Source organism: Camarhynchus parvulus, chromosome 4, assembly GCF_901933205.1.
Source record: "Camarhynchus parvulus chromosome 4, STF_HiC, whole genome shotgun sequence".
Classification (NCBI taxonomy): Eukaryota; Metazoa; Chordata; class Aves; order Passeriformes; family Thraupidae; genus Camarhynchus; species Camarhynchus parvulus.
Window position 1 is genome coordinate 71,305,649 of NC_044574.1, and position 70,849 is coordinate 71,376,497.

Genomic DNA, 70,849 nt, shown 5'->3' on the forward strand with positions numbered 1-70,849 from the left:
GGGCCACAGACTTCAGATCCCAGTTGTCCAATCTTTGGTTGCCTTTGGCTCTGTTTATTGAAGCTTGTCAGGTTCGTTTTAGCAAACTTAAGGTTTCACTGATTTAAGGATCACAGTAAGAGTCTGTGAAGAAAACTAGTGCTGGCTAGAAGCAGGCATTGCTTACAATTAATGAAAACAACTAATTAAAAGTTAGTTAAGAAGCATACGACTTTGAACAGTTCAATATTAACAATGTTTGATTCAAACAATTTTGATTTTCACTGAAGCACAGTTATTCAATTCACTGAATGATATGTCTCCATTCTCGTCTTAAATCTTTTTAGGGACTTTTGAAAGGGGCACGCCAACACTTGTCTTCAGTACAAGAGGCAGATAGGAACTTGGCTTTAGTAACTTATTTAAAATGTTTTTATTTCCCTCTGCTTCGCGGCACGTATGTTCAAGCGTCAGGGTGAGTATCCCGCTGTAACTAAGGGTTTCGTTAATTCGAGGTTGGAAAATTCTTTATCCTGGCGGCTCCCTGGCTGCAGCTGTGCGGGGACGAGCGACGGGCGCCGTCCCGGTCCCGCGGCCACACCATCACAGCCCCCCTCAGCGGCGCCGAATGCCGAGGGGCGGGGCCGCCAGCGGCGGCGGGCGATTGGCTGAGGCGCCCCTAGCGGGGCGGGCCGGCAGCCGCGATCAAGCCGCGCATTGGCTCTCGCTTCAGTTCGGGCACCTGCGATTGGCGCAGCTCGCTGCCCGTCTCCCGCGCCCACACACGCTCCGCTGCTGCTCTGCTCGGCCGTGCCGGGCCGCGCGCGCAGCGCCGTGATTGGCCGGCGCGGCGCGAGCTGCGGCACCTGCTCCCGCATCCCCGCCAGCGGCGGGGGCGCCGTGCGCGTGCGCGGCAGGGGATGCGCCGGGACCAGCGGCCGGGCCCGGCTCCGGCTCCCGCCGCCGGTAACTGCCCTCCGCGGGCCGGGCAGCGCCGGGACCGCCGCCGGGAACCACCGCTAACCGCCCGCCGCGGGCCGGGCAGCGCCGGGACCGCCGCCGGTAACCACCCGCCGCGGGCCGGGCAGCGCCGGGACCGCCGCCGGGAACCACCGCTAACCGCCCGCTGCGGATCGGACAGCGCCGGGACCGCCGCCGGAAACCACCGCAACCGCCCGCTGCGGACGGACAGCGCCGGGACCGCCCCGGGAACCACCGCTGACCGCCCGCCGCGGGGCGGCAGCGCCGGTACCGCCGCCGGGAACCGGCCGCCGTGGGAGGAGCGGCGTGGCGGTGCTTGGTAACCAGGCCGGGGGAAGCGGCGGCCGCCCAGCCCCGCCGTGGCGGCGGCAGGTGCGTGTGGGGACGGGGGGGTGGCTGCCCTGCTCCGCCTCGCTCCCCTCGGTCCCCGGTGGCGCCCCCGGCTCGCCCTCGCCTCCCGGCGGCGGCGGGTGCCGAGGGTGGCGCGGGGAGGCTCCGGGAGCTCGGCCCGTACCCGAGGCGGGCGGGAGAAGCGGCGTCGCGGCCTTCGTTGTCCCTTCGCGGTGTCCCAAAAAGCAGGTTGGTGTTGGTGCTGACAGAACACCGGGTGGCCGTGTGGCCCTAAGGCCTGTCTTTTAAAATTGGGAAATAAGGTCGTCTCGAAGGGTTCGGTCGAGCTCGCTGTAGCAGCCGAATGTCTGGAGCACCTGCGGGAGTGCGGCATTGCGGCTGGAGTCCCTGCCGAACTCCACATTCGGCATCCGTGCCAGCGCAGGGTGCTCCACAGCGCGGGTGGAGGGAGGGAGGGACAGTTTTCACAGCCAATAAAGGAAGAATTTAAAGTTGTGTAAGTGTTCTTGCATGTGTTTCATGGAGCAGATACAGCTGGATGTTGCCTTATGTCAGGTTGATGCCAATATAGGAGAATAGGGGAGGAGTAAAGCAGCTCGTGGGTACAGATGGAAGAAGGGGTGTGTGAAAAATCCTCCACTTTTTGTGGCCCTGGATGGAATTGATATTTGGCCCTATGAAAAGCCCATGTGTTGATACTGGCTGCAGGAGCTTTGGACTGCAGAGTGAGAACGGGTGTCTTACTCCCTTTCTGCTTGAGAATCCAGAACTCCCAGAGCTACATGGAAAACGCATGACTGTTTTCAAAGTCCAGAAAAAAGTTAGTAATCTAGAAGATCCTGATCTCTTGCTTAGTTCTGCAGCAGATGGAATAATGATGCTACTAACTTAATGGCGTGCACACAGTGTGCCAAACACCATGGTGGACACATTTGCACCATGCAGCCCAAATCAAATCATTCAGGTGGGAAGGGACACCAGGAGATCTCTCCTGACCTGCTGTTCACAACAGGGGCAGCCCTGGGCTGGTCCAGCTTGCTTAGAGATTTTTTCTGGTCTGTCTTGGAAAACCCCAGGGACCCAGACTAGGCAGCCTGTATCGGTGCTTACCTGTCCTTGTGGGGAAAAACATTCTGATGTCCAGTCAGACCATGTTTACAGCTTATGCCCTTGTCTTTATAAATACTCGTCTCTGTCTCAGGAGAAGCAGCTTTAGGTGCAATATTGTGCTGATGTTGCAGCACTGGTGCTGGTCCCTGGAGCATGCTTTGCCATTGTACTGCTGGCTTAAACGTCCTGCTGATGGGTAGGTAGCTGTGCTGTGGTTACCCATGGCAAAAAGTGACCAAGTTATGCAAAATGTATGTTTAAAATTACAGTCTGAACTTAGGTACATTGACAAGACTGCTAGTAAAGAATGTTTGGTGTTTTGTGAGAGCCATAGACTCTTCCAATATCCTTTGTTTTGCTGAGGAAATTATAACAGTGAGAATCCTTTTGGCTTATTTTCATTGCCACCTTGAAAATAGAGTAAGAAAAGTTTCTCATAGTCTTCATGTGTTAATTAGGAAAATTCAGTAGGTTTTAAAGATAATTATATGTGTAGTGTGAAGTTCTGTTTTGAGACCAGAATCTCATTGGCGTAGTTGAAAGATTTATTTTATATTCTGTGACTTTAATGTGGCAGAGTTCACAAAAGTGAAAGATGTGGTGGGCTGATTGAAACCATGTTTGCCTGGCAGTTGAGTGATAACTGTAATTGGTCTTGATAATGTATTTCAGCATTTCTGGGATTATTTTAAAAGTATATCAAAGGGTCAAAGGTTAAAATGCGCCTTCTCTTCTTGAAGGAAGAAGTAAGAGATCCAATTGAAAGCTGAAGGAAATTAGGGAGGTCCTAGGTAGGATCAGGGAGTAATGATAAGATTCAGTGGGAGCAAAGTGAAAGCATCAGAAATTTTGGAAGGGAGCTGTTTGGAAGGTGAACTAGTGTGCCTTCTTGGATGCCTGTGTTAGTCTGTGTATGGGACAGAAGTGAATGGGGCTAATTGCAGTACAATTACAGCTGTGTAAGTGGAAGGCATTTTGGATCATACACAAACACACCTGAATGTACTGGAAGAGAAAGTACCTCTTGTTCTGCTTTAGGAGAAGCAGAGACCATGTGCGTGACAAGCTGGCGAAGGTAAGGTGGGCAAACTGTATGCCAAAAATGCAAGTCTGGTGCTTGGTTAATATTTGACACTTTAGCTAGGAGCTAAGGAGTCCAGAAGGCATTGATATGGAATTCTTTGAGTGCTTGTCCTAATATGATGGTTAAGGAACAAGAAAATGGGGTTGGTAAAACTGATACTCCTCAGACAAAGGTGTTCCAAAATACACCGTAAGATTAAATGTTCACCTCCTAACTCAGTTACTTTAAATCTTCAGGGCGAGATTATTTTCAGTTCTAGAACTGCTAAGGAGGTCTGTGAATTAACAATATCTCTAGTTTTAACCTAAAAATAAAAAAAAAATTCAAATACAAAACACTAGTAAAATTTGCAGGTAACTATTGAAATGTATCGCGTGAAAAAAAGAGAGAACCACAGACTCACCAGCTTCAAGCAAGGTTGTAAAGTCCCACAAAGAATGGCAGGAGTTGTGGATAGTAGTGGGGGTGAAAAAAAGAATGGTAATGTGATTAATGTGGTTTTGTGGAAAATAGGTGTTAGTCCCAAAAAAAGAGCTTTTGATTATTTCCTAGTATTGACATGGTACTGGTGTGTGAAACACTTCTTTATGGTAATCTTGTGGTTTATGTATGTCCTGGCTCTAGATTTAATCAGTGCAGTTAATGTTAAATTAATAGATTGTAAAAGCAATAAAGCCCTGGTAGTGTTTGATTCTATATGTGTTGCTTGATAAAACTTGCAGGTGTTAGAAAAGGAATGATGAAGTAATTATTGGTGCAGTTACAGTGTTTGAATTGCTTACCAAATTTGATAAAGCCAGGAAGGAATTAAGAAAGAGACTTGCACTTTCAGTATAAGATAGTATCTATAATTGCTGGGACATTTAGAGTTGTAGTGGTAAACAGTTTAATCTCTAGGGAGTGATGATGTACCTGAGAGGGTGGCTTCTCTCTCAGGAACAAAAGGTACCTCAGCACCAGAGCTTTTAATATAACTAGTAGTGGCTGCAAGTAATGCAAGGCTTGAAAATGTCTCAAAATAGCAAAATAAATACCAGCATTTATTTAAGCTTACTGTGAATATAAATTAGTAAGAAACAAGTGATTAATACCTGTGCAGAGGTGTCTAGAATCTGTCTTCATACTGTTTACAAATTCAGACAAAAATAATTCCAAAAAACCGCATTTTTTGCAAGACCTTTGAGGAAACTTGCGTAGGCGTTTTTGACGCTGCACTTCCTCAAACCACTGGCTACTCTAACATAAAATTGGATTTGGATGTCTTCCAGGTGTGAAGCAAAAAATACTGGGCAACAGTGATCTCACAGCAGATCAGATTGGGAGGCTGGGGCAATTGTCTGCTATTGACATTCAGATTTACACAGATGAAAGATTTTCAGGTTTCCCTGAAATTTGGAGGGTATTTGCATTTAAGCTTAAACTCTTGCTCTACCTAACTTAAACTTGAAAATTACTGGATAATAATTTTAAACAGAAGATATTTTCTGAAACTATCTTATAGTGTCTTGTGGCACTTAGAGCTGGAGCCAGTATACACTCTGCACTCATCTAAACGTAGTCATTGGAAGTAGGGGCAAATGCAATTCTGGCAGCAGGTAGTACATTCTAAATCTATAATTCAATTTTTTCTAATGAAAGGGATGTTAGTTATTGCTGCATTATAGAGACTGATTCAATTTAATTACTTGTTCAGATTGTTCATGAATGAGAAAAATAAAAGCAGTCTTGCTTAGTTCTTAAAAAGCATACATATTGCAGTCAGATTCTTGCTAGATTTGGCAACGTAAAGGAACAGGCTATGAGCACTTCCATAGGGAAAACAGGAGGGGAAAGAGAGTCTGAGTCAGGGCTCAGTAATAAAAAAAATCTTTAAAAAAGCAAATTAAGACAATATTATAGTGACAACACTTTTTGATAGTTATTTCTCATTATTTTAATGGGTTTTTTTCCTCTTTTAGATAAAATCTGGGGTGAAATTGAAATAATGCTGATAATATCGTTGAAATTATATTTAAATTCTAAAACTTTGAATTCTTCAGATAACCAAGATGCACTTCCCGTGGGACTGGCTGTGCTTGGGTGTCCTGATAATTAGCTCAGTGACTGCAGGAATGGAAAATGAAGAAAATCTGGATGCAGATGTTGAAGTGGAGAATTTTGACAAGCAGTCCCAAGAAGCTGATGTTGACAGAGAAAAATCTTCTCTAGAGGTAAGATTACAGAAGTCTTTAGTTCAAACTGGTTAAATACAAGATGCATAGTTATAACTAGAGCAAATTAATCTACATTTGACAACTGAGTGGGTCTCAGATATGGCAGTCTGAGTTTTTCACTTGCTATATGTGACATACAGGGCAAACTTAAAGAATGACTCACTTATGCCCAAGTGTAAAATCTCCTGCCTGTGGTCAGTAGTCATGAAAAAGGTTTTTATTCAATCTAGATACAGAACCTTTTGTTGCAAGTCCTAACATGACACTTCTAAAGAAGTAAATGGAAAGCACCTTGGTCTCTCTGAGACTTTGACTTTAGACCAGTTTCTTGACTTCATCAGTCACAGCTGCCTTTTGACACTGTCTTTATTACCAGAAAATCTGTATGCTGTTCTTCAAAATAGATGTAGGCAGTAGATGGGAAAACAGAAGAATGGAAAACATATAAAGAGAGAAACAGGGAGGAAGCAGATTTGGTGCAGGTTCAGAAAAATTTTTGGGGTTTTGTTTCACAGAAGATGTAACAAAGCTTTAGTTATGAGCTTTGAACAGAGGAAGCAACTTTTAAAATTGAGAGATACGAAATTGCTCACTGTTGGTGGGATGCACACAAACTACTGAAATGTGGGTGGGGGAGAAGTGGTTTTATGCTGCTGGGTATTTCTAATGAACAATATCTGTTGTTTTGCCTGGGTGGGTTACTTCTGGAGATAGGAGAGTGTATTTCAGTTGTAATTTGTGTTGGGATGTGTATCTGTACATATCTCTTAGGTTGTGTACCAGACTCCAAAGCCAACTGGGGAAGTGTATTTTACAGAAACCTTTGATGAAGGATTGTCGGGGTAAGTTTGTGTCTTAAAATGGTTAACTTTTACTTTCAGCAGTTTCACTTCCAGTGGCAGGACTTATTTTGTATTCATTTTTCTGCTATCATCTTTATAAAAAGTATTTTTATGGGGATTAGAATTGGGAAGACTATTAAGGCTTGCTCCAAATACATCATAATGTTAAGCTGGACAAAACATTTCAGATATATTACTCTTCTGTGCGTGTTTTAAGGAAGCTTTTAATAAACTCTGGATTTGTGGACATGAAGAAAAATAATCTAAAGATTTAGCCAGTTGGGTTTAACTAGCTGGGAGGTGAAGTGCCATTACATTTCAGTAGCAAACTCTTTATTTCCACGTGATCTTAGATATGTGTCAGTTCTAAATGTTAAGCACAAAAGCAGCACCTGTGATGACAGAAAAAAATATTAGATAGAAGAGCTGATAATGATTGTTAAAAAAACCAAACAAACCACTGAAAACCTTGATTAACAGATGCAAAGATTCAACTGGGGTACTTGAATGATACCATTCATCCAAATTTCTAGCTTTTTTGAGAACTGTTCAAAGATTAGTTTGTCTTCCTACTAAATCTAATGTTCAAAGTTTTAGCTACAATGCTTGGGATTTTTTGGTCTAGCTTTGCATAATTTACATAAGACTAAGGAGTATGAAAGAAAGATTTATGAGAAAGTAAGCAGCATGCTGCCTTTCTTCCCTGAAGTGTGGAAAAGACTATATATAAATGGACTAGGTAAGAATGGAGTAGCTTTTTTGAGACTGGGCCTTGAAAATTTTTTCACATGACTTGTAGGGAGGTTTTATGTCCTCACTAATCTCTCTCCTGGTAGGCCAAGGATCTAGTTTGCTCTTTATTCTGTGAAAGTTTTTCCAGCATCTCTGTTAAGAGTGGACAAATGTGACTGCAATTCAAGCGAAAAGAGAAAGTATTCCTCCCTGAATCATTCTATGCAGAGGATAGTTCAGAAAGAATGCAAACAGTTCTTTCCAGCATAAATTATTAAATGTATTCTTGTGGCTGATACAATAAAGAGCTCAGCAGCGCTGTTGCCTTAGGATATTCCTGTGCATGGCTCCAGATAGAACTGCTGTATGTCCAGATGAGGGTGGCCTGCCCTTTTCTTTTTTTCCCTTTCCAGAGGAACACTTTGTGTGGCAACTGTGCATATCTTGTGATACCCTTAATGAGATGGCCAAGTCTCCCTTGCCCATAGAATGGAGATCAGGCGTGTTTGCCCTGTTGGATCTCCTGTGTGCAGTCCACTGGGAATCTTGCATTTGTCCCTTTTGTCCTCTGCTCTGTGTGTGTACTGTTACTGTCAGATAAAGATTCATTTGGCTGATTTCTTTTTCTTTTCCATTGAAAGGTATTATTTCCTCTGTTGAAGGTATTATACTTGAAACTTGCTATTTTCAGTGCATTTTTTACATTAAATGCATATTACGTTCTGCCAAAGTGAACTTGTATATAAAACTGAAGTTTATTCAGAATTAAATAATTCAGGAATTTAATTACTTTAGACTTTTAATTGTCTATTCATTTACATTTTTAGGAGTATTTTGAAATGCTGTATTAGACTACTCTCCTTTAATTTTTTTTGCATATTCTTAGAGCTACATGCAGTCCAAGATGCTGACTCAAAATCAGTATTACAGATTCACAGCCTAGAAACAAAAGCTTTTTTTCCTTTGTTTGGTAAATAATACAGCTTTGCCTAGATAGGTCAATGACCAGTACAATTTTTTTTAGGTGGGTGTTGTCTGTAACTCTGAAAGAAGACATGGATGATAATGTTGCTAAATATGATGGTAAGCAACTTTAATGTTTACCTCCACTGTGTAGTTTATGATGTTCCGTTGCTTTTTGAGAAATCACAGCTATTTCTTTGAGAAATAACACAGAACATGTCTTTGAGTGTCTAGATGGCATAGGTCAAAAATGTTAGTTTGTATAATGACTGTTACCCTGAAACCGAGATGTTAAATGTTGCTCATTGGGTTATTTAGTGTGAAGATGACTTTTTTTTTGTCATTCCAACAATGTATTGCCATGGATGATACCAGAATACCCTTTGGAAACTGAACATTTAATCCTTTGTTTATGGGTATTGTTTCTTTAGAACTATCTTCTCTGAAGTCCTGTGAGAGAGATTTACCACTTCAATTTCAGTTGTTAAATAGTTTTCTAAAGCATTGTGTTCCATTTTGTTCCATCTGTCCTACTACTGATTCATGGATTGGTCTCTTGGTATAGCCTCTGAAACAAGAAAATTAAAACAGCATTTTTTTAAAAATTCTTTTTCAGATTGCCTGTGCTTGAATGTAGGGCTCTTCAGTGGTTCTTGTACAATTTAGTCTTAGAGTAGCTAAAAACAAATTTGGAAAGCAATAATGAAAACATTGTACTGATGGTTTAATCATTGCAGTTGGCACTTGGGATGGCCTAGTCTAGAACTGGCTGTTTAAAATTTTGGTAGGTGCCTGATCTGTGGCAATGATTTTGCAACCTGAGTTTTATTTCATTCAAGAGGGAGTGAGGAGAAGAGAAGAAAGTTTCTACTGCAACAGAGAAGTATTTGCTACTGTTCTTACATCAAATGAAATCAATTATGTTAATAGAAAGTGGTAAGCAAGCATAACTTGCAGAACAGAGTAGAACTGATGATTCTAAATTTAGTGGCTACCAAAAATAATTGGTAAAATGAAGAAGTTGCAGAGGAGATAGGCACACAGATGAGATGCTTATGAGAAATGAGGTCTCTCTGATTACTTGGCTTCATATTAGATAAAAAATTGTCTTTAATGTCAGAACAGTCTTATTTGCTTGAAGTCAGAAAATTCAACATTTAAGAAAGTCTGTGATAGAGACACATTTCTTAACTACTTTCCAGTTCTTTTTTCCAGTCTTGTTGTTTTGCCTTGCATTATTGTTTGGCCTTGGTTTCCAGGAAGGAGCACTACTGAAGAGGATGGAATTCTCCTCCTTCTGTCTATGAGGCTAGAAGAAACTAGGAATTTGTTACTAACTTGCATATCAGCGCTTCCTTAACAACTTCTACTAATCACTACAGAATAAAATAAATCACTGTTTCATTTGCACATCACAGTTTATGAATCTTCTCTAAATTACATGCTGAGGAACTCCTGCTGTTTTCTTCTTTTTTACATTGACACAGGCATTCTTCAAAATTACAGTGGATTGTCAAAGTAGGGTATTTTGTGCTGTGTTCTTTCCTGGGAAAAAACCCAGTGAATCTTGTCCTGGTAGTCTCTGAGAAAATGTAACTGCCCTTTTAGAAGAAATCTAGTTCTTTGGGTATTGGACACGTGTGTATTTATCCCAAACTTGGAGAATGTATAAATATAAAATCTTCTGTTTGCAAAGCTGTAGGTTTGTTTTGGACCAAATCTGATAATTCCTGGAAAGACTTTGCGGGGGACGAGGGAACTTCATCTACCCTGTGATTAGATTTGACTCAAGAGATTTTAATTTTATGTAAGCAGAGAAAAAGTAATGATGCAGGTCTTTAGCTTTACACAGTGCTTTGTGACTCATGTTTTTTATGTGATGATGGTAGAAGTCAATTTAAAATCTGGAGAAATATTTTGTTCCTCTAGCCGTTGTAGGATACCACAACCTAAAGATACAGATCTACAGTAATAAAGTTTACTTACAGATTTTTGTAAATTTGAGAACAACAAGAAATAACATCTTTGACATCAGATGCCAACATTTCTGCCCTATTTTGGCAGCTAGGCTTTATTTGTTACTAACTCTTTACTTTCAGCAAGGCTGTGATTTCTTTATTCAGACTGCATTTTTCTAAGACTTTGTGCATGTGTGTTTTAGGAAGATGGGAAGTAGAAGAGCTGAAGGAAAATGCAATGCCTGGAGACAGAGGATTAGTGTTAAAATCAGTGGCAAAGTATCATGCAATATCAGCAATGCTAACGAAAGCATTTGTTTTTGATGATAAACCTTTGATTGTTCAGTAAGTATTCCTTCAGATTTTTTTATTTGATGTTTATTAGTAAGTTAAAACATTTTGCTTACATAGAACTGTTTTGACAGTAGGTACTAATATGCAGTCTGAATATATTCATAATTAGAACTGCAGATTAGCAGTTAATTCATATTTTTCTGATACTCAGAATGTTTTTCTCACTTTCTCTTTGCCCAGATACGAAGTGAATTTTCAAAAAGGCATTGATTGTGGTGGTGCATATATTAAACTTCTCTCCAGTAGCAATGACTTGAATCTGGTATGTCCTCTTGCTTAATATTTGCTATCAGTGGTTCATTTGAGGGACAGCTTGGTTCTGCATGGGTGGTGTCTGATATGCAGGACAGAGGACTTTTGTGTACATCTAGTATGACTTTCAGAATTAATAGAAGCCATAGGATCTTAGCTCATACTTGTGAAACAATTTTACTGATCAGCACATGCATGTTACTGTGTATTCCAAATACTGAAAACATAGATAGTTTAAAGATACTGACATAACTGTGTAATGCAACATACTCTGAAGGAGAATAACTATATCTGATATTTACAGGGTTGTTTGTTGCTGTTACTTAATGTGGAGAGAAGAAGGTACTTATAAAATACTGGATATTAATATCCTGAGGTTTATCTTTACTGGAAAAGAAAATTGTTATGAAGAACAGTAACTAGTTCCTTCCATCTTTTAGTGTAATGTTTGTAGAGGGAAACACTTGGGTGTTTTGATTTGTAACAGGAATTCCTACTTAACATAAGGATAAAGTGTAAATATAAATGTATTCATCTTCCTTGAAGAGACTGAGAGTTAGTCCATTCCCTGGAAACAGAGAACTCCAGAGGACTTGAATTCCTTTCATGATTTACCCTACCACTTTTCATTTACCTTTTAGAGATAGGTAACTATGCTCTGCACCAAGAAAAAGAAGTACCAAAAGTGACATAATAAAATGTCCAGTATATCACATGCTCAGCTTTCTTGCTTCTACAGGAATACTTTTTTGACAAAACACCTTACACAATTATGTTTGGACCAGATAAATGTGGAGAAGATTACAAGCTACACTTTATCTTCAGACATAAGAATCCTAAAACTGGAGAATATGATGAAAAACATGCTGAACGTCCTGATATAGACCTAAAAAAAATCTATTTGGACAAGAAGACACATCTATATACTCTTGGTATTGTTCAATTCTTTAAAATGGAATTCCAATTCTTATATTGGAAAGGAGAGATTAAAAATGTGGTTTTGTCTGCTGAAGCTTTGTAATTGAGTCTTTGTTTGTAATAGCTTGTTAATTCTGAGTGGTGGTTGCTTAATGATTTGGGTTAAATGGTTTAATGACAGGGCTTAACTGCAGGACATAAAGTAGCTTTCAGATGCTACTGCTTAATATTCAGTTACAGGAAAAACTTACCAGCCCTGAGTAGCCTTTATTAATAAATGCCTTCAGTAGTTATTATAATAAAACTGTTTTTACTGGGAAAGATACTAAAATGTACAACTGCCCAGTATTCTGGGAAGGTGTCAGCGTTCAGAGGAATTCAGTGAAATCTGTAGCATGCCACACACAGCTTTTCCACATGTTAAGAGTTCTCACCAAGCCCTGCATCTGAAGCAGTGTGCACAAACAGGTCAGCACAGGCTCTGGAGTGAGTGAGTATGGGCTGCTTTTAATTCATGTGGCAGCTCTTCTTGTACCCAGTGAGCTGTCCAGAGAAATAAAAGGGAATTTTTATCCCCTTTTTCTACCTTCTGAGGAAGAACAGCAGTCAGAGAATGGGCTAATCTATGGCATGCTGCAAATCCAACCAAATTGACTGTACTTAGGAACTTCCACTGAGTTGTAATAACAGAAGGCATGTTCCAGTGCTGTGCCATAGGAAAATTCAGTGGTTTCTAAAATAGATTGCTGTAGTATGCCACACCAAACTTACACTTTTAGATAGTAGGAATCTCATAATAAAGGAATGCATGCCTTCCTGTATTTGGATTGTTTGTTAGAAATTATGAATCAAGGTACTTAAATTGCGTTTATTCTGTTATACTTGTTCAAAGAGACTCCATAGAGCTATGTGACTCCAATGCACTTATGTGATTTATAACAGGAGTTTAAAAATGAGTTACTTGTGTTTTATCTAAAGGTGATATGGGAGTTTCATTTTTGCATTTATCGATATTTTAATGCTGTTGAAAATTTCAGGGCCATCATTAGATACTATCAAACTGTTACAAGACTGTTACTGTGGTTTTCTTAACCTGTTTTTAGAAAACTGTCATAAAAGTAGAATAGTAATTACTTTTACTTAGTAATCTTCTTGATGTTAAATGGACAGCTGAATCTGCTGTTTAACCAGTGAGCACACTTTTAAGTGCTTATTAGAAATAGATCTGGATGCATCTGGGTACCGAGTCTGACAGTGCTCAGTTCTTGACCTTGGCTTCTCAGTTACTCACACTTGCTGACATCCAGGAAATTCTCTTCAAACATGTCAGCTCTTGCAGTGTGGCATTTGAGGGAAATGGCTGTTAGAGGTTAGAACCTGATAGAAAACGCTGTTTTGATCCTTCTGCTACGTTACTGGTACAGTTCTTGTGTTCCCATGCTTTCAAGTGTGAGATTATAATTTAGTAGCAGAGATGCCTTTTGGGACAGAGATTCTTTTTTTACTGTCTGTGCTTTTGAAGTAAAACCACAGAATTTTGGCCAAGTTGGTAGGTTTTTGAAAAATCTCTTAGAATGTGTTTGGATGTGTTTCAGCAATTGAATTTTCTTCAAATTTAATCTTTGGGGGCCTGATGCTGGTCATACATCCCCTCAAGGGCAATGTTTTATGTTCAGATCCAGTGCCTGAGTGAGGAGTCTGTCTCCTCTGCTAGTGAGGATCCTGTTTGCTCTTATTTGACTAAATCTGTGCTTATTCTATAGTTTTGGTTAAGTGTATCTGTAAAATTAAATGGCTACCTTATTTCTTCAATATAAATTTCTTCAATTTAGTGCTAAAACCAGATGATACGTTTGAAATATTAATCGACCAAACAGTTGTCAGTAAAGGAAGTCTTCTTGAGAATATGATTCCTCCAGTAAATCCTTCCAAAGAAATAGAGGATCCTACTGATAAAAAGCCTGATGATTGGGATGAGAGACCAAAAATACCTGATCCAAATGCTGTCAAACCAGATGACTGGTAAGGAGAACATTTTAAATTTTACACTGTCTTTTACATACAGGTTGTTTACTTGAAAGACTTGACTGGCTTTGTTTTGAGGTTTGCTAATGACAAGTTTGAAAACATATTTGAGGTGGGCATAAGGAAACAAATAAAATCATTATTTGCTGATTTTGTGCCCTGCATGGTTGCAAGTAGTAACTAAGCTTGCTACACATGAATAAGAAGTTTTTTTCTACCTTATAGTCCTAATTTACAATGAATTTCTACTTCTGTGTGAACTGCTGTTCTTATGGCAACTCAGGAAGAGTAGGGAAACCTCAATGGGAAGACTTGACTGACACCAGCCACTTGATACCAGCAATTTGTGGAGTAAATAGCACTATAAAACAATGTAAATATAATCCAGATATTTATAAGCATATAATTATATGGGTAATGCTCATGATCAGCGAGTCTAATTCTGTCATGTTTTTGAAAATCATCCCTTTCATGCCAGTTGTAGTCCTCTGAACAGAGCATTGGGCCAAAGTCAGGCTGCTGTATTTTCTAACATAAGTCTGTAATTGAAGGGATGAAGATGAACCTGCCAAAATAGAAGATCCTGATGCTGTTAAGCCTGAGGGGTGGCTTGATGATGAACCACAGTATGTTCCAGACCCTAATGCAAAAAAACCAAAGGACTGGTAAGTGCAGATTGGTAATGTGTTTTGTAGATAAGACTGTTCTCTGTGGCAGATTATTAGTTGTGGAAGTCAGTCCAGATCTCATTGCCTTTTGAGATAGTAAGTTGGAATCTGTAAGGTATGGCCAAATATTTGTTGGTGTGGGGGACTATTAATAAGGCCTCTGTGTGGCCTCCGCTAGCCTCAGGAGCCCTGTTCCTCCGGAGAACAGAACGCCCGAGTGCCCGGCGTAGCTCGGCGTGGCCTCAGGGCTATTGCCAGCAAGCATAAGTGATTGTCAGCTCTTAGTGATATTCAGCTCAGGATTTCAGCTGCCTGCTTGGTGCAATTAGCCCAGGCCGAGAGGCACAGTGGACAAGAGAGAGGGAAGAGGCGACGGAGGTTCCGCAGAGATGTTCTTTATTGATGCGAAGGGTCCGGTCTGCACTCGTTCCAACAAGTGGGCTAAAATGTGCCCCTTTTATAGGTTTTAGGAGGATTGAGATTTGGACCAATGGCAAGGGGTTAAAGTCCTAACCTATAGGGTTACAGGGGTATGCTCTAGGGTGGGGGTGAGGAAGTAAAATGCTGATTCAGTTCCTCCAGGGAGCCCTGGTTGTGTCCATAGGGACTGCTACAGGGGACTGCTTCTATAAAAACATGAACTTGTCCTTGCCTTTTGTTTTCTGAAGATATATAAGTAAAAACAGAATACGAAGGTCCACTTTGAAAGAATTTGCTACAGTTTAAGTTGATAACTTGAAATCATAATGCAAGTCTCCAAGGGATCTCTAAGCATCCTGGGTAGAGGATGCTTAGAGGCTGGAATGCAATTGAAGTCAGTCATGCTGTGGTAGTTATAAACATGTGACCTTTAGGTAAAAATGTGTAGCACTCCTTAAAAAAAGTGTTTATACTGTTGGCTAAAGTTCTTTGAGCTGGTCAGAGTTCTGAGGTTGTTACAGCAATACACACAGACCCTAACTTCAGACTGCCAGTGTTTGACACCTGGCTGATCTTGAAGCAGTTGTTTGTATTTTTTTTTCTCTGTAGGGATGAAGAAATGGATGGGGAGTGGGAAGCCCCTCAGATCCGTAATGCAAAATGTGAGACTGCACCTGGTTGTGGAGAGTGGGTGCGTCCCATGAAGAATAACCCAAAGTATAAAGGAAAATGGAGGGCACCTATGATAGATAATCCTAACTATCAGGTAATAGTCAAATTGTTGGCTAAAAGATGCAGAGTCAGCAGAGCAAGCAAGTCAAAGTAGTATATTTACTTAGGCTTTTCTGCAGTGTATTTATATTTTAGAATGAATCTGAATACCCTCACTAATTTGACATTTTTTTGCTTTTCATTTGCTTTTTTTTTTCTTGAAGTATACTGGGAAATAGTAATGCTTCTTGTATTAAAACAACTTAGCTGTTTAAAGTTGCCATTTGTACAATTTTCATTGATACACTTTATTTAGTATGGTCTTCAGAACTGTATTCTGAATTACATTAGGGTTTTAAATGTGAGTCTTTTGAATTAGTCTTTTTTTTTAATATTAACAAATGAAGCCTTTCAGCAAGCAGATTGCCTTACTAGTCCAATTTTAGAGGAAGCTTCCATTTTGGACAATTAAAGTCCCGTCCTCCCCTCCAAATATAAGAGGTAATCAACTGGATGTTAAAGAGAGTTACTTTGTATTAGTTATGGGAGTACTTGAAATTGATGTCTCAGAGGGTAAGATCCTAAGCAGGTTTGCAAACAAAATTTGGCTCTAATTTGCACAGGTACCATAAGGCTGAATTTTCCTTTCCTAAAAGTTTCTCTAATACTTCTGGTTAGAGTCAGTTGTTACTGTAACTTCTACAGTAAAAAAGGAAAAAATTACTTAGGAGGTCTTCCCTAAGCCATGAAAATTGAGACCCATTTGCCAAAATCCTACAGGCTATTTCCAGTTCTGTCTTAGATAGATTAAACTCTACTGCTTGTCTTTTTAAAGAACAGTTCTTATTCTTTTGAAATCTCTTTGAGAAGTTGTTCTTTTGGTGAGCTATAGGTAATGTGATTATGTTTGTTTCCATTTACAGGGAATCTGGAGCCCTCGGAAAATACCAAACCCAGACTATTTTGAAGATCTTCACCCATTCAAGATGACTGCTGTCAGTGCTATTGGTTTAGAACTCTGGTCTATGACATCTGATATCTACTTTGATAACTTCATCATCTGTTCAGAAAAAGAAGTAGCAGATCGCTGGGCAGCAGATAGCTGGGGCTTGAAGAAATTGGTAGCAAGTGCTAATGAGGTATAAACTTTGCTATGTTCTTGATAGTAGAAAGTAGTAAGGAAGCTGTGCTGTTGGAAGAATTTTCTGTCCATGCTGAGAGAGTATTAATTTGTCTGCAATTAATAATTTTGCTGAGTAACTGATAGGTTTTCTCTTGTAGTTTGGCTTTTTACCTTTCCCAATTGAATATTTTCTTGAGGTTAAAAGGGTACTGCATTTTACTTAAACACCTAGTGAGAAACTGACTTCCTCTGAAGCCTTCTGCTGTTCACATTGATATTAGAAATCCAATACCTGACAGCAAGTGAAAGAATGAAGGCTGAATTACTTATATTCAAAGTAACTCCTGCCCCTCGCCCCCTATTTTCCCTTATAGTTATATCCATGATATATATTCATTCTTTTGATGCTTCCCTCCCATGAGGAATGAATAGTCTAGTGGTTGTTTCTGTTCAATAATTTTAGGCCTTTGGCTGTTGAGGTGTGTGTTTCTATGTGTGCATCCACACTTTGTTTGGGTAGTGCACTTGGACAGCTTTCCTCTGTCCTTGCCTGTGCTGTGGGATGGATCTGCCCTGCCACATGGGATCATGGGCCCCACCTGCACTCCTGTTTCTGTTTGACAGTCCTCTGTTCTCTTTGATCAAATGGCTACAGCAGGCTACTGTTCTGGGGGAGAAAGGATGGGTTGGTGGCAAATGTGGCCAATTCCTTAGAGCTGCTGTTTGTCACAGAGTGAGCAAGCAGCAACAGCATATCTGTCCGTGCAAGCAGGAAAGCTGTCTCTTCACACAACCTTGCCCTTTTCCGAAATGTGTGGGTTTATGTCTGAGCCTGTATCCGTACCTGTACACACAATGGCAAAAAAATTCCTTTGAGTCCCCTTGTTCCACTGTGCCTCTCAAACTTCCTTAGTTGCTGATGTACCTCTTACAGAGATGTGGCAGGCACTTGCCTGAGAGTCTCTACTCTGAAAGTCAGAGCTGTACTGGGAGGACAGTTTACTCCCTGCATAATTGGCTGTCAAAGGAGAGAAGGTGGTAGTACAAGTGGAGCCAGCATTGCTCCTCAGGGAACTGCTGCCCTCCAGCTCTTGATGCTTTGGGAGCTTTCAGCTGAGTTGGTACAGTGTGCAGGTATTACTTTACAAAGCTGAGTTGTGGCTGGTCTGGTGTGTTTGGTGTTCTACATCTGTTCCTTGTTACTCAACACCTGCCACTTATTTGCAATTTGTAAAGTTGTTGCTTTACCAGTACTGAAATGCATTATTGCTGTAGTCATTAAAAAGCAAAGGTAAAGAAGGGTTTTGGACAATATAATTGTATACAGTACACTTCATAAACTTATTTAAGTGTAGAGAGGGATATAAATGCAAGTCTTTTAATTTAATTTTTTTTAAACACAGCCTGGTATGTTTAGTCAGTTGGTGACTGCTGCAGAAGAACACCCATGGCTCTGGGTTCTTTACATCTTGACTTTAGCTCTCCCTGTTGGTCTAACTGTGTTGTTCTGCTGGCCGGGAAAGGTTAGTGAAATTTACTATATTTTTATTTGGTTTTATTCTTAATACTTTATTTGGAAACTCTTGAGCATCTGTGCAACAATGTGCCCTTTTAATATGCCATTGGTATTACTTAGCTTACAGTGCCTGTTCAATTCTTAATTGGAGTTGAAATATAAATAGATTTTTAATTTGTTGTAGAAATCAGATGAATATATTGACTTCAAAAAGCCTGATGTATCTAAGCAAATTACAAAGGGAAAACTAAAAGAAGAGACAGAGGAGTTTGAAGATGATGAACTGGAAGAGGAAAAAGAAAATGAAGATACTGATGAAGATGGTAAGACAAGTAAGAGTGTGTCAGCTTGCAGTTTGGTTGAAGACATGAATAGAGCTAGTTCATGGATTGCATTGCCAATAATTGCAATCTGTTTACTTAGACTATGTGAAATGTGCCTTGCTCTGGGCCTTTTTTTGTCTTTGGTAACTTCCAGCGAGTGGCATCCTGTGCCTAATAGGTCTGATAAATACAAGCAGAAAGTAAGGCTCTACCCAGCATTTCTGCACTTTCAAGAAATAAACATGCTTCCAACACCATTTTTTATGTTTGTACACAGTGATACATATGTTGTCCCTTCTAAATATTTCAAAATATTTCATATATTAAACACATTTTAATTATTCAAATATAAGTACCTGAAGCAGTTAAAGTCACTTTATTCTTTAAAATGTGTCTGGAATAGCTTTAAGTCTTCTACCATAAATCTGCTTACACCTCTCTGGGAGGGTTATACTATTCTGTTGGTCACTGATTTGAGTTATTCTTGTTAAAACTTGAAAACAGTAGGCTTGAAATTCTGAAGTCTGCAGCTTCCTTTATGTTGCTTGTTAGCAACCTATTGCACACCTGCAGAGGTGTCTCCTGCTGCCCAGGGAGAAATTAATGACTCAGTAGGTTGAGCTGGACTCCAGCATCCAAGAATAAAATCATCCCATGTTACTGTATCAAAGATTACTGGCTGCTACTCAGCCATAGCTTTGAGGTGCTGTTAGCATTTCCCTCCCTGTGTCTATAGAAAGAATAAAAGTCAAACACCTGACTTCCAATGCATTATCTTGACTTTGATGAGAAAATTTTTAGCTTCAGAATTCTGCAAGATTCTGCCTTTTATTTCAGTCTTCCTTGGTGAGAACAAAGTAAGTGACAAGGGACTAGCATGGATAGAGACATAGCAGACATTCATGCTGTGGTGGGATCTTTGTGTTCCTACTGATATCACTTCCTATTACTGACTGAAATTGGTGGGTTTTGTCTGTCTTTGCACCATGTTCCATGAGTGTGGATGGCTTCTGTCTGTGCAGAAGACATCACTCAGCAGCAGCAGTTCCCATGCCAGTACTGACAGAATGGAGTACATATTTGGCACACCAAACTTAGTCCATTTGCCTTGCTATTGGAGAGCCTTACCAAGGCACTTCATTATTCTGGTTATGCTACATACATTCTTTACTTTAGCTCAAATTGTGGGTATGTGATTTCAGTGTTGTATCTTCCTACATTTTCCTTTTAATCTTACTCTACTCAGCCTGTTCTTTGCTCCTGAATTGCAGACTCTGTTTTATTCTACCCAGTCTTGATGCAAATCCTAGTTTGCACATAATATGCTGCAGTTGCAAGGCTGCCATTCCTCAGTTCCAATATTCAGTTAATTTATTTAATTACAACACATCACTTAATAAATAATACCTTAAAATGTGTGTTTCAATGTTAGAAATAAGGCCCGGGCAATTGCAGAGGAACACTGTTCAGCTCCTACAGCTTTCTTAAATTGTGCTTGGAACAGCTGTTCATGGTGTTGTGAAGGTAGGTTCTATTTTAGACTGTTACTTTTAGTTACTAAACAGAACACAGAGTAAAACTAACCTAGCTTGCTTTTTTATGACTAATCCAGGGTTTTCAAATAAATTCTAGGCTTCAGAGGGAAGGATTACACTTTGCTGTCACATGTCTTCATTGTTTCTTGCTTTAAAGAAGAATTGCTTAGCTTCCCTCAGCTTCCTGCCGCCTTTTACATTTGCAAGTTGAAATCGTCCCTTTTTTTCTATTGCTCTTTTGCCTCTTTGTGTCAGAAAGCATTAGAGAATTTGTCTTCTGCATCCTTTTCCCCATTCTTTTTGCTACAGAGAGAAGAGAAATGGAGGAGACAAAAAGAGACCTTATAAAGGATAATACAGAGAAGATGGGAAGGGAGGCTTCTGTTTCAGGTACTGGGAAAGGGAAGCAATTTGGGCCAGGACTTGCAAGTGGGTCTGTCCTATCTGTTTTCTTCCCTCTGCTTCCTTGTTGATGGTAGACCTTCAGGCTGGTGGATGCCAGCTTCCATCAGGTCCAGATGCAAGTTTCCTCTGTGATTTCTTTCTATGGTATCCATAGTCATTAATGTTTTCTACTAGTATCTTTGTCTCCTTAGGATTTTTATGATTTTTTATGATTTTGTTCTTTCATAGTCATTACCTCCTCCTTCAGTTTTTTTGGGAGTTGAATGCAATGGGGTTTTGAGCTGTGGAATACTGAGTGACTCGAAATCCACATTGTATTTTGGGACCATTTAAAAAAGAAAGGAAAAGGAAGTGCAGCGCAACAGCAAATTTTAGAAACAATTGACAATTTCTTTAACAGCAGCAACAGTGACTTGCTGGCAGAGTACTTCTTGAAGGGCATTGTCCATGGGCTTTACTGCTTTATTTTGTTCTGTGTTAATTTTTGTGGCATTGTCTATTTGTCTGCTTTGTCTCCTTACTTTCTTTGACCTGTAGAAAGATATTGCAGGAAGTAAAAAAATGTTGCCACAGAATGGAATTTCAGGGGCACAGTCTGAACCTTATTTGTCAATTACTACATTTATTTATATGAAATAATGCTTAAATTACTATATGGTTAAATTTAAAATAATAATTTTAAATAGTATAGTTTTCCAGTTCTGGGTTCTATAGCTTCTGATATCTGAAGTACTTTTTTGGGAGGGTTTTTTCACTTCTACTGAAATTCGTACTTGTGGGAGGAGCTGGATTTGCATCATTTATCATTTCCAATTTCTTTATTAGAATATGACCAAAGGCTTTGTGAATTTCTGCCAAGCTCTTCTATTAAGGGCTTATTTTTAGGACTGAGATCTTTGTCTGCATCTTTCTTAAACATGATCTTCATTATTTGGTCATATTTCTCCTTTTGATAATAGAAAGAGAGACATAGTACACATGAACCAGGTATACTGACATATGGCAAAACTAACTTCTTAGTTCATAACAATTAGTGAAGCTCTGTCTGAAGACAGTATGGACTATTATGAAAAGAGGCAAAGTTGGAGCTGTTAAAATTGGTTGTTAAATCTGGCAGTTATCACTTTCTACTAATTCATGAGAATTCTACTCTGTATCCCAGAGATGTTTTTGTGGGTTATTCTAAACAAGCAGTTCATTCTAGGACTGAAATTGGCTTATTTTCCTTACTGCTGTGCCTGGATGTAGTGTATTATAGTAATATAGTTCTGTTTATGAAGTAAAATTAACTTCTTCTGCAGAAGGTGAAGGTGGTGAAGATATTTCTGATGAAGAAGAAGAAAATGGAGTTCCAGATGTAGAAGAAAATGAAGTTCCAGATGGAAGTCAAGAAGGTGATAGGTCAAATAAATCTGATTCAGAAGATGAGGTAAGTTTGCATTTTTCCCTGCTTTCTCCTTGCCATTGTCTGACATTGTACTTCCAGCCAAGCTCAGTTACCTACAAGTGTTTTTCTTCTGTTGAGCCATAAAACAAATGGTGAGGTAGAAATATGCTTTTCTTTGAATTTATGCTCTGCATAAATACAGGTATAGTATAGAAGTGGTTGGGCAGCTCCCTAAATGTGAAATATTTTTACAGGAATGTAGCTTTTAACAGATTATTAAACGAATTGCAAGTCTTGAAAATTTGGATGCTGCAGCAGATTGGTCAGTTTTCATTGTGCTTCTCAACTGACAGAAAATACTTACAACTGAATAGCCTTTTCCCAAGACCTAGAAAAACCTTAAGCTTTTCAGTTACATTTTGGGGCTTTTTATTCCAAAATAAGGTGTTAAGTAAAATGACAATACTGTTTCTGAACACGGCATCTGCAGTTTCATTTTTCTTGTGCAGATTAATCCAGTCAGCCAGATGTTCTATAAAATTATTTTCATAAAATATCATTGTATAATGGAATTTGTGCTTTCCTTGTTTGTCAGCTACTCATTTTTCCTTCATTTAGAAACTGCTAGTGTCTGAAACACTTTAGATCCACCCATTGATCATCTGGTATGAGGATGGATTTCACATTGGAAAGGCTTTTCCTGTGCCGCTGTGAGCCCATGGCTTTTAAACTGGGAACATCTGATTTAAGCACAGTTTGCTCTATTTGTAGCTCTCCAAAGGGAACAGTTAAAATGTTTTAAATGCATCTTACTTCAGAAGTGGAAATAACATTAGCAAAAGGTCCTCTTTAAGGAAGTTGGTAAATTAATTTAAAAGTCACTGCTTTTAAACCAGCAAAGACACAGGCAAAAACAAATTTCTGACATCAGTTTAAACATACAGCTCTCTTTTCTGAATATAGAAATGAAAAGTCTTCTACCCCCTTTATTAATCATTACATTAGTAGTGTGGAAGAAGGAATCACTTGAGCGCTGCATTTAGTGATAAAATGACTGGGGAATTCAGGAAGAGGAGTAACAGTGTGTGCCAGTTTCAATAATTAAAATAAGTTTAAAATGTTAATGCTGAATTTATTTTTTTCCAGAAGAAAGAAGCTGATGAAGGAATGGGAGATCGTCCGCTGAAATCAGTGCGCAAAAGAAGAGTACGAAAGGACTGAGTTATTGCCAGCTGGTGTTTGCAGGTCTAGAGAGAGTCGCGGTAACTTTTGGTGTGCCACTTCAGTGGGCCTGGCAAATTCCTGAGCTGTGATGGGAAAAGGAGGAGCTCATTGCTGTATAACCTCCTGTTTTAATTCTCTGGCCTCCTTAACCATCCCAAACTTCCTCAATTCCCCTTTTTTAAGGATAAACGCTATCTGTGAAGAGTTAGCTGGTATTTCAAATTCAAAATAAAAGGGAAATTACAAGCTGACCAACTGATTTTTAGGTGAAGATTCTTAAGATTTGAAGTTTCTTAGAAATTAGTATTAGTTGGAGATAAACTTACTCTAAATATTTTTTTAAATAAATGCATTATAATACTTTTGTAGCTCTAGCACAAAATAAGCCGTTTACAGTTTTCAGCTTAAAGAAGATGGTAGTATAGATGTAGCATCTATAGCAGTTCACATTGCTGTCAGAAAAGGTATTATTTTCTGTGCAGAGCTAAATGCAATAATTGTTTTTGTATGATGATTTTGTGCTAGGAACGATTTTTATTGTAAATTATTTATTTTAGTTGATCTTGTTACGTGGGTGGTCACCTGTTCACTTTAGGCATTGGTTGCAGTAAGTTATTTTCAAGATATATTTTAAAATAGAATACAAGTGGTAATTGATGTGATTTGTTTTACTCTTGAATGCAGGTATCAAATCTGCAGGTCATATACAGATGATTTTTTCAAACTTTTATAGTTCTCATGTTCCAAACCCGAGTGGTATAACCTGTTTATAGAATACTTGCTAAGTGTATATTGTCACCTAAAAATATTTATTAATTCTTGCTCAATATGAAATTTATTAATATAGATAAGAATTTTTGATGGATTAAGTTTTTTACGATGTAACTTGGGTATTCTCATAGTTTAAATAAACTGCTTATTGTAAAGAAACATTGTTTCATTGAAGTTCAGCTGTATATTAAACAATAAAATTTCAGTCACCAGAAACCTCTTGCTGCTTGGCAGCTGCCTGTAGTACTAGTAGAATGTGTAAATGCTAGCAAAACTAGTCATACATTACAAACGAAGTAGAAATACATTAATTCATAAGGAATCTAACAGATTTTCTTGTGCCTCTCATAAAATTTGTCTGCTTTAAAAAGAAGTATTTTCACAGCAGATTGCACAGAAGTTTCTAAGAAATGAATGCTTAACCCTAATGAAGAAGCCAGTGTCCCCAAGTGCTTGTTTTGAAGTGTTCAAAAGTTAATTATATTTGACTTCTATTTGGTGTGAATTACATGGAAATGTCTCTAGGTTTTTGTTGAATTTGGGGCTTTTTTAAGTTTATTGCAAGTTCCCACCTCTTTATTTAGGGCCTCCATGCAAAAGGTAAGAAGTGAAGACTCCAGGTTACTCCTGAGCAATAGAGAGAAGCTCTTAGCAGTGGAGTATCCTGCTGACAGCAGTTCCTGTGAGCTGTCGGAGCTCCCCTTTCTCATGAAGGATACCATTTCAGCTCACCTTTTAAATGAATTAGGTCTGACAGAAGTCCTTTGGAATTGTTGCAGCATTTAGGTGTCCTGGGGGTCTGGTTTGTTTGTTTTCATAGGGGTTTTGGAGGGTTTTTTTCTCTGATATGTGATCGTTACTATCATTTCTTTGATGTGATTTAGTTAGTCCAGGGATTGGTCACCCCATGGGGGATGCTCATCTTCCTTTAGGGTTTTGAATTTAAAGTTCTCATAAAGTCTTGATTGATGCCCCATCAGCTTTGATCACCTAGAATGTAGAGATAGCATACATCCTTCTGCACATCAGCTTACTTGGATCTAGATTTATGCTGGTAATTAGAGCAGAAGTACCAGAGATGTTGAGGATTTAAGGCTCTAGAGGTAGAAGGCCAAGCAAAAGGGCAACCCCTGTCCATTGATACAATGCAACAATGAGATTTCACACACTTCCTGTGCACTGTCTATTTTTATCTGAACAGGTATTTCAGGAAACACGGTTCATCTTGCTATCATGGTTGCTTGAAAGATCTTTAAGAAAATTATGATTTTCAGTTCCAGCATGTCTTGCTATTAAAACTGTCACTCATCTTTGGAACTGTGTGAGCAGCACGACCTCTACAGCCTGCACTCCCTCTGACTCTTGTAGCTTGGTAAAAGAGCTCTTACTGAGGATGCCAGATCCCAGACTGAGCACTTTACATGCAGGGAAGGCAGAGTAGTACTGAGGCCCTTTTATTCAGTTACAGTTGAAGCTACTCTTCAGTTGGCATCTACATTCATGAAGGCACGATGAAGTAATAATTCTGGATTCTGTCTAATGGAAAGCTCACTGAAAGTGTAGGACAAAGTAACATTTCTGACTTGGCTTGGCAGTCTCCCACATGGAGAAGTGCAAGTTTTAACTTTTTTACAACAGTGGATGCAGTCTACCAATCCTTTAACAAGAACAGAAAAGTAGACAGAAATTTAAGACTGATGGCTGAAAATAGCAAGTGAGTCAGGAACTGAAGCTTTGTTAAAACTAGATTCATTAACTCAGGTTTAATACCAAATACATCTGGTTTTTCAGACAATTCAGCTATGTTGAAACCTTTAAGATTACTAACCCTACTGCTTTTTCACCTTTTGACTACAGATACTTATGAGAAGTTTTAGGGTTTACAAAAGTTAAACCAAACTAATTGAGACAAATGAAAGTTTTTATTTGGTGTAAAGTCAGAAATACAACATCTTTAAAATGTTCATAAGTTAAATGAAGGCCACAGTAGTGGGATGTGAAATGGCATGGAGATGAAATAACTGCTGTATACACACTGATGGATAAAATACCACTATCCAATCTACAATACAAAACCATGATTTTAAAATTACCTTATACTGGGAATTGCTGAAGCCTAACAAGCGCATGCTGTGTTACCAGGTGATCTGCAGTGCACATGGAGATGGCAGTGACGTGGCTTTAAAGCTACGATGGCTGTAATGCAATGCAATCTTCAGAAGTCAAGTGCTTGCTGTGATTTTTCTTCCTTTAATGCTCAAACTCTGGACTAGCCATGTGATCTACTCTACCTGCTAGCAGTTCTTGGATTAATTTAGAGTTCCAGTAATGTGAGAAAGTAGTCCATAGAAGATGAGAATTAATTTTAGGTGTTGACAAGGACTCCATGACACAAATGGTATCATCCACTTTCATTCATTGGGTTTCTGGACCCAGACTTTTAACCAGCCCTAAAGACTGTACTATTAGTGCTTTGTTTGCAGTCTTCTGACTTTGTGTAGAGTCTTCTGACTCTGGTGAGCATTGTACAACCATTTTAAATGGGGAGAAATGGGCAACCTCACCTTTGGGAGGGGGGAACCTCACAATGTCAACTTATACTTGAGACACAGCAGTACCTAGCTAAGAAACCTGGGATTTGAGAGGGATTTATTATTCTATTACACTGACTCATTCACACCATGCTTGAGGGAGATCCTTGAACTAGTGGTTTCCTTTTAAAAGGTCAAGCAAAATGGCTTCATTACTGAAGCAACTACTCAGTCCTAGCCAACATCCATGTAAGTCTGCAGTGCTGCTGTAGGGCAAGAAGAAACAGATGCAGCTAAGTACTGCTAAAATGTACATAGTTGTTTGTACTTCTGCTCTCCCTTAATACTGACTGTGCTGGACATGCTGCTTCTGTGGGAAGTGCTCAGACCCATCATCTGGGCTGAGCTCCCCTACAAAACCTAACATCCAAGACAGGAAACCCAGCACCTTGACACCAGGCACTGCCCAGAGCAGCACAGTTTTGAAAGGCAAAATCCACCTTTGTTCCACTGCATCCTTCTGCTTCAGATGTTTCTATGCAGTGCCTCAAGAAGCACTTTGCAAGTGTAGCTGTGAGGCAGGAAAACAGCTGCTCTGAGGCCTGAAGCAAAGACAAGTTTGGCACTGCAGGAGGAGAGTAAAAGGCAGGAAGGAAAAGACTTGTTCTCAGTGCCTCACTGCACTGTTCACGAGCATGAGGAGCATTGCTGACCTCTTCTTGCAAAGTTTATCACTCGGGTTTTTACTTCACTTTTCATCACACAACAGAAGAACTTCAGGAAGATCATACATTGTGATGATGTGCCTGGGCATTCTTCAGGGAAATGGGAAAGTAGCGATGGTTTCAAGCATACATATTACATCTGATACTGCATCAGTTTGGTATTTCTCTGATAAGTTGCTTACCCTTGTTGCTCCTCTTACCTTCCCCCTTCCCAAAAACATCTGAGGTGTTTTTCTGTAAGTAAGCCCTGCAAACAATGTCATACTGTTCCTACTTCACAGAAATGCTTAACTGGTTTATAGGTTTTTGTTTTGTTTTCAGAACTATGAACAGTACTACGCAGTAAACACATCTCAGGTGCAGAAAAGTGATGCAATAACTCTGAATATTTTTATCAAATGGGGTTTCAACACAGTATTGTAACACAATATAGTCAAGAAATCTACCCTAAGACCTCAGAGAACCAACAGACCTTTGTTTAACCTGACAAACTAATCTTCTTTTCAACAAGATATGGTAATTTTTAAAACAAATACAAAAATTTTGTAATTATCTACACTACATTTGCACATTGCTCAATCTTAATACACAATCTTCTGTGTCCTGTTCATGATAATGCTCTTAATTCCGTTTATTATCAAAGTCTATAATAATCTCTGAGGATCCAGTAAGCCACAAAGTAAAGTATTTTAGCTTATGTAGCCTATGCCAGTTAAAACAAAACAAAAAAAACCCAGCAGCAATACAATGACATAATCTGAATCAACCCTTACTTCCTTTTGCTTTTTGTGTCAGTTGTTTGGAAAACACTAGATGCTGACATCAGATTTTCTATATACTGTCCAAGAACTTGGTTTTCTGATTTCAGTTTCAAGTTTTCTTCCTTAACAGCATCTACTCGTGCTGAGAGATCTGCGAAGGTGATATTATAAGAAAAATATTAGACACAATTGCAAACAATAATGAGTATGTTCTACGGGCCTACATCAGACTAGTCACACCTTTAATCCAGAAGGCATTACCAGAGGGTATTACGTTATAAAACATTTTCCTAGTCATGTTTTACCTAAAGGGCATTTTTCCTCTATTATTTTGCAGTACAGTATTTTGACCCACTTGTTAAACTGAATGCTAGTCTGTAAGTTTATTACTTTCTTGGATTTTTGAATTAAGCTATTGCAAACTAAATTACTTGGAAACAAGAGTTCAGTGATGATCAGCCTCAGATATGTGTCTTCTAATAAGCACAGACATATTAGCTGCATCACCTGTTCTACTCGCTGTGTACTACCAAGGTTGAGCAAATGTAATGTTGCATAAAGAGGAAGAAAAAAACTATTTCCAAGACCTTGGTTTTGTATCTTCAACTGCATTAAGTGACATACTTCTGGACACTGCGACTAAGGGCAGAGCAGCCAGGTTCTCTTCTTTTGCTTATTACTGTGTACTTGTAAAAAATCTGATATGTCAAGCTGCTAACCTTCAAGCGTGTGCTGCAGTTCCAAAACTTGATTAATAAGCCGTGTTTTCTCTTCTAATTCCACCTGATTCTCAGCCTCAACAGCTGCAATAAAGCATGAGAGTTTTAGTGCAACCTGTGTTAACAGTTAGAAATGACACTAAATAGAATACCAGTGAAGTACAAGAACATTAAGAATTTATACCATCCATATCGGCGTTCATCATTGTGGTAGGGGCTCTTTCCACTTTTGAAGAGCGTTTTCTTGAGCGGTACTCTGCTTAAAGAAAAGAAAAAAGGGCGGCAGCAATTATTGGAACTTCCGTTATATTTGAATTTTAGATGTATTTTTTTTAATTCTGAAGGGTCAGTGCTTTGGCCTAAGGCAGAGCAACCTTTTTCACCATTCTTTAATTATTTTCCTAGGCCTCGTGCTGTACGTATCTGTGGTTCGTTGAGTAACTATGCCTCTGTTTACAAAAATAACTGATCTAGATTACTGCAAAGCATGAAATACCGCCGTTTCAATGATGTAATCGCCGCCTTCTCAGCTGGGATCATTCGGGAACGGGTTATTCTAGAACTGGCTATTCCTGAAGGCCGGAATGGCTCTGCACTGTCCCCCACCACCCCTGGCCAGTGCACGGGCCTGCGAGACGGGGCTGTTCGCCTCGGGGCCCGGCATCCCCGCTCCCATCCCCGCCCGGGACTGCGGGACGGGGCCGGTGCGGGAACAGCAGCACCGCGGCCCGGGATGCGCCGGCCGGGGCTTGGCAGCACTGCAGAGGGGCGGCCCCGCAGGCAGGACCCGCCCGCGCATCCCACCCTGCACTCCCAGCCTGGGGCGGCCCCGCGCCCCGTCCCTCCCGCCCCGCTCCCGCCCCGCTCCTGCCCCGCTCCTGCCCCGCACCTGCCCCGCTGCCGCCGCCGCCTCCCGCGGGCTCTGCCCCGGCCCGGCTCGGCCCGGCCCGCTCCGCTCTCCGCCGCCAACGCGCCTGCGCCGCGCGCGGGGCGGGGCGGCAGCGCCATGGCCCCTCCCCCCGGCGCGGGCCGGCCGTGCCCCCTCACGGGCTCCGGCGGCCGTGCCCGCCCTTCCCGGCACATCCCGCTGGGCGGCGAGTGAGATACAATGGTTTTGATCCATTCTTTCTGTGCCCATGGGCCGGCCGTGCCCCCTCACGGGCTCCGGCGGCCGTGCCCGCCCTTCCCGGCACATCCCGCTGGGCGGCGAGTGAGATACAATGGTTTTGATCCATTCTTTCTGTGCCCATGGGCCGGCCGTGCCCCCTCACGGGCTCCGGCGGCCGTGCCCGCCCCTCCCGGCACATCCCGCTGGGCGGCGAGTGAGATACAATGGTTCTGATCCATTCCTTCTGTGCTCATGCACCGCCAGTGTTCAGAGCAGCGGTCCTCAATGGTTGGTCGCTCTGCGTAGTGTTCCGAAGAGGTTAAGAAAAGGCATTTGTTCCCTGGTGTGGAGCCCCTTTAGATTTAGGTAGGTTGGCAGAGCCTGAGGGAGGTCCGAGGAAACGGCGTGTGTGTGGCTGCTGTCAGCTCCCAAGTGCTTTTCTGTGGAGCTCTGGGAGGAAGGAGCCTCCCAGACGGAGTGCAGCGAGTTTTCCCTGCCGCACTTCAGTCCGTGTACGCCCGGCCCAGCTGATTCCAGTCGGGCACGTCGGAAACCTTTTCCACAACAGTGTCCAGAGCAAGAAACTTGTGCTCTCATCTAATGGCTCAGTAGCTCCAAAACAACACTCCTGTGTCATTGTTCTTTCCCTGGCTCCCTGGAGGGAATAACCCTTGCAGAACACGCTGCGCAGGATCCTCACTTTAATGTCACAGCACAGTCTATGAGCCACAGCAAAGGAATGGAAAACATTCATGACCTGAGCTAATTTTGGTGGCTTCACTGAAGTGACTGCACTGCATAACTTGTAGTACTATGTAGCTTGAACCATATGTTGCATTGAAATATATTCGTATTGTATCTGTAAAATGCAGTAATATATCTAGTTGTAAATAAATAATTCAGTGATGTGCAGACACTCGGGAAGATAAAGGCATTTGGGAAGTGAGCCCTCTACTGTATTTTTAAATACACTTCAGAAAGTGTATATTTCTAACATCATCTTCTGGCTGCCTCCACGCTATTATTGTGTCAATGACTTTTTTTAACCTTACAATCAGATAAATTCAGATTAGACTGAATGCTTTTCAAGGTCTGAAAATGTACTGCAATTGGAGTCTTGCTATCCATCTGTGCTGGAAAATGAACCTGTTTCCAGTTCCATTAGCTAGTTTACTTAAACGTCTCTACAAAGGGCATTTTCAACACAGCCATCCTCCTTATTTCTTGCAAGCAGTCCTCTCAGGTGGTGGCTGGGATTTAGGAGCTTGTTGGAAAGTTTCCTTGATTGCTGTTTTTTAAATGCCAGATGCTTGAACTGTTTCAATCTTGTTTGCTGCACTGGCAAACCTTGCAATCAACAGGTTCTCCTAATTCTTTCTCATGAGACAATCTCCAGCACTTGCATTAACAGGGGAAAAAATTATGGCCAGATTCTCCAGGTGTGTACAAATGGATGGAGACCCTGCTTACCTGGTGAAGGATGTGCTGGGTTTTTATGCTGTAAAAGGGGGGAAAATTATTGTGGGCTGATCTTGAGGAAATGCACCTCTCTGCTGCAGAAATTCCACTTTTCTTGCTGCATTACAGTTGGAGATTATTGTCAAAACTGTCCCAAAATGAGCAAAATGGGGAAATCCTTGATGTTAAATTAGAGGAGAGAATGGAAACCAGACATACTGGCTCTTGTGCTGCTGTAGCTAAAACAGTAGTAATTTCAAGAGCTGCTGGTTTAACTCCTGTTTCCTTTTTGGTATGTGTACCGTTGGGGTTCATTCTACTTTGCCTGGCTGTGGTTTCTCACTGTAGTACTTTCTTTTGACTCTGAACTCTAAGCATGAGCACCAGGATGAACACCTTTGCAGAAATCAGCCTCTTTGAGAGGTTTTTTTGGTTTTCCTATAGAGAAAGCTGTTGTTCTGAGCTTCCACTGTTGGCATTGCAGAGGGGTTATCAGCAGAGAGCAGATGACATGTCTAGTCTCAGAGTGCTGCGTGTTATGAGGTTAGCTTTGAACGGTCCAGGGACCAAAAGGTTTGGATTGATACTGCTGGGTGCAAATTCCACAGAGAGAATGCCTGGATCATCCTGTGTTCTCTTAAAAAGGCTTGCATTCCTAACCCTTCCTCTGTTTTCCAGTGCAAAGAAGGCAACTCCAGAATTCTAAATATCCAGTGCACCACTACTTTTAAACAAACAAACACCAAAAACAAAACATGCACACACTCAAAAACCCCAAAACACAAATGCAAAAATGCCCAAACCAAATATATCACAGAATAAAAGTCCACAGCCCAAAGTATTCTTGTATGAGAAATCAACCAAGAAACCAGAAGCTTAACGTATCACACGATTTACCTACTGCCTTTTAAAATTCCTTACCTCACCTGTCTTGCATTGCATAATATATTAAAAATTGTGTGCACTTTAAATGTAAAGCTTTAGGGACTTAGGAAGTACCCCCAACAATCAGATTCCTTTTATAACACAGAATGTGTCCCAGGGAAGGCACCTATGCCTACTATGACACCAAGTTGGGTGGGAGTGTTGATCTGGCAGGTCCTGCACTTGGGTCACAACAACCCCAGGCAGTGCCACTGAATATTTTCTAAGGCATTTAGTTAAATCAGAGGAGGCATTCATGATATTGCCATTATATTAAATTTATAGCAACAAGTTTCAGTTTACAAATGCAGCTATCTATACTTACTTGTATCCTAAGTTCTAGTTAGAGTTTCTAAGAGTGGCTGATGTCACTGGCAAAAGGAATCAATTTATTCAGTTTTACTGAAAGAGCAATTTTTGCTTGAAATAAAACAACCTCCCTAGGATAAAATGCATCATTAATAGTTTACCTGAGTTCATATAGAGGTAAAGTTACAAACTGAGAGGAGAGGAGAGGATTTTATTGCTCTGCACTCAGACTCTCAGTCATTGCTGCTAATGACAAACATTTTCAGACATTTTATTTCTAAAACTCAGTTTTACATCCTGTTTTTCCCATGGCACACAGTGCAAGGCAGCAAGCCTCTGACTTCCCTTCTGGCGCCGTTCCAGGCAGCAGAGGCGCCTGCATGAGCTGACTGGTGACAGAGGCTTCGCTGTTCACCACCACAATGGAAATGGATCCTTTTCTTCACTAACACAGGGAGGCATTGTAAGTATTGCTGAGGTGACTTTGCTATTGCAACTGTACTGTTTGCTCCTTTCACTAATTATTGCCACAAAGAAACAGACGGAAAGGAACACAAGTGGCTTAAGTGTTTTTCCTTGCATTGCTAACTGTTGAGACCTTTTACATCAAATCTTCGCTCTTTTGTTTCTTTGCAGAAATAACAGACTCTGAGGAGGGTTTTTTTTTTTTCATGTAATGTTGCTTTACACCAAATTCTCTGCAATTCTTATTACTCTTTCAGAATAACCTCAAAAAGCTTTTGTGGCCTAGTGCATATTCTTGAGCAAATTTACAACGGGGGTCTTCTGTTAAATGCAGAATTTGAGTACTTCTTAGATTCTGCTTTTTCCAACTAAATCAATTTATGCAAAATGAGCAAATATTTGGCTTACATTGTTCTAGCTCATCTGTGTCCTCACTTATTGTGTATGTCTTGGTTTTGCCTTAGGTCTGAGTGAGAATGGGACCTCATCAGATGATGTAACCTGTGAGCATACAGTGGGAATGAAAAAATGCCATCTCTTTAGAAGGGCTACAGAGAGCAAGCCTCAGGAGGCCATAATTGCTTTTTATCCCTGAAGAGGCCTGCCTTCATATAGCTACATACAGATATATAGCCAACATATAGCTGCATCCTGTCCTTTGCAAGATTAAGCATGGGTGCAAAAGTTCTCCTTTCTATTGACTCCACAAAAATGCATTTTTAAATAGACTGAGGAACTGAACACTTTGCTGCTTTGGGCTGTGAATACCAACATATATTACATAACATTATCCTCTTAACTGTTTGATCCTCCTTGTAATCATCAGCTATAGGTTTGCCATCAGGTTTTGTGGAAGGATATTTAGCAAGGTTCCATAAAGCTTTACTGGTAACTGAATTAGATGAAAAACTGTTTTGTCTTTCTATAAGTTAAGGGTTTGTATCTGCTTTTAAAAGGAGGGGTTTACATGAGAAACATAGTCACTGATGTTGGTTTTCTATAAAGCATATTTGAAAAAAGAGTAAAATAATTTCTAGGTACTCTTCAATGAGTAAAGAGGGCCTTGATCTGCTTATTCACCGTTAATCAGAAGTACAGTAAAGAAATTTTTGCAGATGTTGGGCAATTTTCAATGTTTTGTTTTACTTTTGGTTTGATTTGCTCTGTTTAGGTTGGTCATTTTTTGAGGGAACTTTATCTAGTGCTTTGAGTTTCTAAAATGAAAGATATTTCTTTCATTAAAGGTGAAAATATTTTCACATTTTGCTTGATTTCATGGGCTGTTAATATTGTTATTAAAATACTTTCCAGAAAGTTTCTATCTTGCTACCATTTTGTGTTTGTCTTAATTTACATGTTTTATTTTAATACCTGCATACCGAACAAATAGAAATATACTGCTGTTTTGAAAGAGCAATAGCTATTAAATATTCATAGCCTGTGCTTGGTTAGGGAGGCTCAGTAACCCCTGTTGCTGTGACACAGTGGCTTTTCACTGCACCATGGAAACTTTGATATGAAGGCTGTATTCTGATTATACACATATAGCATGTTGATCTACTTTGCCTGTTCAGTATCTTTCCAGTATGATTTATGTATTGGGGGGGAAACCTTATGCAGTAACAGATGTGCTTAAGTTCATTAAAACCAGTGCACCCTTGTGAACCTTTTTAATATTTTAATATTTAATTTTTTTTCATTTTAATATTTAAATTTTGCCTAAGGCTGCAAATGCAAGATGTGGCTGGGGGTGTGTATCCTATTGCCACCTGTTAACACCAAGTGGGGCAGTTTGCTTTATTTCTTCCACAACCCATCCTCCCTCTGGGAAATATCTTCTGTTAGGGGCCATTGAGTGTTGAAAATTCCATCATCCATTGTGAGATGCTCCACCCAGGGGGAGGAGCCCAGCATTCCTACCTGGAGACAATTGGAGCTTTGGAACACCACAGGCAGCCTTTTATCCACGGGATTCCCAGAGGAAGCCCAGGCCCACCTACACCACCTCTGGATCTTCCTAGGAAAACTCCTCCCTTGTACAGGATCCCTGCTCCAACAGAGCCACACCTGTCACTGCAGGAGGGCTGCAGCCACCATTGAGTGGGACTGCTGCCAACACCCTGACCCACAGGGTGCCAGGTTGTACTCTGAATCTGTCAGTGTTGTTTTGTACTATTGCATTTGTGTTTTAATTTTCCTAGTAAAGAACTGTTATTCCTATTCCCATATCTTTTCCTGAGAGCCCCTTGATTTCAAAATTACAACAATTGGGAGGGAGGGGGTTTACATTTTCCATTTCAAGGGAGGCTCCTGCCTTCCTTAACAAACACTTATCTTTTCAAACCAAGACAGATTTTGGTGCCCAGTGTGGGGCCTGAGGGTGTTGAGAGAAAAGGGTGAAAAAAGGAATAACAGTTCTTGAGTAACCTAATTTTTTTGTGTGCTAGATATAGAAACCTCATTAGGTGTCACCATGTGGTCCAGCTTACCCTGGTTTGGGTGGCATGTGATTGTGGCTAAATTTTCCCATTTGCAAACTCTTTTCTAAACATGGGTCCTATAACTAAGGCTACTGTGGCTGTTATCCAGTTTGCTTTAATAAGGTGAGGAATTCATGGATTTTTAACTTCCTCTGGAAGGTGGGCACATGGATTCAGAGTTATCACACATTAACTGTATGGTTTTTGGGTTACTTTAATAATGGTACCTATTGTGAGGAAATTACCCCAAAGGAAATTTTCTCCCAACCCTTCACCCAGCTCTTTGCATCTACCCCACCAGTTTTCAAAGGGTTCAAACCTTCTCTAAATACTAAGGGTCTCATACAGTGGCTGGTGTTGCTGATAGGCCTGTTCTGTTTAGCATTCAGAGGTAAGGGAAGATTGCCTTGGATAACCACCCTGACACCTACCCCAGAGACCAGGGATGCTGCCCCAGAACTTGACATGGCCCCAGAAACTAAGGATAGTGCCACAGAACCAACATTTTCCATTTCAAGGGAGGCTCCTACCTTCCTTAGCAAACACACCTGTCTTTTCAAACCAAGACAATAATTAAGGAACACTTGCATGTAAAACATGGTCATTCTCAGACAAAGTCCACTTAGGATCTACATATTGCAAGCCTCGTTTCCTTATTCCTTGCTTGAACTTGCTCTTGTCCATCCTGAGGAATCTTTTTCTCTCTCTCACTGTGTAGACTTTTAGGCTCCCTGCTCTACTGGAATGGATGTTAATGTCCAGTCCCACTGTTAGAGCCATAAGGCTCACTGTCTCTGTTAGCTTCAATGCCCCAGAGTTACTGTAATTAGTCTTAACTTCTGCTGGGAGAAGACTGTTTCCTACGAAGTGTATCATAGTCTCTTCCTGTTATAGGTTAGGACTTTTCTTATACTTTCTAACCTCCCAGTGTTGCCAGAAGAAATGGATCAGGGTTAACGTGTTCACCATGAATCATACTATATTTATCCTCTGTGCCTTCAAGCTAGAAGCTTGCCTGAAAATGTCACTTATTTTCAGTTATTCTGATTTTACTTCTACTTTCAGACTGGCAGTCCCCACCATTTCAGTACCAGGGGAAATTCTGTAATTCTGGTAGCAGATCTTTAACAAAGAAGCCTCTGTATTGTGAATATGAGCTTTCTCTGACCCTGGGTGTTCTGCTTCAGTCAAGAGTCCAGCAGATTTGAAGTGCTCAATTTCTGAGGTGCAGTACAGTCCTATTTGCTGTGCTTCTGTGGAGCTCTCTTTTATGGCAGTGACATCTGTCAGGGCTCAGCTTTGAGTATCAAGCCCCAAATACCAAGATTGACTTGGAAACCCACGGGCACTTGGTGCTTGGATAAGAGGGTTTTTAACCTGGCTCTATTTTCTCATGGGTATGAACATTTTCCAAGCTGCAGGGTGCTGAGGTTAGAGCAGGAGAGGAGGCTGGTGGGTGTTTGCCTTCTGAAGAAAGAGACTTGACATCTCATGAAAGACTAAGAAAGCCATATGGCAAAAACACCCCCTGTGAGACAGAGCAGATTGAAAGGCATGCAGTATTCAGAGTCATCCCCAACTCAGCTTCTTCTGGATGCTTTGCAAAGACAAGATGAACGTGCCACTGAATGCTGCCCCCTCATCTGTTCTTGATATGTTACCAGCTGTGCAGCTGGTCACAATATATGATACCTTTCCTCTACTCTTCTACACCCTGCTACTGGAAAAGAGTGAGATTCATTGTCAGGAGAACCCCTCATGATTGTACAGCTTGGACCAAGCTCTGGCAGATTGCCTTCTTGAGAATAGTTTGGGCCAACCACATCTTGGTGTCAGTAGCCCTATATGATGTACAAAGAAAGTGTGTTCAAACATCCAGCCCAGCCCTATCACACTAATATGGAATTGCTAATAGAAGATTATCTTCTAAAAATAAGATTAAGTTAGTGGAATTTGGGGTTTTTTAAAATATAGGAGGTAAATACAGCATGCACAATAACATTCTTTAAAAAAAAAGAAAAAAAAAAAGGAGGGGAAGGAAATGTAGCTTGTATTGTTCAAAAATAAGCCCTCCAGAACCCTAGCAGTGCGAATTAGCACAGCTCTTTGGCAGCCATGCTGACATAATCAAGTTGATACTCTGGCCAGACCTTTCTAAATAATTTATTATTAATTCATATTAACTCACTTCATTTTTCCACTGTGTAGGACTCTCCTACTTCCCCTTCCAAGTAATTTTATTCTATAAGTGGAGAGGAGGATGGTGGAGGGATAGGCAGTCTTTGCTTTTGTAGTTTCTTTCAAAACAATTAAATGCTTAACAGTGAGTATTTAAAATATCACCTTATTTCCATTGCTAATTAACTTGCATCACTTCTTGTGAGTTTTCACTAAAGTATGTCAGAGGTTTTATTATTCTGTATACAGCATTATCTGTATTTTATTTGACAGTAGTAACTAGTGAGTAAATACTTCTGTAACAGTGTCTCTCTAACCAGTGAAAGGCTCTATGTGCTCAGATGAGGAGTGTGTATTAGCCAGTGCTAATTTATGAAAACTGTGGTAGCCTCGTATCCTCCATACCCAAACCCCCTCAATTCTTAGCTCATCACAAGGCTTATTCAAACCACACAACTAAAAAAAGTTTGTTTGAGGGTATTTGCTAAAAAATACCTTGTACCTGGTAATCAGGACAATCTTGCCTGCTCTCACAGTGCTGTTATTCAGCATGTGGAATTTGCATTGTATCAGCAGAGCACTGCAGTCTCTTACCTGAATCATCTGCCAAAGAAATGTTGGTGAACGTGCCATCCTCCTCGTCCAAAGGTGACTCCATTTTTCTGCCTTTTCCCAAAGTTTTTGAGATGTGTGTTAAGCTTGCCAGTTGTCAGCCATTTCCAAGTGCGCACGTGACCTCTCTGGTTAAATCTTTAATGAGTCCAGCACAGGTGGCTTTGGCAGCTGCACACGTCTTGCTCTGTGCGCCGTCTCCTCTGAACCTTGAGCTCTTTTGCGGAAATCGCTCGGCTGGAAACTTTCTGACTTCTCACTGCTTTGACAAACAAATGCTGAACAAACACTGCTACTACAAGTTCTTTCCATAACAGAATTGTATCCATCCTGGCTGGCTTTTTGTTATCATTCTCCTTTATTTTCTCTAGGGCTGCGCAAGGGATTTTCTTGGAGGGGTTTTTGATAGAGAAAAGAGCAACAGTAACTTAGTGTTCAGGAAATGTTGCTTACAATGGACAGACCTGAGAGCAGCAATTTTAAAATACCATCTTCAAATACTTAGGAATGTGAATGATTATATTTACATGAAACAGCTGCATCAAAACCAACTAGGTAATGTGAAAAAGTGAAGATATATAAGTGAGTGTCAGATGTTCTGTAGCAGAAGACAGGAGTAAGGAAGAGAAATCAAGTTCAAAGAAAACTCCACTTTAGCCATCTTATTTTGCTTCTTAAATAATGCTGGACACAATTTGAACATACAAATTAAAAATTCACCTCAAACTACTTACTTTAAGAATATATTAAAGAATATATTTTGTTTGTACTCCTGGAACACAATGTTTTTTCTTGCAATTAATTAGAAAATATAAAATGGGCTTGATAGAAGACAGAATAGTGAATAGTGGAATCACTATTTTCAGGGTGTTGTATCAGAATCTACCTGTCTTTTATTTTTTAAAATTTCATACTCAGAAAAAGACTGTAAATTAAGAGTGCTAATTAATACTTTTTTTTCTTAATTGTAATTCAGAGCCTCTCCAAAGTCTCCCTAAAAATCAAATTCTAGTTTTGTCAAGCACTGACCAACTATTGAATGAGAATTCTCTGAATTTAAAGTTTGCCTTTTACACTTTTGGATGTAATCTTGGACTTCTGAGACAGCTTCTATGTACAAAGAAAATGCATATAACTTTGCAGGACAGAGGACAGACGACACAGAATCACAGAATTAATTAGGCTGGAAAAGACCTCTGAGACCATCAAGTCCAACCTTTGACTGATCCACCACCGTGTCAACCAGACCATGGCAGTGAGTGCCACATCCAGTTGTTTCTTGAACACCTTCAGGGATGGTGACTCCATCACCCCCCTGGGCAGTCCATTTCAATGTTAAAAAAAAGCAACCCTTTCCCTTTATCTCATGGTGTCCTGATATTTTACTGCTTAAAAAAACATCTTTGGACAGGAGATGCCATGTTAGAGTACAAGTACCCATTTCTTGCTGTCCCCATGTTTCATTTAAAAGGAGGAACACAAAGGAACAGCAGCAGACAGAGGTAGAAAAAAGCTTAAAAGAAAGCTATATAATGGAATTAACTGTCAGAGCAAAAGGAGTTTAGTTATTTCCACAAGTGAGTTATTTTCACTGCAGTAGTGGACATTATGTAAAAGTTAATTTGGTTATAAAATATCAGTTCATCTTTCTGAGGGCTTCATTACCAAGTTGAGCAGAGGTTGTGGGATGCTGAGCAGCTGTCTGGCTGCCTTTTAAAGCAGGAGCTGGCTTTTGTTTGACTTTACAGCAGTAACATCAGTTCACGTAGCCATGTGCTGGCCCGGTTTTGATGAGTGTTAATAACAAGCACATCAGCAGATCACTGTCTGGTTATGATGGCCGTGAAAGCAAGAGATAAACAGCCAGGAATGTCTTCAGACTGAAATGGATCCCAAGATTTTGAGGTTGATCTGTGTCAAGGACACAGCTGCAGAAGGGTGGAGATCCTTAGATTTAAAACACCATAGCTAAACCTCCCTGGTAGTAGGTTTGCATTTTCCTTACTGTAAGTACTGTGTAACTGTTTTCTAATTGAAGTGTTTTAATAGTGACCTGAAAAGGAAGCTGACTCTGAGTTAAGTATGGATTTATGGAGGATTTTAGTGAAAGCTCAGCATGTGCTATGGCTCCTGTTTATACCCACAGTGTAACAGGGCTTACAGCAGCACGGCCGAGGCAGATTTCAATACCACTCCTTTATTTAGGGTTCAGCCTTGCATTTACAAACTGAGCTGCAACATCAAAACATTCAACAGCCCCCTTCACCTGCTTCATTTCTTTCCCATTACAGTGCTAATTTCTTAGCTCTGGGAGTCCACAGATGTGGTGCTTTTTGGAAACAATTTTCAGTGACTCTGTTTCAAAAAGGGAAGAGTTTAGTCAGTTGAGGGACATTTTTGCTGTCTACACCACTTGGCAAAACCTCACTGACTCCTTGTCACAAGTGTGTAAATCCTCTAGATGTGCCTGCTGTTGCTCTGGTACTTTCTGTGTATCAATAATATAAAAGTTTGGGGATTTTTAAAGTCAGAAAAACACTCAAGTAAGAGAACTTTACTGTTGCTTTCAGAGAACATTGGGACAAAGTCCCACTGTTGGTAGGTAAGATCCTTGTTGCAATGCAGTTGTAGTGGCTGATCTTCCATCAGGTTGGTCTGTGCACTCGCACTGTGTTCTGCTTTTGTTATATGGTGGTTTTATCAAGAGTCTAACGTGAACACAAGTTTTTCAAACGTGGATGAGTATGATGTAAGCAGTGCAGTGTAGTAAGTAAGCCACTAAAAGATTCTGAAGTAAGAAAGCTATGTTTGAGATTCTTAGGAAGTGCATTCTTCTGCTTTTAGTTGGCACATTTAAAAACAAAGCCAAAAATACTCCTTTTGATTTTTATTTTTTTTTCCAAGACAATAAGCTCTGTGAAAAGAGCAGTATTTGGAATTATTTTTCTTACACAAAACATTCTAAAATGCATCCAACATATCATGTGTATATAAACCACAGCATTTTAAAACTACAGGACTTGTTAGGACATGGCAGCTGCCAGTCCATTTCTCTTTTAATGAACTTTGACAGAAGGAGCTGTGGCATGTGTTTGGTGCATGCTAGTAGAGCATTAATCATACCAGTGAACTCTCAGGATGTTCAGTGTCAGGCTGACACTGTGGGACAGTCACCTACTTGCAGAGCAGTTTCCTAAGGTGGTAACAGAAGTGCATTCAATGTGTTCTTCACAGGTTTAATCTGTAAGCTGAGCTATGTTTATACTTGTTAGTAAGTGTCCTAGGTGTTTATTTTCTTCCTCTGCTTCCTTACTCACTTGCCCCTTACCTTTTAATGTACTTACAAGGCATATTGTGGCTGAGATTGTCTTCCAAATTTTGAGATAGATTTCAAGCTGCTCATGCTATGCAGATGCCCATCTGTTGTGGTGCGTGGTGGTGGTGTTCTAAGTTGTATTACAGTCTATTTTATAAGTTGTAGTTTTGATACTCAAAATGGTTCCAGCATTTCATAAGATGGTTCTGTCCCAGACTCCAGACTCCCTGCACCGGCTCCCTCATGCAGTTATCTGTCCGTCACAGGTTTCCATAGTAACTCCCGCCTTTTTGTATCAATTTTCATGTCCATCTATAATCCCCGCCTTGTTTTTCTCATTATCTCGATTTCCCCTTCCCTGTTACTTTGGCAACCCACCTGCCTGCCCACTCCCCAGCCCCAGAAACTTCCATCCAGGGCAGGAAGTGATTGGTGCAGGTGGGGTTGTCCCTCCTATGTTGTTCCCTCATTTGTTATTGTCTCATGCTCATCATTCTGTTCTGTAATATGATTTGTTTGCTGTGGCGCGCTCCTCCCTTCGGGGAAATGTATAACTGCTTGCCCCTGGGGGCGGATCTGTGGCAGTTCGCTGCAGTCTCCCTCCTGACCCGTACCTTCCCCTCCTAAATAAACCCTCCCTGCTGCGACGAACTGCTGCCTCTCTGCCTTATCCTTGCTGCTTTCGCTAGCTAGCTGCTGCTTGCCTGCCTTCCAGGGGGACGCAGTCCTTCACCCCTGCCGTGAGGGAGCTCCCCTAGCCAGCCGTTCGCCTCAGTCACTCCCCGCTCGGAGCGAAGGCTGAAGTGGCCACGCGGCTGGCCCAACCAGGCTGTGGTGCGCGTTTTGTGGACGTGCCGGGCTCAGCGACACGCGCAGCAGCAGCTGTTGGCTCCCAACGTCGGGCAATCCGTTGGACTACATCGGGCCTGTGGTTCGAAGAAGCCATTTCTTCACTGGGAGCGGCAGTGCCCCTGTGAGCAGACCCCCTGGGCACTAGGGGTGGCGCTCCAGGGGACTCGGACTGGTGACTCTCTCTGCACCCGGAGACAGTCCTGCAGCTTGGACTTCGGCGCCTGGACCCTTCCCTCTCTCGTCGGACTCGGTGAGCTTCTTCCTTTTTCACCCCTCCGTCCTTTTATTGGCTCTCCCCGGCGTCAAAATTCTGGGGCGCCGCGGAGCCCCGCTGTCAGAAGTCTGAGGCGGCGGGGGCGGGGGGTCAGGCAAGAGATTTCCCTTCCCTCGGCGTCGCCTTTCTGAGGAGCCGAGCTCTGTTTTAATAGCTAACCCCCCTGTGGCCGCTGCTCGCCGCCTTTTTGCGGCGGGGCGGGCGGTTTTTTTCGCCGCGTGTTTTTGCCGCATTCAGCTCGCGCCCTGGCGGGCGCACAGCGATTTTTTCGCGACCGGGCGGCTCCTTGCCGCGGCGGCGGCGCTGCGCCTTTTCGGCGAGGCCAGCTCCTGCCGCGGCGGCGGCACAGCTCTGAGGCGTCAGGGTTTCGCTTTTTTCCCTTTTTTTACGTTTGACATGCTTTGTCACGTTTTCTCCATTCCCTTTTCTTTCGTTGAGGGTGTCAGGTGGCACTCACCGCTTTGTGACAACAGAGCTATGGGTGCAAAGCTCTCAGCGGTGCAAAGAGAGGCTGTTTGTGTTTGTTCTGGTGTTTTAGTTGGTTGCGATCTCCCAGTTAAAGAGCGGGACATCAAGAAGTTAGTTCACTGGGTTTGCTCTCAGTTCCGAGACTTTTCCCCAGACGGCTGTAGAGACTTCCGTTTTTGGGAAGAAGTCTCTTGTAAATTATCAAATTTGACCAGGTCTGAGGAGATTGACATCATGAAAAGATTAAAATTGGCAAGACACCTTCCTTGGGTGGCGCAGATTTTGTCTGCGTTGAAACAGAAAAAAGCAAGGGAGCTGAGAGGACACCCAGGAACTGCCAGTGTTGTTCGGCAAAGTTCTGTTTGCTCAAATGTTGTCCCCAGTTCTGTCCTTTCTCGTGTCCCTACTCCTCATTCCTGTCCCTCCACTCCCCAAAGACTTGGGATTCTGAGGCGGGCAGCCTCTGCCCACAACAGACAGGAGCAATTCCACTGCCCTGGCCCACCTCAGAGTCACCAATCCCCCCGCGGTGAACGACAAGGGGCCCCATCGTCTCCCGACTCCTCCCGACCCCCTCGTTCCCCTTCCCCGGCTTTCCGCATTGTTAAATCCCCTAAGTTGTCTGCAAAAATCTGCTTCATGGTCCCTGCGCAAGATGGCCCCCATGGGGCACAAGATGGAGGGGACCACCAGGTGGAGTGGCGGGAAAAACCCCCTTCTTCTTCCCAAGATCCTTTATTTCCCGCCATCCAACCCTTCCCCCACCTCCAAACCCTTTCCTATCCCCAGACTCTGCCCTCCCCTCAGCTCCTCCCAGATACAGCGCTCCTCCTTCAGCTCCACCCATTGCTCCTCCTTTGGACCCACCTTTCCCCGAAGCCACTCCCCCAAGCTCCTCCCCATGGGCGGTGAATCCCACACCATCGGACCCCGCCCCCTTTTCCTAGGACACCTCCCACCCCATCCCTTCAGGTGCCGGTTCCCACGCTCCCTCTCCCGTTTCCCACGGTCGGCCATCTTGTTTTTTGGGGCTGGGGGTGGAGGGGATGGGTGGGGGGGGACCAGAGCCTGAAGTGCCGAGTACTATCACGGCAGCCCCGGTGACCTATCACCGGAGGTGGGGAGGGGAATTGGGATGTGAGCTGGGCTCCTGTTCCGCGGACGGTAATCCGAGAACTTTGCAAAGCCCAGAAGGAATTTGGCACACAAAGTGAATTTTTTAAGGGCTTGCTCGAAGCTTTCCTCTTGGAAAATGAGCTTGTTCCTGGCGATGTACGGCAGATTTTCCCGTGTCTTATGAATGAAGCTCAGTTTCCTAGGTGGGAAGTTGCCTGGAAAAGGGCAGTTACTGACTTGCTTCCCAGCTTGTGGGAGGACCCCAATGCGGGAAAAGACGGGAATGGGGAGGAACTGACCGTGGACCACCTGTGCGGTCTGGGGGAATGGGCCAAGGGCCAGAAGGCAGCTAAATTGATACCAAAGGACGCCCTCGATCAGAGCGCCCAAGCAGCTGCCCAGGAGTTTTTTAAAATTGTTGCAGGGGTGCCGGCGGTCCCCATTTCTTCTGTTTTGCCGGGGCCTGAGGAGCCCTTTGATGATTTTGTGCTGAGGCTCAAGGCAGCGGCCAAGTTCGAGGAAGTGGACGAGGGGACGAGAACACAACTTGTAAAAACTATTGCAGCTGCAAACGCCAATGCAGCATGCAAAGCTGCAATCCTCAGCCTGCCCCTCCATCCACGTCCCACCCTCGAGGACTTTCTGGAAGTCTGCACACTCAAGGTTCCGGCTCTGCGGAGGGCTGGCGATCCGAAGACCATGACATCGTCTCCTCGGGTTGCCGTGGCAGACTTCCCAGAGGATCTCGAAGCTGCTGCTGCCTTAGCACCACACTCTGCTGCAGGCACCCCGAAGACCGCCCTCCAAAACCCATGCCACCTCTGCAGCCAAGAGGGGCATTGGATGCCTGACTGTCCCCTCCACAAGGAATTCTATGAGTTTCTGCGGGGAAAACAGTCGGGACGTCCCAATGGGGGGGCCCCGCAAAAAAACTAGAATGTGAGCGCAGTCGTTGCCCCCTGCGCCCAGACAAAAATAAAAGCGGGCAGAAATCATCCACTCGCAGGGGGAGGGAGCTGAGGGAAAGCCCTCTGCCAGCTCCACCAGAAACACCTGGGTGGAGTGAGCTACCTTTCACTGGACTTGACAACTTACCGGATGTGACACTGGGAGATGTGGGCTGTCTTTCTTGCACGGATCCGGATCTCCCAACAAAACCTGCACTAACCACCTTTTCTCTTCACTCTCCTTTTAGGTTGGTGACAACTAGGGCGCTTCATCTACGCAACACCAATTTCAACTTTCTCACCGTGTGCCCCAAAGCCCCAGGTAACTGGAGTTGCTTCGTGGGGGACACCAAATTTACACCCACTGATCTGCAAGTATACCCAGCTTTGGTGTCCTCAGACCGGCACCAATTTATGCTCACCATATCGTGTCTACGTCCTCCCATGTTCCTCCCCAGAGGGAAAATCATTGCTCAGGCCATTCCAGTCCTGGAAGTTGATATGATTCCAATTGGGGACTGGGACCCTGATGCGCCCTGCCTACGTGCTGGCTTGCCCCGGTATCGCCGGGAGCAAGAAAAAGACCTTAAAAATATACCCACCGTAGCCTGGGTGCAGACACTAGGTTCCTCCAAACCACGGTTGGAGTGCCAGCTTTCTAGGGGGAGGGACACAATTACTATCAAAGGAATGCTAGACATGGGGGCAGACGTGACGATCATTCCCTCTCGGGAATGGCCGTCATGCTGGGAGTTGCAGAACGTTGGTGGTCACCCAATTGGCAAGACAAAGTAAGAGCGTCGTGCAAATTATGGGGCCAGACGGGCAATTGGCTCAAGTCCGCCCATTTGTTCTGGATTACACCGAGCCTCTCTAGGGAAGAGACACCCTTGCCCAGTGGGGAGCCAAAATTGACCTTCCGGGTCCCCTTCAAGTTTTTCGGGCAGTGGCCATTGGGGAGCGCATCACTTGGAAACTTAATTGGAAATCAGACAAACCAATCCAAGTGAAGCAATGGCCGCTTAATAGACAAAAATTAAAAGCGCTCACCGAACTCGTTGAGGAGCAAGTCAGAAAGGGCAACCTGGTGGAGACCATGTCTGCATGGAACTCCCCAGTGTTTGTCATTCGCAAGTCATCTGGCAAGTGGCGGCTCCTCCATGACCTTCGGAAAATAAATGAAATTATACAAGATATGGGTGTTTTTCAGCCAGGGATGCCATCCCTGTCGATGCTCCCCCAAAATTGGGATTTGGTTATAATAGACTTAGAAGATTGTTTCTTTCAAATTCCCCTACATCCAGATGATGCCCCACGGTTTGCGTTCACGGTGCCCACTTTGAACCGTGAAGCTCCTGGCAAACGTTACCATTGGTGGGTGCTCCCACAAGGAATGAAATGCAGTCCAATTATTTGTCAGTGGTACGTTGCTGCCCTTCTCGCACCCATCCGCGAGAAATATGGTGATGTCATCATCCACCATTACATGGATGATGTGCTGGTCTGTGCCCGCGACGACGATCTGTTGGTCCACGTGCTCTCCTGCGTAACTGATAGTTTAATTGCTTCAGGGTTCGAGCTCCAAAGCGAGAAGATTCAAAGGATGCCACCCTGGAAGTACCTGGGCCTGGAAATCACAAAGCGGACCATTGTTCCGCAGAAATTGGATATTCGCCCGAAGGTGAACACCTTGGCAGATGCCCATCAGCTGTGTGGGGCGTTGAATTGGGTGAGGCCCTGGCTGGGCATTACCACCGAGGACCTAACCCCCTTTTCGATTTGCTGAAAGGGGGAGAGGCGCTTTGTTCGCCTAGGGACCTCACCCCAGAGGCCAGGGCGTCGCTGGAGAAAATCTGTACATTAATCGAGGCACGGCAGGCTCACCGGTATAATCCGGACCTGCCTTTCAAATTTATCATATTAGGCCGATTGCCACACCTCCACGGTCTCATTTTTCAATGGGACAGGTCCCTGAAAATATCTAAGAAGGGAAAGGGCAAGGACCAAGGCTCGAGCGACCCCCTCTTGGTTATAGAGTGGGTGTTCCTCAGCCACCATCGGTCCAAGAAGATCACACGGCCACACGAGCTGGTGGCAGAACTGATCCGCAAGGCTCGCTTGCGGATCAGGGAGCTGGCAGGTGTGGATTTTGGGTGCATTCACATCCCAATTGAGCTAAAATCTGGCAAGTTCCGTATGAAAATGTTAGATGAACTTCTTTCAGAGAGCGAAGTTCTTCAGTTCGCTTTGGCTAGCTACACCGGGCAAGTTGATGTTGGGCGGCCTGCCCATCCTTTGTTCAGTGATGACTAGCATTTCAAGTTTTCCACCAAAAAGGTTTTGAGTAGAGTTCCTCTTGATGCCTTGACAGTGTTTACAGACGCGTCTGGGGGGTCCCACAAGTTAGTTATGACTTGGAAAGACGCCCAAACTCAGCATTGGGAGATGGATGTTAATGTAGTTGAGAGTTCCCCTCAAGTCGCTGAGTTGGACGCTGTGGTCAGGGCGTTCGAGAAATTTCAGGACCGACCATTTAATTTGGTGACAGATTCAGCCTATGTTGCCGGTGTAGTTGCCAGAGCTGAAAACGCTGTCTTGCAAGAAGTTCCCAATTTGGCCTTGTACAATCTGCTCTCGAAACTCATCCAACTCATCTCCCAGAGAGAGCAGATGTACTATGTGATGCACACAAGATCACACACAGATCTGCCCGGGTTCATTGCCGAGGGCAACCGCAGGGCTGATGCCCTTGCGGCCCCTGCCGAGGTTGAACCCGAGTGGGGCCTTGCAGCCACAGTCAAATGGGCCCCGCTCCCGGACGTGTTCCAACAGGCCAAGATCAGGCACCAGCTCTTCCATCAGAATGCACCTGGCCTGGTTCGCCAGTTCCACCTGACGCGCGACCAGGCTAAGGCCATTGTGGCCACGTGCCCCCAGTGTCAGCGGGACCAACTACCATCGCTGCCTGCTGGTGCCAACCTTAGGGGCCTTTCTAGCTGTGAGGTGTGGCAAACAGACGTCACCAAAATCCCATCTTTTGGCTGCCTCAAATACATTCACGTCTCCATAGACACTTTCTCCAGTGCCGTTTTCGCTTCTGCCCACACAGGGGAGAGAGCCGTGGACGTTCAGAAACATCTCGTTAAGGCTTTCTCCGTGCTGGGCATCCCCAAGGTGCTAAAAACAGATAACGGGCCTGCGTACGTATCCAGGGAGCTCAAGAGCTTCCTGCAGCGATGGGGAATAGAACACAAAACTGGCATCCCCTATTCCCCCACAGGACAAGCCGTGATTGAGAGGACCCATCAGAGCCTCAAGCGAGTTCTCACCCATCAGACACCGGCCATGAAGATGGAGTCCCCTCAGACCCAGTTATCTCGGGCACTTTATACAATCAATTTTCTAAATTGCTCTTTTGATAATTTAAATCCGCCCATTGTGTGGCACTTCGGGGGGCACGGTGACTTGTGGATGAAACAAAAGCCCCCGGTTTTGGTGCAAGATCCAGAAACCTGGTGCCAGGAGGGGCCTTTTGAGCTTGTGACCTGGGGTCGGGGATACGCGTGCGTGTCCACCCCCTTGGGTCTCAACTGGGTCCCTTCCTGCTGGGTACGGCCCTTTGTGCCCCGTGCAGGAAACACACTCCCTCAGACTCCTCAGGTAAAGGTGGCCAGTTGGCGGCGTCGGCGAAGGTCTGGTTCCTTCTTATCCAACCTCTTCTCTGCAGAATCTCTCAACGCAGGATTTTCCTTCCACCTAGACCCAGAACTTCCCCCTGAGACAGAACCTCTCGTGTTTATATGTGTTCCCTTTGTTTACGTTTCAGAAATCCACACCATCACCATGCCCTCTGTTCCGGTCCTGTTGAGCTTCATGGCCGTTGGAGTTTTTCTACCACACAATAGCTCCGTGGCCTGTTTCCCAGCCAGATCGTAATGTCATCCGACTGGTTGAACAATTTATTCTCCGGGACCGGACTTTCCAACTGGGCAACTTCCTTAGTAAAAGACATTATTTACGTTTTACTCATTCTTATTTTCATAACGATCAGTTTTTCAGTTGTTTGGTCCTGTGTTAAGGGACTGGTCCAAAAGGTGACAACAACTCCAAAGGTCAACATGGCTTTGGTTTCGGCCCCTCCACCGCCAGAGGCCTTCACCGACGTGGAGATGGCCTGCCAAACGCTCCCAACTGAGAGTGATCGGGCAGAAGACGGTGGAGAGCAAGAACTCTCCGAAGATGTTGAGCTCCCCAGTTGGGAAGCATGAAACATCCCAGCCCTGACAACTTAAGTTAAATTTCCCCTCTTTTTTCTCTTTTGTTTTTTGTGTAAAAAAGGGGGAGATGTTGTGGTGCATGGTGGTGGTGTTCTAAGTTGTATTACAGTCTGTTTTATAAGTTGTAGTTTTGATACTCAAAATGGTTCCAGCATTTCATAAGATGGTTCTGTCCCAGACTCCAGACTCCCTGCACCTGCTCCCTCATGCAGTTATCTGTCCGTCACAGGTTTCCATAGTAACTCCCGCCTTTTTGTATCAATTTTCATGTCCATCTATAATCCCCGCCTTGTTTTTCTCATCTCGTTTCCCCTCCCCTGTTACTTTGGCAACCCACCTGCCTGCCCACTCCCCAGCCCCAGAAACTTCCATCCAGGGCAGGAGGTGATTGGTGCAGGTGGGGTTGTCCCTCCTATGTTGTTCCCTCATTTGTTATTGTCTCATGCTCATCATTCTGTTCTGTAATATGATTTGTTTGCTGTGGCGCGCTCCTCCCTTCGGGGAAATGTATAACTGCTCGCCCCTGGGGGCGGATCCGTGGCAGTTCGCTGCAGTCTCCCTCCTGACCCGTAAATGGGTGACTTGTTCATAACATCTGGTAGGTATGTCTTAAATTAAGCCCACTTTCCTTCAAGCTTGTACATTCTACCCTCTCAGATTTCCTGTCCTGTGTCTTTCTAGACTTGGAGAACATCTGTCTTCTAAAAAAGAAAAAAAAAATCTACTGCTTCAGACTGCTTCATGTACTCCTTAAAGTTTAATTCTGTTATGATTCCTGTGCAAACCAGACAGTGACCGGGCAATGGGTGAGCCTATCTATATTTCACTAGTGTGTGCTTCTCCATTTCCATTTCCCACTCCCTTTTCTTTCATCTGATACATCATCATTCTTAACTAGGTGCTTCAGCATATGTGCAGTGTGCAGCAGAACAGGACTCTTCCCAGGACTTTGGAATGATCAATCTGGTCTTCTCTTTGAGTGAAAGCCCTTTCTGCTTCAGTCCATTGATCTGTGATTCTAGAGATGGCAGTAATTTAGGAACAGGCCTCAAGTAATTTCTGCATCTCTGATAATATTTCAAAGTGTTCATTAAAGACACTAGCTCACCAGAGGGTACCAGTATAAAAAATATTTTTTTAATTTCGTTACTCTATAGTGATACTAATATTCCCTTCATGTCTTTGGAATACAGAGATGTAGAGAGCTTTGAGAGTGCGTACCCTGTCCCAGGGTGCGTGTTCCTTCTGCTTTTGACAATGTATCTGACCACTAGCATCCTTCTGAAGTGTGTGACCGGAACACAGGAGCTCTTCCTTCTTCTTGGGTGTCCCTAGGCCCCTCCAGGTGTGTAACCAGCTGACCTGTTTGCTGCTTCTGTTCCACAGTGCAGATAAATGGAAAGCATTTCAGATTTTAAATGTGTAGCCATTAAAATTGTCATTGTCAAATGGATGGGGGAGGCTTAATCCGAAGAAAGCTTGTTGATTAACCAACAATTAAATGCATATAATACTAATAGATTTTACTTTGTAAGATGATTGCAGAAATGGATGAATCTCGATGCAGCCATAGAAACTTTCTGCACAATAGTTCAAGTGCTGAGAGCTCTAGTTTGAGTACTTAAGCAATGTAATTTAAGCACTGATTTCAGTGCTGGCCTTAGAATTAGAGCTGGTTTCAGGAGAAGAGTAAGCGCCTTGTGCTGCAGCAGCAAGGCAGACATTGGCACACAGTCCAACAGGGTGTCAGCCCACCAGCTCTTCTGCATCTTTTCTCAGAACCTTACCACTTACCAGGAGGAAAAATAGGGCAGATACATAAAGCATTTTACCATTTCAAACCTTTTTTGCAAAATCAGATGCGATCTCTTCATGGCCTGAATCCTGCCTACTTTGGGCTGGATGAATTTCATTGGATACTCTTACTGGGCTGCCTGCTGCTGTTGCAGGCTTTGAAGGAGAGGGTTGTGTGGGAACTGCATCTGCTCGTCTTGGGTACTTTGAGTGTGTGCCAAGGGAGGACTTTGGCTTGTTCATAGCCCTGTAATGTGCAACTGGTGAAGAGGACTGGGTCCAGAGTACCAGGCAGAATTCCAAGCCCTTGATGACTTATTAGCTGAAACAAATATGGCATTTGTAATTTTCTCTGACCAAAGTGACCAAAGCACATAAGCAGCCTGCTGCTTCTCCCTTGGAGCACTCTGCAGAATAAGGTGTGTGTCAAAGAATGCCAAAGTCCATGCATGTATATCTGTTTTTTCAAAGCCCCATACTTTAGTAAATATTATTGTCACTTGCATGCAGATGCCCCATTTAAAGGTCTCAAGTTTCCTGTTGTCACACATCTGGTTTCTAGAGGAATCTGCAGTGCAATGAAATCATGTAACACATTTGCTCAGTCATTTGTTTCATGCTTATTTTTGGATGTTGTCTATTTGAGCTGCAGCTTTCCTTTAGTACAAGTCTCCTGGAGAGTTGTTGCTGATGGCATCTGTGGCCAAAGCTGGTCTGGAGAGATTAATTATTTAATGTGACTAATGCATTTAATGGACTTGATGATCAATAGTGCATACAACCATACAATAGCAGGAAAATCTCAGTTGAGAGTGAAAGATGCTTTCAGATATGATGAAAGCAATTTCTGGAGAAGGAGCTGGTCTTTGGACATATTCTTTCCCCTACAAAATGAGCTATTTCCCAGTGACTTTAGTAGAATTGTGCATAGATCTTAGTTTATTCATGAATCTTAAAATGGTGTTTCCTTAAAAAAAAACCCTGAAATTATGTGAGAATCTTCATGGGTTTTATTTTTAAAATGCATGACTTGTGAAAAGGATTTAAAGTTAAAAAGGATACTTGTGAACCGTGACAGAAACTGAACACAAATTTGAAGTATCTTAATGTATTAAGGAGAAATTCTGGTACTTTAAATCTAAATCCATGAGTCACAGCATTTAAATGGTGGAATACTCACTTTGTTCCCATGCTTCACTCTAAAAATGTTCCATCAAGGCAAGGGGTTTTTTTAGAAGTTTAAGGTTTTTTCTTTTTTTGAGACTGTGGAAGTGGTTACAAGGTTATCTCTTGTACTCGTGTTTGAGTAACTTTTCTTACCAAATTCCCTGGGTGGGAATTGCATCATCTTGAAGAAAAGGTTTTCAGTTTTGATTTGGAAAAGCTGAAAGTAGATGGGTGTACTAGTTTGAAAGCAAACCAGTGGGAGATCCCAAGTCACAATTACAATTTAATAGGAAAATTAGGATAAAGGCAGTAATACAGAAACACTGGCTTAACGTGACAGATTCAGAGTACAACCTGACACCCTGTGGGTCAGGGTGTTGGCAGCAGTCCCATTCCATGGTGGCTGCAGCCCTCCTGCAGTGACAGGTGTGGCTCTGTTGGAGCAGGGAGCCTGTAGAAAGGCCTGGTCTTCCTCTGAGTGTCCAGTGGTGGTTATGTAGCTCTTGTCCTCTGGGAATCCAATAGATAAGGCTGCTTGTGGTGTGGCAAACCCTCAGATTATATCCAGGTGAGAATGTCTGGTTCCTCCCCCTGGGCAGAGCATCTCCCAGTGGGATGATGTAACTTCATCTGTCATGCAGTGATACTCAATGGCCCATTCACAGGAGGTATCCCCTGGAGTTATCAGGGATGAGTCATGGGAGACATGAAAACCACTGTCCCACCTCTTTTTAACAGTTTACGTAGATGATGATAGAATACATACTTTTGGTTACATCCTGCATTGTAACCTAAGACAAGGGAAAAGAGAAAACAGTAAGAACAAAATGAAGCTCAATTTCCAAACCAAGTAAACTATTCAAAAAGGAAGGAGTGAAGCTGTGATGGAAATGCCAAACTTCAACATTCAAAAATGCTGCTCTGTAAGTAGTTCAACCTGAAAGAATAATTTTCGGATTGTTTTAACCTTTGTGCTCTTTAGCCGTGGGCATTAATACTTCTAAGACCTCTTTGGGCCCAAACAAATACTGATTTTTTATAGGGCTTCAAAGCGAAGATGCTATGACAGTGTGTCAGTTCAAGATACAGGAGGAAATACACCATTATTTGGACACAGTCCATAAAATTTTAAGAGTTGTAATGATACCTCACATAGTGAGAACCAGCTGCAGGGCCTGTGCAACAGTAACAGTACACATTCTATGTGAATGTTTGCTGCCAAAAACCACCCATCAAAAGTCAGCAAACAGAAAAGTTGCTCCCAGAAGTTGCAAGTCTAAAGATGGAATTACCTGGCATAGGCCAAAAAATGGAGCAGGTGAAGGAGCAGCAAGAAGCTTTCCTGGGTCTGTGCCTCAGCTGAAATTTCTGTAAATATGGGGAGGAATTGAAAGCCCTTCACTCACCTCTGTGCTGTGGTTCACAGCTCCCTGAGCTTTGATCATAAATATAAGGAAGATCCTAGTACCTGGGAGAGGGATGGGTGGGAAATCCTTATTTTTAGGAACACTACACTGAACAACTTAACGTGAAATGATACCTTCATAGGGCAAAGTTAAGATTGCTTTATAATTATCATGGGTTTTGTCCTTTGGAAATGAAATGCAGTAACTTTAGGGGTGTTCTACTGGAACAGTTTCAGGCAGAAAGTGAAGATGTCTGCACGTACAAGAAATTAATGAGCTTTCCTAAGTTCCATGGATTCTCTGCAAAAATAAAAAGAGGCTTATTAGTTCTCCTCATGTAGTGTATGAAGAGCCAGATCCTAAGATACGCGCATGGCTTTTCCTTTAACAAACTCTGAGGAAAACTGTGGTTGAGAAGCAAACAAACAAGCCCACCTAAGCATCCTCTCAGATTGTGACTCTTTACTTTTGAGTACTTTTCTCATTCGTCAGACCAAACCGTAAGGAGATATATTTGCCATACAAAGGGAAAAGGAGTAATCTTTTTTCTTGATAATCTTTTCCACAGAAGGTCCCCTTCATCTTTGACTTCCCCAACAGACCTCAGTCCCTTTCCTTGTATTCCCAGTAGAGCAGTAGTTCCATGCTCCAGCAGTGTTGTGAGTCAACAGCCAGGCTCCAGTGATGACATTCATTAATGCTCATTATTCATGCTCTGTGTATTGTATGCTTTGCATGTGTATGGACCTCACATCTCTACAGCTATTTGTTTGATCAGCTGAGAGTTTTCTAAAATCCATTGCTTTGTGTGCAAATTATCCTCGCTAATGAAAGTAGGGAAGATATTTCCAAGCCATTTTGTAATGTCCCTAAATAAGTGTCTGGAAGTGGGCCCCTTTCATTTAGATTGAAGCTAGTTTGAAGGACTGCTGCACATAATGTTAAATTTAATAAATATTCCCCTCTCCAGATCCATGGCAAGCATGGCATGAGATGTGTGGCGTTTCAGGGTTGTATTTTTTGGATAAGATTTTAAATCATGATTCTTTTGGTTAAATTCCAAAGATGGACCCATGGGAATCAGCTAAAGGATGCAATACCAGACTTGACTGCTCCAGAAGGGATATTCTTGCTGTATTCTGAACTGGAAAGCATTGATATCTGATCCAAGGGAGGGCAATGTTTTCTTCTTTTTTTTTTTTTGAAAGGAAGGGTTTCAATGTGTTTGAAAAAGTCTGACTGAGAGACTTTTTTTTAAACTGAAGTTGCTGTGACAGTTGTTACTTGGGTCAGCAGAGAGCAAGATCAGCTTCCAATTACCAGTAACTAATGGAGAAATACATTTTACTAAATCATTGCCTTGATATTGTGTCATTGATTTTAAATTACGGATGAGACAATGAGTGTTCTCTTATGCTCACAAAGCAGTTCACCAAGGTGAGCTGGACTAACACAGACTAAGTGCTTGTAGCACAGTAGGAATGCATCTGTCATCAGTTACTATGGACTAACTTGGGAAGTCCAAGGGTAGTTAATTTGCATTTCATTCTGCTAAATGTACCCAACATTTATATGCAGTTCTTGTAAGTTTTTGGTTCTTTTTAGTTCATTTGGTTTTTTTTTTTACAGAATGTATTTCTGAGCGGGCTAGAAAGTGGAACTAAACAAATCTATAAAGGCTCCTGTTTTGGTGGGAATGTTTGCTTGATTCTTGGAGTGCCAGAGTAACAAAACTCAGCAGCCAATTCTTACACGCACAGAGCAAGGAAATCAAACCTCAGTGTTTCTAGTTCTGCTTTTTGTTGTTGTTCACCCCTAATTTTAGCACTTTTATGCTGTGAATCTTAAATCCACAGTACATGTCCGTAAGTTAAATCAGTTTTGTGTGATGAGGATCACTTAAGTGATGCAGTTGTCATCTGTTGTCCTGGGGTGACTTTATGATGCTGAATTGTATCCCCATTTGTCTGTGTAGCCCAGAAACAAGTTTTGCACCTTTAAGCCTTTCTGAGAGTGAAGGATGGGAGAGAAGAAGCACAGAGTTTGTTCTCGAAGCTGCACTCACTCCTCCACATTCCCTCTCCTGACTGTCTGCGGACAGATGGACAGACAGCAGGACAGATCTCTCCTTTGCTTTTAGTTAGTTTTTAGCTAGCTGAGACAGAGAGGTTCCCTGGACTGCAGTTTTTCTTTTCCTTGGCCCTGTTCAAACCCACTCTGGACTGAACACCCAGCAGAGCACCAGCAGCTCACACCTGTGCCCACCGGGCTGGGCCTGGGCCACAGCATTTCCAGCACTGAGGGACTGATCACAAACTGAGTGAGACGAGCTACAGCCCACCAAGGGGACTTGCTGAGTTCCTCGTCTCTTCAGAGCGGCAAGAAGCTTTATTGTTTAATATTGTTCATTTTTTGTGCTGGTGAATGCTTTGCCTGTTAAATAAACAGGGTTTTCCCACATTTCTCCAAGGAAATCTTTTCCCAAACCAGCTGGGGGAGGGGCTGCTTGAATCTGCTTTCTAGAGGAACCCCTTTGGAAGTTTTCTCCCCAATTTGCCCTAAACCAGGACATCTGTGCATACAGATTTTAAAAGTTTGTCCTTTGGACATATAAATAAATATTAGGAATTCAAGGTCTTTTGGTGGCTCAATAAGCACAGCCCCATTTGTAATGCTGAGTTTCTCTGTCCCATGCTTGCCTTCACAGCAAAACTTATCTCATAATTTAATGTAGAGCACAGTACTTTGTGAAATTCTTGCTTACAGCTGTGCCAAAAGCCCTGCAAAAATGCTTTTTCTTAATTTTTTTAGCTCTGAAGTGTTTCTGATTTCTGACAGAATATATTTTTAAATAACATTTTGCCAGAAATGCCACTTAGAAACAAAACAATTTCCTATAGAAATGAAAGAGTGTGCCAGGAAAATTGACCTAAGTGTAGTCCTCTATAACAAATATGACTTGAGCTTTACTGGCAGCTCCTCAGGCTCTGCCCTGCAGTATTTTCTCAAAGAAACTGTGAACCTCTTTAATTTCATTATTGTTTTTATTTATGTTGTGTACCTGATACTTAGTGCACATGGAGAGTTCACTGTGTTTGATGCTGTACAAATGCACAACAAAAGGATCACTGTGGAGGAAGGTAATCGGGCAGTATTGTCAACATGCTGCAACTATCTTTAGGAAATTGCTAACATATAACAGTGAAGGGGAATTTAACAATTAAGCATCCCAGCTTGCATGGCAGTGTGATCAGAGTGGAGCATCTCAGTAAGGCACAGGAAGGTGAGGGAAGAAGAGAACTGAGACGCCTGAGCAATCAAAATGAGTTGAGTTTGTAGAAGAGACGCAGCTACTGTTTGAAAACTAGAAGGAGAGAGAGATAGCCCAGTCAAAAAAAAAAAAAAAAGAAAGAAGGAAAAAAAAGCGCCAAGAGAGATTATCTTTGCATAATGGTGGTATTTTGAATGAATAAGAGAGCCAAGACTGCATCTGCCAAGGCCAAGGAGAAGGATGTGGTAATCGAGATCAGAGAATCAGAGTTTCGGCTATGTGGATGGGTAAGAAAAGTCATGGCTTAGATTTGTTATCCAGTAAGAACAGAGAAGACACTTCTAATGGAAAGTACAGGTCATCTGCCTCGAGCAGGTGTTTATTAAAACAGTTGTCTGTTAATTTCAGAGGAAGTGGGAGGAAGGGTGAAAAGACAGATGGCAGAGGTAAAGAATAAACTGTAAGAGGGTTTCTAGCACTGCTTTCATATGTCACCATACCACAGCCAGAGGCTGATGGCATATATCTGATCCTAAGGTGAAAGTTGGTCTTTTTCTTCATGATTTCATTGTTTCCTCAAGTCAGCAGCCTTGGTGCTATAAAGTTGAAGGAGTGTTGTGCATCCACCCTTAAGGTGGTGATTCTCATGAGCTAAAATAAACCATCAAGCCTGCAGGACTTAATAGATACACCTCTGCCTTGAGCTCCAGCAGGGCAACTTATGGGCTTAAATTATTAACCAAGCCTTGATTTATAGGTTTTCCCCAGTCCTGTGTTTTGCTGACAGTAACCACTTTCCCAATGAAGTTTGATTTGATCCTCCTTCCTTGCTTCATAACGTTTGGGTTCTTTTCAGTGGTATTTACTGGAAATGCTCCTGGCTGGGGTAACAAGTACATCATTTTCTCCCAGTTCATGTACAAGCAAACCAGCTTATTTGCTAGTTAAGACTACAGGCAGAATCTGGCAAAGAGGTGGTCACAGAATTTGCTGCTCTCTGGAATACCTAAGGGTGGTAATTGGGCCTTTTCTTCTTCTGACATTCAATTAATGGAATAAAGCTTTAATGTCAATTGATTTTTGTTGTTAAAAAGATACATAATTCTGTCTCAGTATTACACTTCACAGATATAAAGCATTGAGTCCTAGTGAGTCATTACTACATTCTGTTACTTGGGATCTTTCTCGTATGGTCCCCAAACAACCTTTTCTATGTAATAATTATGAGTTCATGTGAAAGATAGCTTGCAGCTCAGAGAACTTCCTTGGAATATTTCCCTGTGAAATCCTGTTGAGAATATGAGGGAAAGATTGCTCCAAACAAGCAAATATTTTGATAGCTATTCCTTTTTTCTTGGTTAGGTGATGAAAAGAAGTTCTGAATTCACAAAAGCTGCAGTTGCATGTTGTGAGATTTTAGAAATACAGGAGAACAGTGCTGAGACCTGGGAACCCGTCAGGTAGAGTGACTTTGCTACTTAAGGGAAAAAAACCCAAAAGTGCAACACATTTATTACAAGGGGAAGCAAGATTTACATTTCTGAGTAATTGTGTAGCTCCTTCTGTTCCTGAAGAGCAATAGGTGGTGTAAGAAGAGGAAGGAATACAAAGAAACTCAAAAATCGTGTAACCTGTCATGCAAAGTCGTAGATGACATGATACCTCTTTTCTGCTAACATTATCTTAAGATTTCACAATCCAAGGAGGCAGACAAGGTCTTCTGCAATAATTAGAGAAATGAAAATTCTTTTCCTGTCAATTGTGTTGCAGCAGAAGAATATGTTCTCCTGAATAATCTTTGAGGATCCCAGAAATCTATTATTTTCTTAGGTTGCTTATGGAAGAAAAAAATATTACATCCATGAGGTGAAGTGTGTTTGATTGGCTGATGTAATCCTTGCTTCTTGAGTGGCACCTTAATTTCACCCATAGGTTCAATGCCACTTGAGAGACTTGAATAACATTTAACTCTTGTGTTATCTTGGGGTCATTTTATACCTGGGTCTCCTATTTCAATAAAAATATCAATAGGAATCACAATTACAATTAAATGTACTTGAATTACAGCTTCCCTTTTGTGAAATTATGGCAACATGCATCCACATCAGGAACAAGAATTTAACATTTGTTGTCATTGCCAGAGGTTTGTTATTTTTTTACTTAAAGTTCAAAATTTCCTAACTACACTTTGTAAGTATGTGTTGTTTTATTACCAGTTAAAATACTTGGTGTATTCTGTTACAGCCCAGTTATTATTGTACACACAGCCTGGATCTCTGCATTTGTTGTACCCCTCTTCTCTGGGTGCTGTGGCTGGAATGATGACATGTTTTACATGTACTGCAAAGTGCATGTTCAAGTCCTCAAGAACTACTACATAAAGAAACGAAAACATCAGTGTGTTTGTTTATTGCAATGGTCCCTAAGTTTGTAGGTGGTCTTGCATTGAGGGGGACATTTTCTTTTCCTCTCTGCTACTGTGGAAGCAGAGAAAGAGAAATGCTTCTTAGAGACTGAGACACTAGAAAATCAGAAGACAGAAATTCAAACTGTATCACTGATAATAAATGTCTAGGATAAGTTTGGGCAAGGTCTGGTGCAATTCTCCCTTTTTCTCATTTGGGAATATCTCTTCTCCTACGATCTCTCTGGCTCATCTGTTTAGACTGTTTACCCTACATTGGAGAACTCTTTGTTATTTTATATTTGAACAATACCAATTTTAGTTGGGGTTAATTTATCACATTAGTCATCTCTATTCTCATTTGGTGCTCATTTGCTCTTCCTGTTCCAGTACTTGGCAAATATTTACTTGCACTTGTTTTAAAAAAAACTTTCAGTTTTCTAGTGAAGATTTAAATTTTTGATTAGTGAAGTTTGAATGCAATTGTCCTCAACATCTTGTTTCCTTGGCAATTGAAAGCAGATTTTGTTTCAAGAGAGAGGTGTGTACTATAATAATTAGGGCTATAGCACAACCCTGTAAATCAGACTTTACCTCAAAAGGATTTAGCCACTACTGTGTGACTGTCAGGATTTTTAGATTTTCAAGGAATACAGAAAAACCCATCTACTTCTGCATATTTTCCATTTGCATAACTTTAGATCAGGACCTTTTTTGGTACTTTAAAATTGAATTGAACTGTGTGGTTATCCTTTTGGGGAATAGATTCTAAATTTTCAGGCCCCTGATCTTTTGATTTAATATTTCAGTGCACAAAATATGAACCCATCTAGCTGCTTTTCCAAGTCCATGGGCTAGCTGACTGCATCCTGAATCTATTGGTGTTGATGACTTCCCTAAGATAAGTTATGGTACCTTGATTTCTTTTCACTAGTCATATTCAAAGCATCAGAATTAGGAATTTGCTGCAAAGTGAAGTTGCACAAAACTGGAAAGGTTACAGATCAGCATAAATGGGTGGTTGTGTGTCCAGATCTAGCAGAATTTTTGAAGTAATTCTATTGAAGCTGATGCTATTATGGCTTGGTATTACAAAGAACAGGACGAGAATGTTTCTTTTCTCAGAAGGTTGCTTTAGTAGGTTATGGTGACTTCTGTTTTTTGTTGAACTACATAAATTAGATCTGCATCACTGGGGAGCATCCAGAAAGTTCTCAAGTATAACTGTTGACCTTTAAAAAATACAAATTTAAATTTACATTCTTGTAGATGAGCTAGGAGTGCAGACGTTTCTTTTAAAGTCTCTGTTTGAGTGTCTGCTGGGAAAAAGCTGAAACTACAGAATTTTGTTGATGCAGAAGAAATAGGAGAAATGGGTTAAGGCTGGGGCTAGTGAAGTTATCATTAATTTGAGCAGAGTGTCTTGGTTTGACAGCATTTTTGTGCTCACTTGCCTGAAGAGAAAACTGCTATAGATGGTACAAGGCAAAGGCAAAGCATCCAAGTGAACTATATTTGTTTTATAGAAAATTTAAGTCCTAGAAAATTTTAAGTCTTCCCCTGCCTCTTCCTCCTCCAGAAACAAACACAAGTGCCTTTTGCTCCAGGTTTGTTTGTTTGCCAGTAATTAATGCTTCAGTATTCCTCAGCCTGAGTTCTAACTGTGGATCAGGACACTGGGGAGCATGACAGCTAAAAAGAGAAGTGAGTCCATTCTCATCACAGCATGCTAGGAACTGAAGTCGTTTGGCTTCTTTTTGCAGAATACAATTCCCTCTCTTTCCTTAGAAATAGCAACAGGTAGGGTACATAATCTGCTGCCCACTTAGTGCTTAAAGAAACAATTTTCTTTTTCAAACAGATGTTGCCTACAGGAATGGTTTAAAATGTGTGGAATATGCATTACTTGAGTTTCATTTATTTTTATGTTTAACATTTACTTTAAAATGTTCTGATCGGACTGAAGTTATTTATGCTTATATAAGTAACAAAAGAAAATATGCACATTTACAAATGAAGTGTGATCACTTGGTAGCTTCAAAGTTTGCTTTTGTTGTTTTATTTGCTTGCCTGTGACTTTCACATTAACAGCATGGTTCTAAAATGCTTATTTGCAGATGTCACTTTAAACAGTATTTTTCAAGAGTTTATTTTTCTTAGAAAACAGATGTCTGTAATTATCTTCTTTGACCTTGAGACTTATCAAAGTCAAACAGGTAATCATCCAATCAGACAGGGTGTCATTATCAGAAGAAAAGTAATTATAATCTGAATATGTTTGAACATGATTATTACAAGCTTTAAACAGTTACACTTCTGATTGGGGCAGAACTAAAGACATTATCACTTCATAATTCACATGATGTAACTTCACTTACTCTTGTCATTTTGGAATATGAAGAGCTACATTTATTGAATAGTGTAGTTCTTAAAACTTGAATAAAAAGTTTCTCATACCCTCTCTAAAACCAGAAGGATTCTCAAAATCTTTATAGTGAAATTGAGGAAAACTCTATTTAAAAGCAAAAGAAATAAGTTGCACTGTCTGAAATTTACATCAGTGACTAAACTTACACAACTTTTCCACTGGTATCTATAAGAAAGAAAGGTTATAGGCAGGAGATGAAGTGCATCACTCTGATGGGGACTTTGGATTCAGATGTTCTTCCTGATAATAGAAAAATTAGTTTTTTGATGTTGCTGCTGCTTTTAAATTCAGTCATAAACAAAATTATGCTGCTCGTGTCTGTAGACAGTGTTGCAGGGGGTTTTTCCATGGTGGGGAGCAGGGAAGTGACTGTTCAGTAAAAAATGTGACTGCTGCAAAGAAAGCCCAGTTGTCATTTTTCCTCCTTGCTTGTCAGAAGTAGAAATATCTCTGTCCCCTGGAAGAAGGAACACGGAGACCAGAATTAGCCTCTGTTGCAGTTGAAAGCTTCCATGATACTAGAATAATGTATGACTAGCAATTTTAGTTTCTAGTAATGAATTAGAACAAAATGTTCATGTTCTACTCTGGCCGTTCTGAACTAGAAATACCCTTTCCTGATTTGCTAGAAGAAATTGGGGAGAGAAGGGCATAAAAAGCTGTACAGTGACATGGACAAGATGGAAATCATTTTGGGTTTATGTCATGAAAATGCTGAGATAAAAATGATAAAACAATTCTTTAAGTCAGTTGTTGAGTTGCCTAATTCTTGCTGGACTTAGAACTGACATTTGGGACCCAGATGGGAAGTGTGTCAGTTAATGATGAAATCATCTGGCATGCAAAACCAGGTTTTCTTTGGGCTTAATGGAATTAGGTCCTTTTAGCAGTAAGAAAAGTGAAACACTAGAAGCTATTGCCTGTGGTAGCATGGTCTTCATGGAGAAGGACTGTGGAAAAGCCAGCTCAGGAGATGAGGATTTCCCTGCTGTTGCTGCTGCTGCCTGGTGTTATTCCAAGGCATTTCCAAGTGTAGGTTATTGGAGAGGCAAGAGAGACAGCTCGTTAAAGCACAGGATTGGTTAAAAGGCAGGCTGGGGTTTTTGAATGACAGCTCTTTGTCCCTAGTACATTCAGAGAACCACAATTTTATATATATTTTTAGAAGAGAGATCTTCTCTTGCCACAGAAACGCTCAGCGTTGTTTTTGCAGTGGCCCTTTGAAGGGCTCAGTGTTCTGTGGTGGTTTGGTCCAGGGGCAGGGACAGCAGTGGGTTTAATTACCCAGCTGCCTTTGGTTTGTTTCTCTGAATTTGCAGTAATTTTGAATTTACTAATGCCATCACTTCACAACTGCAACCTCGAGTAAGTTTGGAGAGTGAGCATTGTCAGGATTTATCCCGTGCCTTCAGTCAATACAGTTTGGCTATTCCTTCTGAATTCTTTCTTGTCTACACATCAGTTTATATTAGAGGTAGTCTGTAAAATTCTTGGGTAAAAAGGAGATCCCCCCAGACATTTCACTCTTCACAAATAAGTGAAATCCATGTAAACAATTTATTTTATAATGAAGAATTTCTTGTGCACTGTCCATTTTCCAGTCATTTAGCTCCTTGATCAACACAGAAATTCAAAACCAGATGGGAGGTTTTTCTTCAAAAATCTACTCATAAATTCTCCTTACATCATCTTTACAGAGTTTTTTGAGGTAAAAAAAATTCTGTTTTATTATTTGATTACTCTTGAGTGAGCAAAGCAATACTGTGAATATGAAAGCAACTCTGTTGATTATTTAACTTTTCTCTTATTTGTATCTTTTTTCCATTTCTTCAAGACTATGAACATTTGTAAGGAAGAAAACATTCAGGTTGTGAATGAGAGAAAATTGTTTTACTGATGAGGTTTTTTTTTCTATTTTATTAACAAGCTCAGTACTTGCTCCCATATTTCAGGCATTTTAAATTTCCTTCATGTGCAATTTGTTCCCTTCCCTCTCATTTCTTATTTATCAAATCAAATCACAGAATTATTTTTGCAGCAATACCTTAACAACCTAGTGCAGCCTGTTGCTTTTGTTACTGTTCTGCTTCACTACATGCCCATAAATTCATTTAGCCAAACTAAGCTTCATCTTGTTGGAGGTATCAGTCTTTTTTCCCTTCAATTTCCTTGTCTTACATGATGGGTTACAGCTGCTTGACATGGCTCTTTCCACAAAAAGGTACTTTTCTTTGCTCTGAAATATTCCACTGCTTGTATCTTCTTGATACAGAGCTACTGTGGCCACACTTCCTTTCTGAGGAGGGAATCCTTCTGGGCACACCAGGAGCATCACTTTGGAGATTTACTAGAAATGGCTCTGTAATTAAAAGTGATTCCTGTTTGGAAAATATGAAACTATAGGCAGACGCTGAATTTCCCCAATATGGTCCATTCCCTAAATTACTTACATTCCAGCTTCTGAGAATGAAATACATTGTATCCCCTCTTTTTTAACGTCAACAGTTTGGAGCCCTGAGCTGTGACAGCACATTGGTATTTATAGACAGCCAAGTGTATTCATGGAGCTCTGTTAATTGAATAACAGAACTAGTACATGTCTCCCAGTTCAAAAGCATCCTTTCTTTGGATCCAGTGGCATCTGCCTCAGGGAGCCAAACCACGCACTAGTAGGGCTTGAAATGTCTGGAGCATGCTGTTCTTTAACTTAGAATAATGTAGTGTCTTTAACTTGAGCTAAAACACAAACTGAAATATAGATTGAATAACAATGGGATTCCTATAAAATTATGTCAGCACTAAGAGAATAATATTCTGTGCTCCAAATTTTCAGCAGCTAAAAGGAGCAGAAACTTTGTGAGCCAGCTTCTCTGGAGAAAATTACCTGCAGACAGGATTCCAGGGAAGCTGCACATATGCATGATTACATGTTGCTGTAAGTTAAAACAGAATTTGTCTTGCAGTTTTTGTAATACATTTCTTATAGAAAACAACTGGTGTTCTCCAAGAAAATTACTTTCTAGTTCTTATTTATCACATACTTACTTCCTTTCAGGGTTCTCTTATGAGCTACCCAACCTAATCCTTAACTGCCTTCCAAAATTAGGCCCTTTTCCTTTTCATGAATCTATTCCCTATTCTACTTCCAATTTCTTCCTCCAAACTTAGTCCATGGTACTTGTGCATGAAACACAGGTAATCTGCTGGCTAAGCTTAAATTGGAAGTGCATTTTCATGTGTGTTGGGCAGATTCTGAATGCAGCAATAACCCCCACTTGCAAGGCTCCCAGCAGAGTGGCTCTGAAGTAAAAGTGCTCTGAAATACAAGGCAGCCATCACAAGTGCCAAATCTTACTGCCTTGATATACTGGAAAGGAGCTATAGCTCTCATCTGGTTTTGCACAGACATTATAGAATTGTGCATCCTAAAAGCTTCCTTTTATCTCTAACATGCTACGGGTGGGTGGCAGGCATTACAGCAGTTTTGTTTCCACTGGATGCCTTTAGTTTCTCAGAAGGGATAGAGCAGACTTTGTAATTTTTAAAATCTGTTTTCTGTCCAAAGTTATTGACATTTCTGTCATTTGCTAAAATTAATCACAATTTCCTAAATCTGGATGGATTTTTCTGAGAGAAAAAACCCCGCTTTTTCACCTTATCTACTAATTCTAGTACTGACTTGACACTCTGCATGTCTATTTCTACTATTTCAGAATTCTTCACTTTGTTTTAACCCCAGTATCTTTCCTAAGGAATCTGAACTTGCTTAATTAAGTAATTTATCTAATCCTGCTTCAAAAATTCATCTATTCTGCATCACAGCTAATCCTGAAACTTGGCGTGAAACTATGCACAATTTATTTTGCATTATCATGCTGTATTCTTCAGAAAGTCTGACAGCAAGGTTAGTGGACACATTTTCAAAGCACAAAAGACTGAGACCTATTCAATCTCTACCTTAAGCTCAAGGAAGCTCCTGACCTACAAACAGTTCAGGCTGGATGGACCGTTCAGTAGCTCCTCTGTAGCTGTTCAAGCACATTCCGTCAAAAAAGCTGTACCCAAATTTGAATAGAAACTATTCATATTGTGCTATAAATTGTGTCTCTTATCCCACCACTGAAGTTAGAGCAAGTAGATGGTGTTAGTCTTGAATTATGGCATATATTGGAACTTCTGTCAGTTCACTGGGTGTCCTGCAGCTTCCAGCAGTTCTGTTTAACTTCACTGGATCTGAATGTTTGTAGCATCATAAGCATAGAGAGCATTTTTAGAGGAGGAATCCAGTTGAATCAAAGTTGACATGTGTGTATCTTGACTGAAAAGCCACAGTCTCACTAAAATGCTTTTAAGTGTGCTTGTGTCATTACATTCTTGTGCTTCTAGTCATCTTCCTCTCTCACTGACTGGACCAAATACTTCTCTTGTGAACAAGTTTGGGACAGTAGGATTTGAACCTCTGTTTCATACTCTGATATCAGTAGTCTTTTGCATGACATTTACTGACAGCTTTTCAATTTAAGGCAGATTAAGAACCTGTTTCAATTAGGCTCATCTTGCTCTAATATGTGTAGCTGACACATAAAACAATCCATTGCTTTGGAATAATTTTCAGCTTTGAGAATGGTGAATATTTTTTAAATAGTTAGCATTAATAAATCCAATGTTCCATTCTCCAAAATAAAAGTATTTTTCCATAATAAAATATAAAGATCTAAGACTACTTAATTGATTGTTTAAATATTTTAAAATCATATATTGCTCATAGTGTTTCAATAGACACTCATTTATGAGAATAATTTATATTTCTGTCTATACTCTGTCCACACACAACTAATTTGTAATAACATTATTGTGACTGCGAAGTCAAGTATTTAAAATTGTGGGTTGTCATAATTAACACCTTGTATTTAACCTATTAAATTTTCTCCTTTTTGTATTTTGCTTTGTGACATACAATTTGAATATCATTGTATTCTGTTGGTTTGGGTTGTTTTTCCCTAATGATTTGTCTCAATGTCTAGCAAGGCTGGTGTTAAATGGAAACAAGTCTGTGTAACAAAACAGAAGTCTGTAACCTGGAAACTACAGGTCACAGGGTCAGTGGTGTGAGGGTCACAGTGACAGTTACTCAGACTATGCTCTCTTTTTAATTCCATCTCCTTTATTTGGACATTTTGTAAAAGTTTGGGTCTTCCCTTTTCTTCCGTCGCTTCTTGGTCCTCGTACATCAGATTAGCTCTCCTAGGCATTCAGGTATCTCATCACACCTAAACTCAACTGCCCCCTGGTTTGCAGGTCATCTTCCTTCACTGAGGTAGCTCAATGAATCAGTTCCTTCTTCATCATCTTTAGCTTCCTTCCTCTATTCATATTCCTACACTACTTGTCAGGAGAATTCATCTGCTTCCTTCCCTATTCCAGTTTTCAACTGACTCTATCCCCAATGAGGTCTTTTTTCAGAACTGCAGGGGTTCAGGCCTTACTCTTGACCCTTCTGTAGCTGATTCAATAAACTGTATTACCTAACTGACAGCTGACTCCTGACTCTCACAAATTTTCCCACTGAAAGGTCTTGAAGAAGGTTGAAACATTTCCCCAAGTACAGATGGCAGTGACACTGCTTCCACTTGAAATCTCAGAGAGTTGCAGAAAGCAAAGATTAAAAAGAATGTACAGTACTAACCATTGAGCAGCTCCACTAATGATATATTTGATCATCTCTCTCAATTTCTGCTTATCATTGTGATTTTTTTAATAGCAAAAGCCACATGATACATCTTGCAGAGAAGGCTTTGATAAGCACAAGTGAGGGTAAACTTGTCTGACTTTCCTTGACGTGCTGCGTGCTAGAAGCATTTGATTGCTGTTCGCATCTGTGCCAAAATTTTCCCTGCATCTTTAAATATATCGACATAAAGCAAAGTAAAACAACTCCTATGTTGAACTATAGTTATTAAAATATTTTAAATATGCTTTTAAATGTACTTGGTTATACTCGTCTCCATAGAATCATTTTGGTTGGAAAAGACCTCTAACCTCTAAAATCATCAAGTCCAACCATCAACTCAGCACTGCCAAGTTCACCACTAAGAAATGTCCCTGAGGGCCACATCTAGAGTAATAAAGGACAAGTAATCAGTTTAAAAGCAGTGCAGGAAAAAAAAAAGAGCAGTGGAACATAGCAGAAGTTTTGATATGTTGTCTTTGTAAGAATAATATATATTTTAAGATAAGTTGATTGCAACTTTTAAGTAAAGCTAGAAGGGAATTAGGTATTTTGTACTTCTACAAATAATGCCAAATGTAAGAGGTCTCTGGAGAGCTGGAGAACTTAAAAAGTACTGTATAAGTAGTGACTTTTAATCATCTCAGCAGCTGGTATGCAAAAAGGAAATTACTTTTCCAATTACTTTTCCAGGATTGTGTTCTTAAATATTTAAATATAGGTGCACACATGAGGAACATGGTGTATATAAATAATCCCAGTCACTTTAGTAAGTGATAAATTTATACAGATGCTCAGGAAAAATGGATGTCAGATCTGGACATGAAAATGCTGCTCTATGGAGCAAACAACAGGAGTGATGATTAAGTTTCTGCTGAGGATCAAGGAGAACTTCCCAATGTTTTTTGGCAGGCCTTGCACTGATGCGTGCCACAGCTGTATTTCCATCTCCAGCAGTGTCACTGTTGCTCTCCTCATGCAGAGTTTCCATCCTGAACACTGCCACTGCACTGTCCCAGCCACAGTGCTGGCTCTGAAATTGGCTTCTGCAAGTCTGGAGTGGTTTCTTGGAGAAATGGCTGCCAAGCTGACAGGAGAGCAGGACACTAGTGTGGTGAGAAGGGGCAGGGCTTATCTGGGATATCGTGGCAGAAATCTGCAAAAAGAAAGCATTTGTTATGGTTAGAAAGAATTTTCTGAACAAGGCTGCTAAAAATGGTTTTAGCTTGGGATCAATGTTTTTAGTGGATCTGCAGTTATCTGTATACAGTATGCCAATTCACCTGAATTGTTTTTGTTTAAATATAAACTTTTTTAACAACAAAGAATATTTTAAAGTTCCAGTGAATCTAGTCCCATTGCTGCATTTTGGAGGGGAAGTAGTAATGAGGTACTTCAGCTCTGCTTTGGTTTGGTGGGCCTTTTAAGCAGCCACTGTCAGTGTCGGCTGTACATGTTCCCTACTTGTTTTGGGGAAGTAGATTTTGTTCAGTGGATGTTCTAACATGCCTAAGTGAGAGGAAGGGATCACTGTTCCTGAATTAGAAATTTCTTCTGATGCAGTTTACACAATAAAAGAAACTTGTAGTAGTATGAAATTCAATGGTTAGGGTTTGTGGGTTTTTAATCTAGAGGTATTTCTCAACTGCTGTGTTCTATTAAACCACACGAGCTCTGGTTTGTTCCTCTTTGGGAAGAGGTGTGCCTTAGTTACTAGGAGAGTTCCCAGTGTACTGTGAACTCTTAGAGAAGAAAGGAAAACAAACTGCACCATGTAAAGCAGTGCAAGTATGAAAAAACTGAGGGTTTTTTCATACTTGCACGGGAGATATTTTGCATTTGTATGTCACATACTTTCCCAGCATCCACAAAGTTGCAATAATGCATTACAGACTCACAGTATCATAAATTGTGTATTGCTACCTGCATTGCATTGACAGGGGGCTGAGATACAGAAATACTCATGGTTTTTCAATTCATTCCGTGAGCTAGTTCAAAAATGGAAATATTGTTCCTCTTTTTAAAATCCTTATTGTGTTTCAAGTCAAAAAGGTCTTTTCCTCTCATGAAATAATATAATAAATTTTTTTTGTAACCCGCAGTAAGAATTCTGATTTCTTTTTAATATCAGTCTCAAAATATGTTTGTTTAATTTGTTCCCTAGTGACAAATACATCACAACCTCTCCAGGCAATATGTTTCAGTGTCTCCCTGCACTTATCACTAGAAAAGTTTGCTGCAATTTAAATCTATTAATCCTTGTTCACAATGGGCAGGCAGAACAAATTACTCCTTTGCTTTGAAAATGGTGGCCCTACTCCTCCTCAGCCTTCCCATCTGGAGATAAAACAGTTGCAGTTCTTTTGATCTTTCATTGTAGGCTGTATTTTCTAACCCTCTGATCACTCTCTTTGCTCCCTGCTGCTCTTTCCAGTTAACAGCACTCTTGACACGTGCCCAAACCAAGGTGCTGCCCTCAAGCCTGATGCCTTATTGGCGATGAATACAGCAGAAGGATTACTTCACTTGTCTCACAGCAATTTCCTGTTGCACACCAAAAATGTTTGCCTCTTCCCCCCAAGAGTGACTTTGCTGATCCGTACTGCTTGTCCTGAGTTGGAGACCTGTTTTTCTGTGGAAAGGCTTCCCTACCACTCTGCTCCCAGCCTGGCCTCTGAGTGCCCACCTTGCAGTTGTCACAAGACATTTGGTTTGCAGTTTTAGAATCAGGCTGTCTTATCACCATGAAATATCAACTTCTACATATTCTTCAAATGCAAGTTTTTCTGTGCCTACACCATTCTGGGATGTTTGTCCCCATCCCAGGCTGATCTAGTTGGACTGCATTCACTTGTTCTCATAACAGAACATTCTCCATGGTGTAGATACCTGTGCAAAGAGCAGCCCTGTCCCTTGTTACTTTCAGAAGGCCCTGGAAGCCAAGGCATTTTGATCTCCTCCTGTGTCTTCAGTGCTGTCAGTGACAGGACATTGTGTATTTGACTACCATTTTCCTGGGCTGGGGTGACTGGAAAAAAAAGAGAAAGTAATTATCTGCAGCATCTGGCAGGTGATAAACAGGTGTTGTATTTTTCTTTATTTTCCATTTATCTTCATAGTTTTCACTCAAAACATTCTATGTGACGTTTTACTCAAATGAAAGCGAATGCTGTCATTAATATGTGGTGTGTTGCTGAATTTCTGAATCCTTGCTGAATCTGCTGGACCTGCCCTCTCCGTGCCCGTCGGGGCCGGCCATTCCCTCTGGGCCTGCCCTCTCCGTGCC

At 41.5% G+C, this 70,849-nt stretch overlaps 2 protein-coding genes across 8 annotated transcripts; one reads left to right on the top strand and one right to left on the bottom strand.

The window, feature by feature from the left end:
- The first annotated feature begins 1,206 nt into the window (after positions 1–1,206).
- On the top strand, positions 1,207–24,121 carry CLGN (calmegin). Of its 4 annotated transcripts, none has more exons than XM_030948283.1 (16): positions 1,207–1,332; positions 5,545–5,715; positions 6,490–6,560; positions 8,317–8,375; positions 10,417–10,558; positions 10,748–10,829; positions 11,559–11,751; positions 13,570–13,759; positions 14,314–14,427; positions 15,460–15,616; positions 16,485–16,700; positions 18,088–18,207; positions 18,385–18,523; positions 20,368–20,448; positions 21,765–21,892; positions 22,997–24,121. In XM_030948283.1, exons 2-16 carry the CDS (start codon positions 5,554–5,556, stop codon positions 23,069–23,071), a joined length of 1,929 nt encoding a protein of 642 aa, XP_030804143.1. In that variant the 5' UTR covers positions 1,207–1,332; positions 5,545–5,553; the 3' UTR covers positions 23,072–24,121. The 4 variants fall into 4 exon arrangements, with proteins under 4 accessions (XP_030804143.1, XP_030804146.1, XP_030804144.1 ...); XM_030948286.1 differs by having other exon boundaries at positions 23,000–24,121; XM_030948284.1 differs by lacking the exon at positions 1,207–1,332 and adding an exon at positions 1,471–1,539.
- A 1,627-nt stretch (positions 24,122–25,748) lies between these two features.
- SCOC (short coiled-coil protein) lies at positions 25,749–38,230 on the bottom strand. 4 transcript variants are annotated; one of them, XM_030948074.1, is made up of 4 exons: positions 38,098–38,161; positions 28,766–28,840; positions 28,582–28,665; positions 25,749–28,013 (listed from the first exon to the last, which is right to left on the bottom strand). In XM_030948074.1, the coding sequence occupies exons 1-4, from the start codon at positions 38,159–38,161 to the stop codon at positions 27,871–27,873; spliced, it is 366 nt and encodes a 121-aa protein (XP_030803934.1). In that variant the 3' UTR covers positions 25,749–27,870. The 4 variants fall into 4 exon arrangements, with proteins under 4 accessions (XP_030803934.1, XP_030803936.1, XP_030803937.1 ...); XM_030948076.1 differs by lacking the exon at positions 38,098–38,161 and adding an exon at positions 29,471–29,551 and having other exon boundaries at positions 28,766–28,837; XM_030948077.1 differs by lacking the exon at positions 38,098–38,161 and adding an exon at positions 29,471–29,504.
- Between the last annotated feature and the right edge of the window lie 32,619 nt (positions 38,231–70,849).

What these genes read in the sequence shown, in the direction of transcription:
- CLGN (XM_030948283.1), top strand. Translation starts at nt 5,554, where the DNA reads ATGCACTTCCCGTGGGACTGGCTGTGCTTGGGTGTCCTGATAATTAGC. An exon ending in GATAAACCTTTGATTGTTCA is followed by an intron (nt 10,559 to 10,747) that starts GTAAGTATTCCT and finishes CTCTTTGCCCAG; the next exon opens with ATACGAAGTGAATTTTCAAA. An exon ending in TGGTAGCAAGTGCTAATGAG is followed by an intron (nt 16,701 to 18,087) that starts GTATAAACTTTG and finishes TTTTAAACACAG; the next exon opens with CCTGGTATGTTTAGTCAGTT.
- SCOC (XM_030948074.1), bottom strand. Translation starts at nt 38,161, where the DNA reads ATGGAGTCACCTTTGGACGAGGAGGATGGCACGTTCACCAACATTTCT. An exon ending in GATGAACGCCGATATGGATG is followed by an intron (nt 28,666 to 28,765) that starts GTATAAATTCTT and finishes GCTTTATTGCAG; the next exon opens with CTGTTGAGGCTGAGAATCAG. An exon ending in ACTGCAGCACACGCTTGAAG is followed by an intron (nt 28,014 to 28,581) that starts GTTAGCAGCTTG and finishes TCACCTTCGCAG; the next exon opens with ATCTCTCAGCACGAGTAGAT.